The sequence below is a fragment of the Adiantum capillus-veneris genome, chromosome 3 (genome assembly GCF_014529385.1).
Source record: "Adiantum capillus-veneris isolate H3 chromosome 3, ASM1452938v2, whole genome shotgun sequence".
NCBI lineage: Eukaryota > Viridiplantae > Streptophyta > Polypodiopsida > Polypodiales > Pteridaceae > Adiantum > Adiantum capillus-veneris.
In genome coordinates, this window is record NC_140933.1 from 62581130 (window position 1) to 62653218 (window position 72089).

Below are 72089 nucleotides of genomic sequence, written 5' to 3' on the forward strand. Positions count from 1 at the left end.
CTCTCTCTCTCTCTCTCTCTCTCTCTCTCTCTCTCTCTCTCTCATCCTCGGCTAGTCAAACAAGTTAAGCAAGGCTTTTGCTCTCTCTCACTCTATCTCTCTCTACCTAGGAGATAAAGAAGTGAAACCCTTTTACTCTCTCTTGAACTAGAAAAGAGAAATTACCAAGGGCATACAGAGCTTGACGGCAATCAAAGTAAGTCGATTAAAGAGGAAGTTGAGGCTTGTGAGCGGCAAATAAGGCAGTGCAAAGCACACAAAGCAAGAAGTTGCGGGATAATTGATAATAACTGAAGCATGATGATTGAGGCAATGAGCAAAATTTATGTTTGCAGAATCCAAGAGTAGTCGGAGCTACAGTAAAGCGATAGGCAAAAATGTTCTTCACCGACATCAATCGGAAGGTTGATTAATCATCATCTTAAGCCCCGGTGTCGTTAATGGCCCGATTAATTTTGTAAAAAGGGAGTTTAAACTCCTAATATTTAGCTGATCCGAGTGATGGTGCTTCTAACAGCCCGCCTTGGCTATCGATTACATTGTAGTGAAAGCTTGAATTGATTAATTGAAGACTACGGTGATTGCCAAAGCCATATATATTTGTTTTTTTTGTTCTCTCTCATACCTCCCACAGCCACAGGCCCGGTGCCTTCCTGGCTCACGTTTCAAACACATATCCCTTGACATCTTTGGTGAATTCGACGCGAAACAAGCCAGGGGTGAGAGGTAAAGATGGAGATACCAGAACGATTGAAGTAGTTTATTGATGATTTCAATTCCAATGGATTTGATAAAAATCTAGCAGTTATAGATTTGCCAAAAATGAGGGAATTAGTACAAGGATGTCTGCAAAAAGCAAAAGCCATGTAGATAAAAAAGAAGATTGATGATGCTGTAGAGCTAGCACTTCATGATGTATGAAAGCAGTATCATAATTTTCAAGGATATGATCTAGAAGGTTTTATTGCATGTTATGAAGAGCCAAAATGTTCCAAAAAATTGGATGATTGCAGCTTTTGAAGAGGTTGTAAGATCTGATTTGTAAACTAGGTTCAGGAACTAGCAGAAGCATATCCCACGTGGTGGGACTATTTTGAAAAGGAATTTATTTGCGAAAGCTCAAGGATTCTAGATCTGGAAATAAAAGAGATTACTAAATGAAGCCAGGTTGTCTTCAATAAAGGTGAAGGGGATCGGATGCACTTCCTCAACTATGATGAATTCTAGGAGCATATTTCTGCAAGAAGCAAAGCCAAAGAGAATGTTGAGTTGAAAGTATCAAATTCATTTTTAGAGGAGCATATTTTGAGAAACGAAGAAAAGGTAAACTATAAATTTAATGTTGAAATAGACTTATATGATTTTTTTCAAAGATTGCTCGCATGGATTCTACCTCCAATAATGGTTTCAGTGAAGACATAGATTGTACAACAAGTGCTTCACAAGATGCTAACCTTGACATGGGTTATTCTGAAGGAATTTATCAAGCATATGAGCCTCTACAGGATATTTCTAAAACTATCAGTACTATAGCCAAGCAAGACAACATGTTACTTCAAAATGATTGCATAAATAAAGCTATTATGTACACAATAGTTGATGAAGTGACCAAGATTGTGGACCTAGCATAGGATGAGCTTGAGGATGTCAATGAATCTATGATTGCTACTAATAATATTTCCAGATGCTGTTATCATGGAAGAAGATGCCATAATCAATGATTTCCTGTTTAGATCTGAAGGAGATGATTATTACAGTATAGAAGAGCTTTCCGATGCGTGTACCTCTTCAGAGGGGGTGCCAGATGAGCCTTTATAGTGCTATGATGGATTGCTAAGTATCATGGATGCAGATGAGGAAGGAGAAGGTGACATGGATGAGTATGAAGATTTTCTAGATCATGCTGATTGTGAACAAATTATTGACAGGGATTCTACATCTATGCTTGTACATGGGCTGCATGAGAAGTTAACTCTTACAGTTTTGATGAATGTTGATATTTTGAAGAGTGATTTTCCTGAGGATGCTATGGATGAAGATTTACAGGATAAATCTATTTTTCATGATCAAGTTGAAATCCCAGCAGGTAAAAATTCCTTTGATGACTCAGATCGAGAGAGTCCCAAGGTTTTCCATGATGGTTGTGAAGCTAGAGGGATTGATGATGCTAAATCATCCTTGATACTGCAAAAAGTGCAGAGGGTTTTTTATTTCCTTGGAAAATGTTTCAAATGTGGCTAGATTTGGATGCTATTTCTATTGATGCTTATGTTAGTGATGTCTTGGCTGCCAATAAAAGGGAGTTAGAATTCTTTAATGATTGTTGGTAACGAGCTTAAGTTGCCAAAAGTTTACAGGATGTGGGTGTTGCACTATGCTTCAGGTGAAGCTCTAGTATATTGCGGAATCCATCAATGCTATGTGATTTCAATGGTTCTTTGATCTAAGCAATTCTAAGGACACTCATAAGAAGATTCAATATGGATGGATGATGCTACATATGCATAGTAATTGTGTGCTATTTGGACCAGGGGTAACATGTTTGCACCAGAAATGCTTGCTGTGGATTGATTGAGGAAATGTATGCTCATGTGGATGTTATGATACTCCAATGTGTGGGCAATTCCTTATTATCCCATATGATCCTGGGGGCTACTGAAGTGCAAGTTCCAGCTTTGAACAATACCAATTATCTATTGTAGCGGGTTGCATGGTACAAGGTTTAGGTTTCTAGATTATGCTAAGTCACAAGAGTTTTTGGTTATGCGCTCAATAAGATTACATGGCTGGCTTCTAGTGGACTTCTTTGGACCATTGATGAAGTATCTTCACATCTTTCGAGTTGGTTCTGCTACCAGAACTTGAAGTAAAGGACTTGATGGCCATTCCGTGTGCAGACAAAGTAAGGCATACTTGAGCTTGACAGGGTTCCCTAAAGAAAGCTTAATGGTCAATCCTTGTGCATCACTAACTGGAGCACTTGAGTCTAGCGGGGTTCACTAAACAATTTTCCATAATTAAGTGCTTTGGAGATACGACATATATGGCTCAAAGATTTTTGATGGGTAGCTACCTAATGATTAAGCTAGAATATTGATGATAAGGTATAAGCCTTATATTCTTTTTCATATGTTTACCAGTTATGTGATTCTAATGATGTCAAGAGCTTAAGGTACCTATAACAAATACAGATTTAAGTGCAGTTGGCACAGACCGGAGGCTTTGCAGGTTTAGAGGGGGTGGATGTCATACAGCTCCACTTCCATGATGAAAAAAAAAGCAAATAAATGCAAACTAAGCTTTTTTGAAGCCTACACATTTATTGAGCAGTGATTAGGGCTTGTTAACAGGCCAAGTTTAATGCTTAATGTATGCCAGATTTGACTTAAAAGGGCCATCAGATGCCTTAATGATGCTAAAAAGGAGTATACTTGAGGTGATCATAGATGGGAGACTATGATTTGGAATTGCAGTGCTTGAAATGCTCTATCAGCCTGTCTTTACAGCTCGTCAATTGGAGCTATGGTGAAGCAGTTTAAAGTTTGATTCAATTACATATCCGTACCGGATTGGGAAACTACAACTTAGGGGACAGAGATGAAGTGAATGCATCAGCCTGAAGTGCTCACTTTGTGGAGCGCGTCGGTCTTTTCAAATCAGCAATCGGAGTTTCAGTTGCCAAGATATTGGTTGTTTAAGTTTCCCCGGGGGCGAGTTCCGTGCCAGTTCGGTCGCCTCGGTCGAAGTGCCATCTTGAAATTTTATAGCCACAGCAAGGGTTTGTATGCATTCTATGCAGCTTGAGAAGTCCAAAGGATTTAACGGCTCGTCAGGGTTCATGAGGTAATATGGCTTGAGGTCGGTGTTAGTTGTCGGGATGGCTGAGTAGGATGAATTTTGGAATCTGGATGATATTGTTAGTCAAGGGTGGCTGATGTGCATGCTAAACACCATAATGGGCAATGCCTTAGCTGATATATATGCCAAATGTGGTGCTCGTACGAAAGCACGATGTTTTTGATGAGGGTTCAGTTAAAAAGGTGCCTTTTAAAGAGCATTAGTTTCAAAATATGCCCAAAAAAGCTACGGCAAAGAGACTTTGGGTTATTTTCATAGGATGCAAAGGGAAGGCCTTTCTCCATTGCATTTGCCTATGCTTGCATCTTTCCGGCTCTGGGCTATCAGATAAAGTGGTGCTATGTAGAGCCTAATTCAATGTGTATGCCAAATGGGATGCCCTTTAAGGGCTACCCGCCCATAAAAAACTTTGGCCGCCCATTTTAAAGGGTGCCACCCTTCTTTTTATGGGGTGTCAATCCAAGGAAAAAGGAAAGCATGGTGAGATGGTGCAGGCAGAAATGCAAGAGCGAGGGAAAGAAGAGATGCTTGTAGCGTGTAAAGGAGTGGCCGCTTGAGGACGAGGAAGAAGACGAAAGCGCTCAACACCTCATGGCACTCCTTTTTGGCACAGGTTCCGGTTTGTATCATGTTGCTTGCGCTACTAGCTGCCATGTCACCAAGAGATGTTTTTTTTGCCCCTAGCAATGATGGTTCCATCGTTGCTTAGGGAGGGCTATTAGTAGGGGGAGCAAAGAGTGGTGCGTGAGACGAGTAACAAAGGGAGCAAGTGGAGAATGTAAGAAGGTTGGAGAGTAGGTTGTGACGGCAGAAGAGCAAGGGAGAAGGGGAGCTCAGAACATGAACCAAGGAGAAAGCGCTCTCTCTCTCTCTCTCTCTCTCTCGTCCTTGGCTAGAAAAGCAAGGATATCATGAGCTCGAAGGGGAGAAAGGGACACCGGGAAGTTGGAAGGTGACCAAGGCAAAGCTCTCTCTCTCTCTCTCTCTCTCTCTCTCTCTCTCTCTCTCATCCTCGGCTAGTAAAACAAGTTAAGCAAGGCTTTTGCTCTCTCTTGATTTATCTCTCTCAACCTAGGAGATAAAGCAGTGAAACCCTTTTACTCTCTCTTGAACTCGAGAAGAGTAATTACCAAGGGCATATAGAGCCTGGCGGCAATCAAAGTAAGTCGATTAAAGGAGAAGTCGAGGCTTGTGAGTAGTAAATAAGGCAGTGCAAAGCGCACAAAGCAGGAAGTTGCATGATAATTGATAATAATTGAAGCATGATGATTGAGGAAATGAGCTGAATTTAAGTTTGCAGAATCCAAGAGCAAACGGAGCTACGATAAAGCGGCAGGGGAAAAAATTTCTTCACCGACATCAGACAGAGGGTTGATTAATCATCATCTTAAGCCCCAGTGTCATTAAGTCCCGATTAATTTTGTGGAAAGGGAGCTTAAACTCCTAATTTTCAGCTGATCTGAGTGACGGTGCTGCTAATAGCCGGCCTAGGCTACCGATTACATTGTAGTGAAAGCTTGAATTGATTAATTGAAGACTACGGTGATTGCCAAAGCCATATGTATCTGTTTTTCTTGTTCTCTCTCACACCTCCCACAGCCAGATTCCTAGAACCTTCTCAGCTCACATTTTCAACACATATCCCCCGACAACGCTTCGTGCCAACGGCTTCAATGAAGTGAGGACCACTGTGACAACCGCAAAGGCACTCCACTACGACCACAACAAACGACACGACACAAGGGAGGCTTGTCCGAGCGAAGCATCACGTTACAGAAGTGCTAAGTAGGTGGGCCATGCCTATGTTCATCAATTTCAAATGACTACATCAACCTTGTAATCATCTTTTACTCCACCTACATCCTCATAATTGCTCTTTTGTGTGTTAACACAAAATCATTGTATATTTTTTACTCTAGATTTGAAATTTAGGGCATGAGTGAGAGAAACAAAGCCACAAAAATGAAGTCTTGGCCAAAGTTATAGCCACTACCACTGTAAGTGGCGGGTTTATCTTTTCCAATGACAAACCACCTTTGGCAACCTCTTGTAAAAACCCTCTCTCCTCTCTCAAATAAGCTAGCTACAACTAGCATACCTTGTAAAAACCCCATTCCTCTATCCTCTTGTCCCCTCCATTTCTCTCTTCCCCTACTATTTTCTCTATGTGGACCTCTATCACAAGCATCATTGCATCAGACACGGGAAGCCCAGGGTCACATGGTGTGGGTCATGTCCCAATAAAACATAGGAAAGCTCCATTCTCTATTCCTATATAAGGCCCGGGGTCTCTATCACCAAAACACAACAACGCTCTCACCGCAACACAAGCTCTACTTTATTAGAAGTTTATGAGCATTTTGAGGTGTAGGCACCATGCCTCCACACTTCTAATATAGCTAGAAGTGTTAGTTCATGTAAAAGAGCATTGGGAGACACCATCACACCACAATGGTAAGGAGGTTACACAAACTACTCATCAACAAATATTCCACCTCCATCATCATCAACCGCCACGTCTTAGTGCAATTTGAAGTGGAGGATTCAGCATTCAACAAGAGTGAAGGTTACCCTCACACCGCTCCTTGACATCATCTCCACCCATCGATGAGGCACCCATGGTCTCCTCCTTGCTCTCTTGCCCCTCTCTATCCATTATCTTTCCCCCACAAATAATCTAATCTTTTCGTTATGTCATTCTTTCTATTCTGCTAGATTTGTGAGTATGTCGCATAGTTGTTTATTTTTTTTGCATTGTCTGTAGAGGTGTGTGGGTTCGCCACCTTATGGTTGTTTTGTTCTTTTGATTGAAATGTATTGGTACAGAGGCTTGCCACCTCTCGTGTGAATATTAGTCCACGCACCTACATTCATAACTCTCACTATCTATATCCACTTGTTTCTCTGCCACCTCATACCACAATTCATACCATGTTCAATTGTGTGACATGGTGTGTGGTGTGTTGTGTAGTATTTTCATTGCATCCTAGCCCCATTTCAAGCTAGGTGGTGCCCCTTATGTTTGTCTTTCATGGTGAGTCCGTCATGCGTTAGCCCTTGTGTTGAGGCCACTAAGTCTATCTTGCAAATCCACTTCTCAGCACTAACCGTGTAGATGAACCTAACAAAAAAGAAGGAGACCTAGGCAACACCCCCAATCCAGCAAAGTCTGAGGTCAGCGACCCTTTAGTCTAAGGCTAAGCGATGTAGGTGATCATAGTTGTAGACGGCTGGAAAGTTACCATGTGGGAATGTGTTCTTAGAAGATGGGCAACGAACCTCTTAGTAATTACTAGAGTAATTACTACAGTAAACCCGAAGCATATAAATAGGGCCCATTACATTGATATCGGGTTGGCAATTGTAATCACTTGTATTAGCGCTTTGGGCTATAATTGCACTTGAGCATCAGTGGCAGTGTTGTTGGCTATACTTTTTCTCTGTAATTATATTCGTTGTAATCTCAATCATGGTATATATTCAGTGATACTCACTTCCCAATAGTCTTCTGAATATGAATCTGAATCTGAACTTTATTCCAGTCTATAAGTCTGATTCTCATTCTAGTATCCACATTTCAGTCTAGTCTCTGATTTATGTCTAGTCTGCTGTCTGAAATCTTTCCACACGAGTAGCTGAAATCCTTCAACACTGGAATTAGCTGTCTCAAGAGATCAGCTCCAATTCCATTTTGGCGATCACGGTGGCTCGAGCTGAAGCTCGTGGACTGAAAGACTCTTCTCCCAGTTGAAGTTTTTAGCGATGGCACCAAAATCCAATCGTGCCTGGAAATCTACCAATCGTGTGGACCCCATTCATGAGGAGTCAGGAAGAGAGTCTGACCCCAAGCAAGAGAAAATGACTGACACTGAGGCTCAGGAGGAGCATAGTCAGGCTGATGAGGCACAGGACTCACAACACTCCAGTCATTCTCGAGGAAGACGGGCAGAACGGGAAGCACGAAAGGCAAAGAGTTCCAAGAGTTCTCAGTCTCGCCAGAAAGATGAGCATATCAAAGGCAGAAAGGGAAGACACCATACTTCTAGCAGACAAAACAGAGAAGATACTGATACTGAGACAGAGACAGAGATTGATTGGGATGCTGACACTGATAATTGCAAGAAGGATCCCAAGCATCAGTCTGAAGCCAAGAAGAGAACTGGCGGGATCAACAGTAATCGAAATGATTACACCACCTCCCTGAAGATTTCCTTTCCCATGTTCAAAGGAGGGAAAAAGGATGATCCTGATGTTCACATACAAGCTTTTGAGCAGTATGCTGAACTAAAAAATATTGATGAAGATGATTGGGGGGAATACTTTCCACAAACCTTGAAGGAAGCAGCAAGGAAATGGTATTACCATTACCCTGCATGCCAGCTGAGATCATATAATAAATTACTTAAGGCCTTCAGGTTGGAATATTCCGACAATCAAGGAGATGAGGATATTCTCTGTGAATTGGATCAGATCAAACAGAGGAATTTGTCAGTCCGTAGCTACATCGAAAAGATTAAAGGACTGACCAGACAGTTGCAAGAACCACCGTCTGAGAAGAGATTGAGGGCATGGTTTCTGAATGGGTTCAGAAGCAAGAAGCTGAGAGAACAAGAAGTACCAGTCCCTACAAAGAAATTCAATGATCTGGTCCAGCAAGCATTAAAACTGGAACAGCAGGCTAAGAAAGAAAAGAGCCACAAGAAGACAAGGACCAGTAGCAGTAGTTTGGCTACTGAAGCATCTGATTCCAGTGCAACATCCAACAGCTCCGAGAGCAGCTCCAATGAATGGACAAAGGAAAAATCAAAGAAAGGATCATGGACCAAGAGAATTGAAGAAATGGCTAGGCAAATTGCAGAGATTAGCCACACAAGACAGCCGGTCCGGAAGATGGAGACTTGGTGTTCAAGATGTAAATCCAAGGACCACATCTCCATGGAATAACCACAATGTACCTACTGCAAGGCTGTCGGTCACCTATGGAATAATTGTGGCATCCGAATTCACCATTTTAAGAAAGGAAAGGATCTATCAGTGGTTGTCTACACTGAACCGGTGAAGGCAGAGCCAATCAAAGTAGCACAAGAAGAGGGACCATGTACCAGTGGTACTGGTCAAGGACGTGGCAGATACCAACAAGGAATGGGAAGAGGAGGAGGAAGAAGCAACTTCCAGACCAGGAGCATGAATTGCTACACCTGTGGAAAGTATGGTCATTTTGCAGCCCAATGTCCAGATGCACCAGTAACGACTGCTACTGAGGCTAAGGCACCAGAACCAGTCCCAATCAGAGTAGTTACCAGGAGCAAGGGAGTGATCATTGAAGAAATTCCAGACATTTCAGAAGTACCAGCTAATCATAACAGCAGCAAGTGGGCCCAGCAAAGGGAAGTTTGGAAGGCCAAAGGTAAAGAAAAGGTGGTAGATGAGTGGCAAGAGCAGCGAGAACTAGCAGCTAAAATCACAGAGAATTTAGCTAAGAAGCTGCCAGAGCAGCCTGAAAGTTCTGAGGCTAGAGTCATTCAGAAGATACCAGTCCAATCGTCTGATAAAGATCAATCAGTACCGGCCATGACAGAGACCATGTTGGCTGTAGTACATGGACTAGCTAATGAAATGGGAGTGGAAGGAAAGAGTAGTACTGATAAAGAAGAATGGCAGTGTGAAGACACTAGTTCTTTAAGATCTGACAATCAGTGTGACCAGGAGTGAGAGGAAATTCAGGTGAAAATTTGTGATAGAATCCAAAAGCTGACTGTAGAGCTGGAGGATATAAGAAAGACCTTACCTGAGGTGGCCAACTTTATCAGACAACGCAGGAAGACTGAGGCAGAGGCCAGAACAGTGGACCTGACGGCTGCCCAGGATGATGAAGTTCCACTTATTCAGGTAGATTACAAGGTCAGGAAGCAGTGGGAACCTCTCTCAAGTGTCATACTGGATGGGGGAGCGGGAGTCAACATAATGGGAGCCCATCTTCAGCAAAGAATGGGTATCACTAACATGAAACCAGAACCATTCAAAGTAAGAATGGCGGATCATCGAGTCGTACAAGCGACATGCATGATTGAAAACATGCAGATAAGAGTTGGGAGGGAAAAATTCAAAACTAGTTTCCTAGTTTTGGATGTACAGGGAGCATATGGAATGCTATTAGGCCGCCCATGGTTGAGAACAGACTATGCAAACCAGAACTTAACCATAGAAGGGGCTAGTGGCAGAATTAAAATCCAGACCAACAACACCAGGAGCTGGAGAAAGGAATCGAGGCCGAAGGAATTGTGTAAGAAATACCGAGCTATGAAAATTGAGCGATTGCTAGCAGCAATGAACATCTTTCCTTTGGCAGAAATTGATTTGAATGCAGTCCTGCTAAACAAGGAACAAGATGACAAGCAGAAGAGACAATTCCCTGATCAGTTTACTGAAGACAATACAGGGAAAAGAACCGTTCAGCTAACTAGAAGAATGGAGGAACCAGCTGATACTGGTAAAATAGAAGAATAAGTATATTCTGAAGAGTATCCACTGAATCAGAATAATGATTCAGAGATGAATGGACCTTCTTGGGACTACGCTGAACACTCAACCAAACGAAAAGGAGGAGGACCAAATTGGTTGCTTCCAGATGATCAGGAAGTAGAGGAGTGGAACCTGGGATCAGAGGAAAATCCCAGAATGATCAAAGTCAACAAGCATCTGAAACTGGCAATGAAGGAAAAGGCAAGGAAAATGTTCCTGAACTATAAAGATGTATTTGCCTGGGAACATACAGATTTGAAGGGAGTAGATCCTGAAGTCTGTCAACACCGAATACCACTGAAACCAGAAGCTAGGCCAGTCAGATTGCAAAGATACCGGATGAACCCCAACTATGCAAAGAAGGTCAAGGAGGAAATTGATAATCTTCTCAAGGCTAGGTTCATTACGGAGGTAGCAAGTAGTGATTGGTTATTCCAATAGTCGTCGTTCCTAAGAAGAATGGGAAATTAAGGGTTTGTGTCGATTATAGGAAACTAAATGCCGAGACCATTAAGGACCCATTTCCCTTATCTTTTACTGATATGTTGCTTGATGAGATCGCAGGATATGAGATGTATAGCTTCATGGATCGTTATAGCGGCTATAACCAGTTACAGATTGCTCCTGAAGATAGGGCCAAGACCACTTTCATCACTGAGTGGGGAGCATTCATGTATCTGGTGATGCCTTTTGGCCTGTGCAATGCACTAGCTACTTTTTAGCGGTGTATGATGGAGATGTTTAATGAATTTCTTCATCGGTTCCTCGCCATTTTTATGGATGACTTCACTGTCTATTCAGCTGAGGAACAACACCTTCTATTCCTATAGATGGTTTTTAAACGCTGCCAGGAGAAAAGGATTTGCTTGAATCCACTTAATCAGTATTTTTGGTTTGGAAGGGACAACTACTGGGACATGTGGTTTCCCGCAATGGAATAGAAATGGCCAATGACAAAATACAATGTGTCCAGCAAGCTAAAGCACCTAGAACTGCTTCTGAGTTGAGTTCTTTCTTGGGGTATGTGAATTTTTATAGAAGATTTGTACACAAGTTTGCTTCTCAAGCAGTACCACTATATGAGCTTACAAAGAAGACCAGTAAGTTCAATTGGACTGCTGAGTGTGAGGAGAGTTTCCAGAATTTGAAAAAAGCCATTACCAATAAACCAGTCCTCAGGCAGCGGAATTGGGATATTATTTTTCATGTACACGTCGATGATTCAGGATTGGCAATGGGGGCAATATTAGCTCAGCCAGATGGCAGAACAGACTATCCGGTCTATTTTGCTAGTCGGAAATTCAGTGTAGATATGATATTTGTACTGTCAAATTTTCAAAGGATATAATGTGCATACAAAAAGACACTCTCCTACATTGCCTCAATGTTCGATCTCACATGTAAGGGAGCAGGAGCTAGGGAGCTAAGCTAGACGGTAGGTATGATATAGATTGTGCATAAGGGAATAGTCTCAAGCATGCAAATGGTTGAATACAATATACTCTCACAAAGAGGAACATGCTTTTGTAATTCGGGGAGAGAGAGGGAGAGAAAGATCAATGGCATGCATGACTTCAGGTCATCGACTTCATTTTGAACCACATCCTTCAGTTTAACATAATGACCATAAGTCTTACAAAAATAAACAACTAAGCAAACCTTATTTTACTTTCAGTTCTATCACATTTAAAGATGCAAATGACGTGAAAGTGTAAATGAACAAATAGTGTGAACCTTATTTTATTAAGTTGCTTATGCATTATTGTGATTAGGCGATGATTTAAATCATTACTATGCTTGAGCAAAAAACATAGATAGAGATGCACGCGGGTCATCTAAAGAGAAACATAGATGGAAGGGTCAATCACATTCTTAATATTAATAGAAAGCCAACTCATCTCTTTGAAACTTGAAATTTTTTTGGTACATTGGAGATTATGAACCCTAATCTTTTCTTACACAATGTAGCAGTCGTTGATCCTCATCTTTAACAACTTGCTAGCTTACCCAGTTTGTACTTTTGACTTGGTAGCACTTTTGTTAACCCTAGGTAGACCAAGGAAAATACATCCTTCTTATTACATAGGCAGTTATGATGTGCACTACTACCATGTCTTGCTCATAAGAAAGACACAAGGATAGAAGCAAGTAAGAGTGTGGAGTAGAGACATTGAATCCAATTGTGTTCCTATCATTGAAACCAGTTCTAGAATCCACTCCATTTTCAAAAAAGGTTTTATTCACATTGACTTCTCTTAGCATTCATCTCTTCACACCATGATGACTTATCTAATATGTATCATCAAGTTTGGTAGCATTGCTAGATCAAGATAGACCATAAGGAGGACTCTCTCTCTCTCTCTCGGGATAGTTTCCTACGACGTTAAAACAATCTTCTGCTTCTTCTTCTTCTTCTTCTTCTTCTCCTCTCTCTCTCACTCTCTCTCTCTCTCTCTCTCTCTCTCTCTCTCTCTCTCTCTCTCTCTCTCTCTCTCTACCCACCCCAATAGAACGAGATCACTCCTAAGTTCTTTGCATCATCTTACATATATACCAAAAGGAGGACTCTCTCTCTCTCTCTCTCTACCCACCCCAATAGAAGGAGAGTACTCCTAGGTTTGTTGAACAAAGGCTAGCACCTCATGAAATATAATGTTTATGAGAAGCTCCCAAACTTGGTCTTAAAGAATGCTTTGTAGCATCTTACATATATTCATGTTTGTTAAAATCTATCAAGAGATTGTGTCATGCATCATTTTTAGAAATAGCATAAACTATTCATGTAGAAAGAGAGTATTGATAGTGTTCTAACTGGAACATAAGATAGACATAAGAATACATGCCATGTTTCCTTGACCGCAGCAACGTGCGGGTCACATACTAGTATAATTCAATGATAGATTTGAAAAGAACAATACTTACAAGTTTTGAGGATTTCATCTTCTATTACTTCCTTTGCAACTTTGTAAAGCTAATGACAAATTGGTAGATGTCTTCTGATGCCCAAGTGTAATTCACATCTTTAAATTCAAACTTTTTTAGTGATCCTTTCTTTTCTTTGATCAGTGCTTTAATCTTTCTTTGCTCTTCAAGGTTATGGTGCAAATCACTCACAAAAGGATATTCTTTGAACCACTTTCTTAGGTCCCTATAATATTGTAGGAATGCAAGATAATAATCCAAAAAGTATTTCTTTAAAAGCTTTTTCCCATAAAGACTCCGTGGATCCCTCAATTTGGGCTCAGGTGGACAAAAGATATCAGCATATGTTGGGTCCGGGTGAACATTTTGAGCCATCAAGTACTACGACGACTAAAGTTAGAAAACGTGAAGATGTAAAAAATACACAAAGACTATAATTTGATTGTCTTAAAAGGAACCAACAAAATAATATTCAAACTAGCTTTAAAAGTAAACAAGACTTCAATTTTAGATCAATAATTATAGTTGCATCATTATTGTGGATACATACTAATATTACTATACATGAAGGATATAATTGTCAAAGATCATTACACAATCTCATGTGTTACAAACAAACTTGCCACATGCATGGCAAAAACATAACATTATTGTCGCTCATTACTTTCTTTTGTTTGAGAACCTTTGAACCAGAGACTACTGCGACACAAAGGGACATATCTTTCCAATCAAGATCTTCAATTGTCTTACAAAGTTGAGTGCTATTATGTATTTGAAGAAGTCATGTGAATGGAAACTTTCTTCTTTCCACGAGTCCACCTCTCAAACAACATATGCAAGCATGGGAGTAGAAGAGCCACAATCATCAAATTGCTTAATTTGAACAATATCCATTTCTTTTATCCATGGAGGTGCACATGCCACACATCCCACATTGAGTAGACACTTATGCATAAAGAGATCTTTAATCTCATAAGCAATGATGGAGTTTTGAAAGGTCCATGGTATAAACTTATGAAGTAAAGAGCTAATTTCTCTTATGCAATCCCAAATGAAAGGATTTTGTTGAAGCACAGTCACTCCACTGATTGGCTCCACATTTGACCTTTCATTTTCTTCTTTCATCAAGATAGATTGTTTGTAGTAATCCACAGTAAAAAGAAGCATGATCTTCGCACTACATTGTTTAGAGAAAAAGTATTTAATACATGCTTTCCACTCACCCAAAACGAATGAACCATGCACAAAGCTATATTATTTCACAACAATTGTATCACCAACTTTGAAGACTTCTTTGCGCTATACCAAATCTTGTTGTTTTCTTGAACATGAGTGGACTACACCCTCTTTGGCTCAAGAATCTCTGCTCCTTTCCAAAAATCTCCCTGCATTTTGGGCTTTTAGGACCTATGATGATCCCTTTATCAAAAACAGAACTACCCACATGGATAGTCGATTTTGTTTTATAAGAGAGCATTCCACAAATCCTTCGCCTTCAAGACAGATGACACTTTGAGTACTAGTATATGACCCGCACGTTGCTACGGTCAAGGAAACATGGCATGTATTCTCATAGGGCTATCTTATGTTCCAGTTAGAACAATATCAATACTTTCTTTCTACATGAATAGTCTATTCTATTTCTAAAAATGATGCATGACACAACCTCTTGATAGATATTAACAAACATGAATATATTGAGGCCGTCCAGGGCGGGCAACAAGAGAGGCAACCTCTAAACACCTCTCAAGGCTCCCATGTTGCTCAATTGGGGCTGGGGAAACCACAAGCACAAACACAACAACAAACCCACAGCCAAACCCAAACAAGATAGGGGCACCACCTAGTTATGGTATGCAAACTAGGACGCAAAAGAAAATTTTTCACAACCAAGAAGATGCACCACAAAACACACACAGGAAACCTCACACCAAGACACACACAAAATGGACCAGAGAGAGCTAGAGAAAAAGGAAGAGAGAGAGGAATGGATATTGCATAATACCTTATTTGTGACTTGCAAATGGAGATGTCTCGTTATGATGCTATCGTAGATCTTGTACAAAACTAACTCAATGCTTAGTGAATGCTAAACATTGCCAACACACACACACTGTCTTAGGGTGTGGGAGACCTCTCACCACAATACCCTCTTACAATGGACACAAAATTGGCAATGAAAACACACTAAAATACTTTCTAAATCAAGATCAAATGATAGAAACATCAAAATACACAAGTCACCTTGAATTCACCAAACCGTATCGCACAAGTGGAAGGACGAATATTTGAACATCGAATCACGCCTTTGATGCACCAAACCTCAATTTATTGATGATGGAGGAACATATAAAATAGTGGTTTTGAGATTTTGAACTCATGCTCTCTCACTTGCAATTTGTAGCTTGAAAAGTATCCTCACACCAAAAGTGAAGCTCACAAAGTGGTTGCTACGCCTAAGTCTCTCCTCATGCATAGAGTGTTGTGGTGCTATGTGAGATATTGGGGGTTGTTTTACAAGAAGGAGAGGGGCCTATTTGTAGGTTGGAGACCCCTCATTAAGATTATCGAAAATATTAATTTACAAACTAAAAAATCAGGATTATGATTTTTTTTTAATATCAAAACATTGCAGGCCTTCTTTGTCTGCTTGAGTCATGGATGTGGGCTCAAAAGAGAGCATTATTGATGGTAGATAAGGTGAAAGTAGATTTTTAAGAAAGGAGAGAGAGAGAGAGAGAGAGAGAGAGAGAGAGAGAGTGAGAGTTACTATTCACATATCTTGAGGTGAGGTGTCTTTTATGGTTTGGTCAATGGCTATTTTGTGTTAGTATGTTAGTGGTTAGTGTTAGTAATCACTAGAAAGTTATTGATATATTTACAATGGGTAGAATGGGGTGGATGGTTGAAGTAAGATGGTTGAATGAAGTGAGGAAATCCTTGTGATGGTGAAGCTTGAAGAAGTCTTGGACTTACTTGTGTAGGTTTTCAAAATGACTATCGATCCTCTTCTTCGTCTTCGCTTCTTTACACCACCGCCGCCAAGGTTGATTATCGCGATGAAAATGGAAATTCCATTGATGGGATATCTCAATTTGCAGAGGTTAAGCATGGTTTACATGCTTAATTTTATGTATATAGAGAAGGGGTAAGATGGAATTGTACTTTGGAAGTAATAGAGAGAGGCATAGAGATGGTGTATGTACAGGGAGAGCTCATATGAGAGCTATGGAAGTAAGAGGGGAGGATAATGGTGAAGAAGGTGAGAGAAACCATGGAAGGTGCAGGTTTGAGTGAGAGATTGAGAGGAATGAGAGTGTGTGTGTAGAAGTATGGAAAGAGGTGAGAGAAGACTATGGGCTACTTGTGAGAAAAGTGGCCAGATAGGGGTCCACTCAAAAAATCATAGCTCACCGGTGGTTGCTCCAAAAATCACCAAAAGTTTTGAGGTGATTATTCAGCTCTTAGTCTACATTTTCTCTTTTGACCACCGCTTCAAATTCAGAGTGGAGATGGATATAAAAAATCCCACCAAAATACCTGTTTTTCTTCACAAAAAAGTCTTCAGTTGCCCCCCTTTTGTTGAATTTGCATATGGCTCCGAAGGTGAGCCGCTCCTTGCATGAGAGCATGACCTAATTGATTCTTAGAGGTTTGAAAATATGCATGGTTGTGGATTATGCATAAATATAATATATGAAATATGATGGGAAAAAAGAGGCTAGTATATATAAACTATTCATGGAATCTAAAATAGTGTCAGCTATATATAAATATAAAATGGAAAAAAGAGATATATGAAAATATAAGGAATCAAATGAGTGGACCCTCATTTGTTTTTATTGAAGTAAATTTATTTACAAGAGATAAGAAAAAATACCTCTAGGAAATAGGAATTTAGTGAAAGGCAATGACTGATGGTGAAAGGTATTTTTAAAGTTTTCCCTTGGAGTGGATTCACACCAAAAATAAAAGAAGCTTATGTGAAGATATTTTTATATGGAATAAAGAGTATGCAAAATGGTAAGAAAATTGTGGTAATGGTGAGTCAATGTACATAGCATACATAGGCAAATAACGCACACCTAGGTAGAAATATTTAAATAAATACCAAAATAATTATTAAAAATTCCTATATTTAGGCCCTATATACAATGAAATATTTACACACAAATGGGTCATAATATATTTTATTTTTTCCATTTTGTTTATTTTTTGGCTCAACTAGCCCAGTGACTAGCTAGTTGAGGGTTTTAAGAAGATATGGGGAAAGTCCCCTAACTCACACACGCCTATATACAATGAAAAGGTAAGAATATCCATAGTGTTTAGGTGATTTTAGTAGGGTGAGGTAACTCACTATGGAAAATATGGAGAGCCGAAAAACGGCTATCATTAGCCCTCCCCAAGATGATGGCATATTCATCTACCATCATAGAGCATCTTTTGCAAAGAGAGTGCTTTTGAGTCCTCTATGATATTTGGTCCCTTGACATGATTTTCATTGTGTGGATTCTTGTCACACTCATGATTCATGCAACAAAACTTACATGAGATAGTTGCTTTTTGACAGTCCTTCGGTAGATCCTTTGGTAGAAGACGACTCAAATAGGGCTTCAAGCAATACCCGTTTACTTCTTGGAGTGCTCTTTACCATTCAAGTCCATAAGCTGATAGTAACTTCAATTGAAAGCCTTCTTGACTATGTATGGCCCTTGCCATCTAGTTTCAAACTTGGCATCAAAAAAATTGTCAATTCGATAGTCAAACCTTAGCACAAGCTCTCCTTCCTTAATGCCTTTGTCCTTCAGTTTCTTGTCGAGCTTTTCTTTAGCTTGTGTGGCTTTACTCTTGTAGCACTTGTAAGCTGCTTCTCTTTTCCTCTCAAGCTCTACTAATGTAAGAAGTCGATCCATCCATACCTCTTGATCATCTTGTGCACCTTTTCCATGAAGCCGCATTGTTGGAATGTTGAGCTTGATAGGCTGCAAAGCCTCTTTACCATAGACCAAGTGAAATGGTGTGAACTCCGTGGCTTCCCTATATGTGGTTCGATATGCCCACAAGGCACCATCCCATAGTTTTGTCTTGTTTTGCATCATCTTTCTAATGATGCCTGCAATGACACCATTAGCCTTCTCCACCAAACCATTTGATTGTGGGTAGTAGGGTGTGCTATGACGATGTAGAATGTGAAGCTCTTCACAAAATTTTGTGAGTAAACCCCTCTTGAACCCTGGACCATTATCCGAAACAATCTCTAGAGGTGTGCCAAATCTACAACAAATATTAGTGTAGACAAACCTGCTCACTGTTTTTCCATTTACCCTGGCCACACTTTGAGCCTCTACCCACCTAGTCATGTAATCCACAGCCACTAGAATATAGAGTTTACCATTTTTTGTTCTAAGAAGAGGACCCATAGCATCAATGCTCCATTTTTGAAAGGGTCTATTTGCAAGCACTATTTGCCTCGGACGATGCACCAGCCTTTTATTTCCATTAACCTGACAGTTGTGACAACTTTTACACCAATACTAGACATCCACATAAAAGCTTGGCCAAACATACCCTGCTAGCAAAATATTTTTCACAGTTAATTCTTGGGCAAAATGACCACTACATGCTTCTTCATGCAAAACTTTTAGAATGGCTGGAATTTCCTTGATAGTTGGTACGATGCCTTTGTAAGAAACTTTGTGACCAAGCAAGATCAGTTCATCCTCACCTATGTGACACTTGTTGGGGTTGATTTGACCTCCCATGTCACGGAGCTTCTTCAAACCTTCTTCTACCCTTTGTAGATGTAATGATTTTGAAATATAAATGCTGAAATCATCAATGAACACCCTAATGGACTTTACAAATGCCTGAAACACCATGTTCATGAAGTGTTGGAAGGTTGCAGGAGCATTTGTGAGGCCAAATGGCATGACTCTGAAAGCATAACAACCCCAAGGAGTGATGAAGGTTGTTTTCAATTGATCCTCCAATGCAATACCTATTTGAAAGTAGCCCGAGTAGCCATCACACACAGTGTACTTCTCATGACCGGCTACCACATTTAGTATCTCATCCTGAAATGGAAGGGGAAAGTGATCCCTTTTTGTTGCTTCATTGAGTGGACGGTAATCCACATACACCCTCCACTTGCCATTTTTCTTGGGAGTGACAACAACGGGAGAGCCCCACTATGAGTTCTCCACTCGATAAATGAAACCTGTTGCTAGAAGATTTCTTACCTCCTTGAGTAAAGCGTGCTCCTTGACGACTCCTAGCCTTCGTAGCTTTTGAGCTTTAGGTTTCGTCTCTGGCTTTAGCTCGATCTTGTGTTGAGCATCATCTACTCCACGCATGTTGGTGTAGTCTTTTGCAAAAAGCTTAGGAAATTTTCTTAACACAACATACCTTCTAACATTCCTTCATCTTCCACATTTTGGTTCTCTTGGAAACCCAACTCCTCCAAACCAAGTGACAAGAGGTCTCTTGGTTGGTTGGCTTAAACCTTACCCCCATGACTTTGATGGAAGACTCCTCTTCAGTAATGCTGCTGCTACATTCTTCTTCTGAAGTGTTATCGGTCCAATCTTCTTCCATCTCACTTTGAGATGATTCTTCGTGGAGATCCTCTTGGCGTTGCTCCTTCATATCAGAGACAACCTTCTTATGATTGTCATTCCTACAAATTAACTTCCCACTCTCCCAATCCTGCAAATCTCGCATTTTCATTAGCCATGGTCTTCCAAGGATAAATGGATAGCCACTTACCTTGGTCGACATAACATAAAAATCTACTGCCTTCTTAATGCCAAAGGCCTCCACAGGAACATTTTTACAAATGCCTACACACCTAGCCTTGCTATTGTTTTCCATCGTTGCATGAGTCCCTCTGTCATGATGCAAATTTGTGCACCCCCATCCACTAGACCTTTCCTAACCAATCTTCCTTTGATGTAACAGTCTAGCACCGGTGTAATGTTCTCGTTCATTTCAGCATGTGCAATTTTTACAACAGACATACTCTCTTTTACCTTTGTCCTAGTGCTAACTGCCCTTGTTAAATCCCTCCTAACTTGTGGACATAATGCAAGAAATTGAGGCCATGAGATATCAAGACCCTTACCTCTCATGTCTTCCAACAAGTTGTATGGAGCCATACCATGTCCAAGAGGGAAGTCTTGGAGGTTGATACGATGTCGAGTCCTCTTGGTTTCCTTGGTCTCCTTTGCCTTCTTTTTTTGTCCACGGTCACTTTGTGACGTGACTCCTTTCTCCTTACCTTTTTCATGACCACGCTTAATGCCATTTGCTTCCATGTCCCCCTCCACTATAACATATGCGCGGTATTATCGCTCCCATTACCTCAAAAAAACAAACAAATTTGTAATATAAAATTTCTCGTATGCAGAAAAGACTGCGGAAAACATTGCGGTAATGGTCTAGCGATAAATTCCGCGGTAATGCGTGCGGCTACATTTCCGTGATTATTACCGCATGTGTTACTGCAAGCATATCCGCGATTGTTACCGCGCAGGTGTTATCACGAGTATTACCACAAACGGGTTTATTATAAAAAAACAGATGACCATTTGGATGATCCTTTGCAGGACCATCCAAAAGGTCATCTATTTTTTAATTTATTTAAAATATTTTACAAAATTAGTATTCATTACAAGAAATTTAATTACAACAAAATATCACAATTGGACAATACATTGAGCCAAAAAAAGATTGATAATTTCATTTACATAAGTGGAATAACAATTGGAGGAGGTATTGAGCCAAAAAATGATAGGTAATTGCATTTACATAAAGAGGGCAAGAAAAGCCCGTCTATACAAAATAGAGGATGGTCATGGGGGAGAGGGCAAAAAAAGCCCGTGTATACAAAATAGAGGATGCTCATGGGGGAGAGGGCGGCATTTTGCATGGAACTCCTTGACTCTGCAAAACCAAAAAAAACAACAATTAACACTTTGTTATTTAATATTTGATATAAAATCAACAATTTGATAATTTAAATAAGATTAAACTTACATCTTGCAGACTTCTGCACGCATTTTCGAACTCCTCTCGAGAGACCATTTGATTTTCAAACAACCAACACCAAGTTTGATACTCGGTATGGTTCTCTCTATATCTCTGTACATCTCTGGTCGGGTGACTCATGGTAATCTTATACTTACAAAAAAAACAACCAATTAATTAAATAAAAACATTAGATTTTTTACAATAAAACTAATATTTTTAATTACATATTTGTCTTTCCAAACCGTTTTTCCTTCCGAACCATAATGCGTAGGAGTCTGATAAGATCTAGCCTCAACTTGCCGCGTATACATTCTCGCACCCATTGCCCTTTCGTCCTCTTTCTCTTCCATAGCTGTCTCCCACTCCACATCATAGACATTTCCTGGCCAATAGCTGTGCTCAGGAGACTCCATTGTCTTCTTTGCAGCTCTCCTCACACTAGATTTTTTGTTCTTGAGCAATGTTTTGACATGCTCTTGCAACCATTGCCTTGAGAATTGTTGCCTCCCAGGGTTGGGAAAACGCATGTGCATGGTTGTCTCTATATACGTGAGGTTGTAGGGATCCTGCTGATCAAATTTGAGAAAACAATTGATATATGTGGAGTGGATTAATTGGGTGACGTGTGTGCAGAATCTCCTGCCCTGTGCTATCCCGAGATACACCATACCTCCTCTATAAACCTCGTAGTATATCCCACGAGCATCTGGTGTAGGCATGTCATGGTCCTCATCTTCTGCTAGAGCAGGGAGCGGTGACTGTGGAGGGGAATCTGTAGTAATTCCCCCCTTCCAAAACAACAACTAGCTCCGCTCCCTCATCTAGATCGACCGGTGCTAGCGCGCGAGCTGCCCTGGTGCTGACTGCCATAAGAGCGCCGACGTGAATCAGGGGAAGAAGGTGGAATAGGTGATGGATAGGTGGATGCCCGTGGCGTCAGACCGTGTGTCTTCGCACCCAAGGGTGTCCGCACCCAACGATGTTGGACCCTGTGAAGGAAAAGATGAACCTCGAGTTGTAGGTGGAAAACTCTGCAGGTATGGAGTGCCACCAGTCGGAGTAGAGACCTCAGATAATCCAAAAGCTGCTAGCTGCACCGGTAAATAGCGTTGCATAAGGGTCTGCTGCGAACCTAACCACTCAACCCGAATACACAATGCCCTCTCCACATTTGGATTGGTCAAAGGTACGGCAGCGGACCCACCAAGAGCGTCCCAAAACCAACCGAACCCTGATGATGACTGCTGAGGCGACAGCTGTGAATGATAGGCAGAGAGAGCATCGGGATATGACATCTTCTCCGCCATGAAATCCTCAATGCTGCGAAAGCGTGGTGTGGAAGAGGAAGACATGGTCTGCATTTGGCCAATCCAATTGACCAATGCACACACTAATTAGTGTGCGCATTGGCCAATCACATTGGTTAATGCACACACTAAATAGTGTGTTTTAACACGCACTAATTAGTGTGTGCATTGGCCAATCCCATTGACCAATGCACACAGTAATCACACACTAATTAGTGTGTGCATTGGCCAATCACATTGGTCAATTCACACACTAATCACACAGTAAATAGAGTGTGTTAACACACACTAATTAGTGTGTGCATTGGCCAATCTAGTTCCCCAATGCACACACTAATCACACACTAAATAGTGTGTGTAAAGAACACATGCACTAATTAGTGTGTGTAATCACACACTAATTATTGTATGCACATATTAATGCATAACTTAAATTAACATATCCATGTGTGTGCGTATGTGTATTTGCATGCGTGTAAACTTGTGCATCATGTGTATGTGTATTTGCATGCGTGTTAACTTGTGCGTGTGTATGCATGTGTGTGTATGCGTGTGAAAAAATCAAGAAACATAACAAGAAAACTTACATGCAATTGAAGAGCTTGTTGGGAGAGGGTAGGAGAGTATAGATGGAAGAGCAGAGATGGTGGAGAGAAGAAGAGAAGAGATGGAGGAAGAGCTCAAGGTTGTGAGGTTCGCGCTTTCAGCTTCTGTGAAGAAGACGATGAAATTTTAAATTTAGGGTTTTGAACTTCGCGGGGCACACAGGTGCCCCTATTTATAAAAAATTTGAAAAAATGTTTTCCACGCCTATTACCGCGTGCATTACTGCATACGTTACTGCATCTATTACCGCGGCGCAATTTCGGCCCAACCACACAGAAGGCCACGTTTTGAGATTATTACTTTTGATTTCCAAAATCTATTGGTACTATGCTTTTGATAAAATGTATATAAAATGAAATTATTCCTAGTACTTTGAAAATGACATTTCTACCTAAAAGTTTTGATTACCATGCATGTTAAATTTATTTATTTTACTTTTTATTGATTTTAATTTGATTTTAATTAGTGTATGTAATTTATTAATGTAGGCTGCTTGGGATGATTTTGGCCCGTCCACTGAACCGGATAGATCATGGTGGTTGGCCGAGCGATCACCATGCCCATGCGTGCGGTGCAAATGCGCCATTGCTCAACTTCGACGGATATTCTTGAGTCATGTCGAAGATTATGGACTATGGGATGATCCTCGCAAGCGTGCACGGATGGAAACAAACGATCCACGAATTGTAGCGGCTATTGACGTCACCCCTCATTGGAGTGTGGTTGGTGGAGGAGGGGAAAGGAGGGTGGAAGAGCGCATGCGCCAGGAATCCATTAGAGAGGGAGGAAGCACATCAAATCAGCCAACTGTTGCTCCCTCTACGAGTGACCACATCCCATCTCCTTACGTGGATGTAGAAGACGACCATTTGCATAGAATGGTTGAGGATCTCCTTGCACGAGAGGAGGAGCATGAACCAGAGTGTGCATGCGAAGAAGCTTCCGAAAGAACGAGGAGTGAGCTACTCGATTTGGCACACATTGGACTATATGAGAGATGCTCTTACTCCATTTTAAGGGCATCTCTTGAAGTCCTTAACTTTCAGGCGATGTTTGGATGGAGCAATGCTAGTGTCGACGCACTTTTGAGGTATGGATACTGATTGTGAAGGATGCTTGTGGAGTGCACAAATTAGCTTTTAATGTACTTTCTTCTTGTGATAGGTTGCTAGGAAAGATGCTTCCAACTAGCAATCACATGCCAGAGAATAGAAAAAAAGCACGTGAAGTGGTGACAGGATTAGGGATGGATTATGATCGCATTCATGCTTGCGTGAACGATTGTGTGCTCTTTTGTAATGAGCATGTCGATTGTGACACATGTCCATCGTGCGAGGAGCCTAGGTTCAAGAAGGAATGCAGAGCAACAGAATTCCACTTAAAGTTTTGAGGCATTTTCCACTCAACCCTCGCATCCAAAACATGTTTAGATTGAAGGGTACGAGCGAGCTTTTGAGTTGGCATGCAAAAAATCGCTCCACACATGGTATTATGAGAGTGCCAGTAGTGACTCACCAACGTGAAAGCACATAGAGGACACATGGCCAGAGTTCAGGGATGAGCCTCGTCACTTGAGGATTGGGTTAGCTAGTGATGGAGTGAATCCATTTGGGCACCACTCTACTTCGTGGAGCACTTGGCCGATGGTGGTTGTGAACTACAATATTCCTCCTTGGGAGGCAACAAAATAGGAAAACATTTTACTATGAGGGTGAAAGCATGTTAACCTGTCGCACTTTTTGTGCTAGTTAGCACATCTATGGAAAGTTGGGCGTCCGGTAAATTTTTTACAAATAATATCAAAATTTATCGGAGGTTGTACATTTGGATTCCTTGTTTCAAGTGCTTTCTATTGATATATCATATGTCATAGATCTTGGAGATGTAGCTCAAGTTATTGTACTAGTTAGCACATGTCAAAATTGTGCTAGTTAGCATGTCCAGGACATGAAAAAGCATGCCAGGTTAACATGCTTTCACCCATCACTTCTCATTCCAGGAAAGCACAAGGTAAAAAACATGGATGTATATATACAGCCTCTTATTCAAGAGCTTCAAGAACTATGGAGAGGCATAGATATCGTTGACATTTCACGGCCACCACGAGACCGCAAAGCCGTCATCAAGTGCATCCTCATGTGGACCATGCATGATTACCCAGGATTTGGAGAGGTATCTTGTAAGTATGCACATGTTAATTGTACTCTTTGCTTTAGGTTTATCATCTCATGTGTAACGGTTGTTTACCTCTTAGAAAGATTGGAAACATCTGAACATAGTGCGTGTCCCACTTGTGGCCCTTCCCTTGTGATAGAGAGACCTCCTCTTCTTGGGAAGGTGATCTATCCCAACAACCATCGCTTCCTTCCTCCTTCACATTGTAGATATGATCCCCCTATCAATGGAGTGAAGCCGTTCCATTGGAACATGGCTGATTGGGTGAAGCATTGGGAGGAGCATCATGGTACCTAACCCCCTCTTAATGGGTTGCCAAGGGGTATGTCAAGGTACTCAATCTTCTTGTCGCTCCCCTATTGGGTTTCGTTGAAAATTCAACACTTGTTGGACCCTATGAATGTGTTCAAAAATGTTGGGCAAGCTATATGGGAACACATAATTGGCAAGAAGGATTCATTGGGTGCTAGGGAAGATTTAAGAGCCATGAGACGTCTCCCCCCTTCAGCCACGTCCCACATGGGGGATCGGGGAAAGATGATTCTCCCAACAGCATCGTGGATACTGTCAAAGGCATACCAAGAGCTGACAAAGCAAGTTATGGCATCCATTCGAACTCCAACAGGATATATGCGGTCACTCAAAGGTGCTTTCACAAAAACCAAAAACGGTGGCTCCACTCAACTGCATGGATTGAAATCCCATGATTGGCATAAAATCCTTCAGGTAAGAGTAGAGCAGTTTGTGGTGTCTATGTGTCCTTATATATAAGTTGACATTCACTAAGATGTTTTAGTGTTTGTAGTTTGTACTTCCCATAACTATTAGTGGTTATGGAGACACTAAGGTAAAGGCTGCAATATTCAAAGTGGGTGAGATTGTGAGGTAATGGGTTTTTTTTCAAGTACTATATCATGTTGTGCCATGTACAATGGAATTTTTTTTTATCTACTATAATATTTGTGCCCTGTAGATTTGTGAGCTCCAAGAAGATAGAAGTGGAAGCCATACCAGTAGCCCATCAGCTAGCAGTAGAGGCAGTGTGTGCTATTGAGGATGCATTCCCACGTACAATCCTTGTTAGCCAAGTACACCTATTGCTTCACCTTGTTGAGGAGATTCCCATTTGTGGGGTGGTTCACTCTAGATAGATGTTCTTCTTGGAGATATTCTTGAAGACTTTAAAAGATTTTGTCAGATTGAGGTCACAACTAGAGGTATGCAAAATAAATACAATATAGATAGAATTTATACGCTATGGAGTTACTAATAAAAGTATGTGGTTTTAATGTTTTCAGGCGAGCATGGCAGAAGGTTGGGTGGTGAAAGAGGCATTTGTGTATGTCTCACAGTATCTCATCACAGTGGATCCATCATTGCCTCGTCTGTGGAGTGAGGAAGAGGATCCTAGGAAGCACTCAACCATTCCTAGTGGAAAAGGCTCACTCTTGGTCATGGATAGAGAGTTTTATGCAATAGTCAAAAACTACTATTTACTCAATGCCACTATCATGACCAAATGGGTCAATATGTACTTGGAAGCCAGCACAACTAGGGAAAGGGATAGAGATGCATGGAAGAGGTCCCATGGAGGTAGACGTGCACCTCCTTTTCCTAAAGAGCTTTCAAAATATCTTGATTTGATTCAAGTAGAGTGGATCCATAATGCCATGACCAATGCCAAAGCACAAGGAGAAAAAATAAGCCCTAAAGAATGGGAGTATGCGTGAGGATGCTTGTGCAAGGTGAGTGTGTATATGTTATGTATGCATGTATGCAAATCACTTAATGAAATGCGATGTAACCTCTTATGCATTGTGATTGTAGGGTCTCACTTTCAACTCCATTTGGTTAGAAGGCCGACATTTCCGCACCCACAAGATAGATGAGCTTCGGACCACTAATGATTGTGGCGTGATGGGAAACTTTGACACAACAACACATCAGGTCAGATATTGTGGTACTATAGAGAGAATAATCAAAGTGGATTTCAGATCTTTTCACAAATTCCTCTTTGAGTGTCGATGGTTTGCGGGTGAGGTCAAAAGACATGAAAATGGGCTCATTATGGTGGATTCCACCCAATTCCATCGGGGAAAAATTGACAACTTGGTGTATCCTAGTAGTTGCGAGCAGGTAATTTAGGCTATGTGCAATTAACTTAAATTAAAAATTTAATATAGGTATATCAGCTTATTCTTTGTGTGTGGCGTACAGGTTTTTTATGTGCCATGTATATATCAAAGAAGACTTTGGTATGTCATTCCAGTCACGCCGCGGGGTAGATCTATCTTTGTAGAGACGGACATTGAGCCAGTAATTGATCCCATCATACCATCACCACAAGATGCAGAGGAAGATGTAGTTGAAGTTGAAGAAGGTCAGCCAAGCCTTGCAACTAGTCATCTTGAGGAGGAGGAAGAGGGAGAAAGCGATGATGATTCTACAGGAGGTGATGGAGAGGAGGAAGAATCTCTTAACTTGTTTATTGATTTGAATACTATGGTGGCCCTTTGTTTAGTTTTGTTTGGTTGTAGGCTTGTGTTTTGATTGTGTTGGAGTTGTGTCTCAACTCAATTGAGCACCGTGAGAGCCCTGAGGAGTGTTTAGAGGTCACTTCTCTTGTTGTCAGCCTCGAACTGCTTCAATGGGGTGTAGCTAGAGAAGGTAATATGGAACATCGTAGATGCACAGACAAAGTTTGTGACATCAATAGTGTTTGACAAGCTGCAGTTGTTGGAGCTAGGCAACGAGCTGAAAGAGCACATTCAAGAGATCAAAAGCTATTATCCCACCAAGCTCATACATTACTATTCCCTTGACCACTCAACTCAAGCCACTAAAAAAAAATCTACTTCAAAAATTGATGGGCTATACCAAGATGGAGATATTATGCTTGAAAGAAGCATTAGGATCAAGGCTTTGGTGTGCCATGATCCACACCCTATGGCCATCCTAAACCTACTTAAACCCTGAGTGGAATCCACTACCAAGCTATGCACAAGCACTGTGCACTAAGAACCCTACCTACATGCTCCATGGTCCCAATGCTATAGATGGCACATGACATAGTGTGTGGTAGTGGTGGTAAATGTGGGCCAACCAGCTTAATTTCCCATGGGGGTTGTTGTGGCTCTAGAAATACTCTTTGAATCCCTATCTCATGCATGTGAGACACAAAATTAAGGTTGCATCTTGATATAAGAAAAAATTGCATGGGGTGGAAGTCAAAGAATTATATCTGAAGTGGTCCTTGTTGCATCTACTTAATTCACATTTTCTAGCCATTAATCGTCTTGAAATAACCTTTTTCTTTGAGTTTATTTGATCGATTGTATAGGTTTAATGACTAAGTTATCGCAAGAGGACACTATCATGTAGTGCAACAAGGCAAAGGAATTTGGTGAATCCACCTTGACAAAAGTACAATGCATCACATAGCACATTAAGAACTCATTTTTTTTGCCGATTTTTGTAGTTCAAATAATGGATATCCTTTGTGCCTCAAAATTCATGCTTGTCCCACATCCACTAGTGCTTATTGGGACTTGGCTTTTATTAGTTCTTCCTTTTTGTGATGCTAGGTGATTGAAGGACCACGGAAAGGAATAAAAGTAGCTTTGTCTTGATCGACTCTCACTTTTTGGTCTTCATTAGAGACCACTTTAATGGCTATCATTGCCTTCTCGCACAATCTAGCATACGCAACATCCTTGTTCTCCCATAGTCTAGACCTACTCTAGTAGATTCTAAGGGAGACTACTTTTAATAGCTACATTTGTCTTCTCGCACAAGCTAGCATATGCAACATCCTTGTTCTCCCATAGTATGGACCTCCTCTAGTATCATTTGAAGGAAATTAATCTTCAATTTTCTCAAATTGCAACTTGTGATCAAGGCATCTCTATTAAAAGAAAGGAGAAGGGAAAACAACACTCAAATATTTTTGTTATCCCCCCTCCTCCCCCTTTTTCCAATAGGATCTTACATATAGACAAACACATGTTATTTTATCCTACTCAAAATCACAAACCATGTGCCTTGCATAAGAAGATATTGGTTCATTGGCTCTAGTGGATCTTGAAGTGTCATATAGTTGAGTGGTATACAGACTTGAATTACCTACACATGTTAAAATTACACCCTATTCTCCATGTTAGCTTGCTTAAAACATATGTTCCTAATGCTAATAATATTTTAGAGGAAAACTCTAAGCCTCAAGAGAATGGTCCATTGAAAGTAGAACTTGATCCCAATTTTTTATAGGAGGATTATGTGTCTTAGAAATCTTTACATTATAGAAAATTTGGGTAAGTGGAAAAACTATCTTGTAGAAGATGTGACTTATAAACGCCTTGATGTTTTGTAGTCTCAATTTCTTACATTTCAATTTTGAGGGAAATTTTATAAAACTTTGGGAGAATATGATAGAATGGTTTTTTTTCCAATAAGACTTATTTTTTGTGTATGTTAATTTGTTTTTGAATTTTTGAGTGTACGTAAAATTTTGAATCAATTGCCCGACTTTTTATGTAAGCATAATTTCCTATTTTTGTAGGGCATTCTTGGGCATCTTTGAGTTAGATTTAGAAAACATTTTGTGTGACTTAAATGTTCCTTGCAATGTGTAGAAAAAAATTGCTTCTCTTATGATTTGTGGATTCTTTGATCTTAAAAGTCATTTGGTGCTTCTTTGACCATTTTCCCAGCAAGGTCTAATTTTGCATCATTTAGGAGATACAAAACTTTGAAAATGATCCGAACTTCCAGCACTTTAAAAAGAAATTATTTTCTAATTTTATACACGAGAATGGAATTTTGATTTTTGGATATTTTTGTAGGTTTAGAGTGAACGTTGAGACTTTTTTAGATAGTCCATTTTTAAGCTATTTTGATAGAACATTGTGCAGACTATTGGGAGCTTTTATAGAATGGGTAGATGGAGGAGATAGAGAGCCAATATATAGCACATATAGGTTGAGTTTGAAAGTGGGAGAAAAATTGAGAGTGAAATTGTTGCAATTACAAAAACAAAGAGCTCAAAGGTGGTCCGAAGGTTTCAACTCCATACATGAAGGTGCTTATCAATCGTATCGCAATGGATAATCAATATATAACAAATTTGGATCCCTTTTCTCTTGGTTGTACATCAATCTTGTCTCCAATATTTTTTCCTTTTATAATTGATATCAAAGCGGAACAATCCTGTGACATGGAGGTAGGAGGCCATAATTTTGTTGAGCTAATTATATAGTTCCTCTATATATGGCCCTTGGTTCCCCTCTATATATATGCATCCAATGTGATTATTATATACACTTTTGGGGTTCTACATGTGTCTACATCGCTATGCTCTTTCATCTCATATTGTCGCTCTAGTGTCTCTCGTGTTCCCTTCCACTCTCTCCTTCAAAGGTTCTCAACATGGTACCAGAGCACGTCTCTTTTATTTAGAAAAGAAAACGTGTTTTCAGCTTTGCATAGGTATGTGTAGTGCTCGTGTAGAAAAAAATGCACTAAAAAGAAGCAAAATAGTCATAACTTTCTACTTTCAACTCGGATTCTAGTGTTTAATTAGAGTCATTATTAAGGTTTTGGGACATTTAAGAGCTACTTACAACATCGTAATTTTAAAATTGTGCATAAAGAATTTTTGCAATGAATTAGCAACCATCCAATTCACTTTCAAAGATGAATCGCTACACAAACATTAAGAGATAAGTAGTTTTGTTTGTACATGCGCTTGATATGCCAAATATTTCTTGAATATTGTAGAATTTTGGATTGTCTAATCTGATCTTTCATACATGACATACAATTTCATTTGCATAATTCTTGTATTTGGTTTTTGTGTGTCACACGTAATGTGATCTGCATGTATGAATAAGAACAATGCTTAATTATATAAGTTTTATCATTACCTACAGTCTATTCGTAGATATATATATTAAATAAAACATTGATTTTGTAAATGTATTAATCTCCTTATTTAATTTTTATGCATCACTACAAGTTGATTTGAATGTATCAACTAAATTCAATGCTGCTTATGTAAAGATTTTACAAATACTCATATACAATAAAACTCTTTTTATTTGGATTTCCATATATCATATGAAGTTTGTGTATATATATGAATTAGAATTTCATGTTTTTGTGTACACATAAGAGATCATATTGTTTTGCATGTGTTGAGAAGAGATGTTAATGATTTACATATGTTGAATTTATCAATCTCTATCTATATAAAGAAAGCAATGTAAGTCAAAAATTATGTATTTTGTACAATTATAGTTCATATTCTATTTTCTTGTGATCAATTATTAATCTTATATTTGTCTTATTGATGATTTACATATTCATGATTTGCTGGTTTCTATACCTAAGTATTTTTGTCATCTTTCATTAAAGAGTAGATATGATCTATGCTACGTGATTGTTTATGCCATTGAGTTGATTTATCATGGTTAGTTATTTTATTTTGATAAAACATTACTATCATGGCTTTAACAAAGTTGGACATAAAGACATAGTTGACAAGTCAATTGATTGTTATTATAATTCTAGCCAATGATCATTTCAATACTTGATAATCATATTGTGCTCGTTTATAATTTGATCGATATTTTAGCTCATGATTTTTGTTGTTACTTTAGCTTAAGTTGTTGATTGATCATAATTGATGACTTTATCCTAGTTATAGATGATGATTTCATGATCATACTCTAGCTGATGGTTCTGATTTTGTTACTCTAGTTGATGGTTTTCTTAATGAGCATATGATTTGATCATTTTTCAACTAATGCAATAGCTCATGTTTTTTTGTTACTCTAATTGATAGTTTTGTTTGTTATTTAAGATGCTGATTTTGATTGTTATGACAATTGATGGTTCTCTTGCACGCCAACTGATGATTGATTATTTTCCCACTGATAGTTTTATTTGTTATTCTAGCTCATGGTTTCATTTGGTATTTTAGCTGATGGTTTTTTTGTTATTCCAATTAATGGTTTTTGTCATTATTCTAACTCATGGTCTCATTCGGTATTCTAGCTATTGTTTTTGTTTGTTGTTCTAGGTTGATGGTTTTATTGTGTTAGCAGCTACTGATTTGATCGTTATTCTAGTTGATTGTTTGTTGTGTAAGACATTGATGTGTTCATACTAGATAATGAATTTTTCTAGATACATCTATATGTGGGGCCACAATGTTGTTCATGTTTCGTCTACACATGTGTTATATGCATCTGGTAGTAAATAATTTTTCATGTTTATTGTGATGATGCATATATAGTATTCAACACATTTCATGTGTCTTAGTATTATCCACGAGCGGTGTCAAGAACCATCTCCAAAGACATTGTGCTTGTGAATTTCGCTAACATTGACATGATTCCTAATTTGTATTTTTTGATTTTGTGATGTTACTAGGTGTCATACAAATGAGCCAAGATTAAGTAAACTCAAAGCTTGTCTATAAGGCTGTTAAAGATCAAGTTGAAAAAAATTTAACAAAGTACATGTTTTGAAGACATTCTTTTATCTTATTTTGTTCTATACATTCTATTGAACCTTCAAGGGAACCATTGTATATCATATGAGAGATCCTTATCAATGATCTTTGTATATTCAATAACATTTTAATAATCCCCTTTAGAATCAAAGGGTTCTTTCATCCATAATACATGATGCTTATTAAACGGGTCTATTGAGTTATATAGTTAGTTGCTCTATATATGGACCGAAAGTTCTCTCCATATATATGCATTAAGTGTGAGTATTATTCACACTTTCAGGTCTCTTCATATTTGTGCTCTATCATCTTGTCTCCGCCCTCTCGTGGTCTCCTTTGCTTTCTCCGGCACTACAAGAGGCTCTTCATATTAGCGACGCTCACACAGCGACGCTCCAAAAAAAATTCCCGGCGTCGCTATGAGCGTCGCAAATTTCTTTGTAAATTTGCGACGCTCATAGCGACGCTCATAGCGACGCCGGCTGAGGTAAAAAAATAACCGAGCGCGTCCAAAAACTCAGATCTCAGATCTGAGTTTTTCGGCGCCCTCAAGCAAGGAGCAGGTAACGCTCTCCCTCACTCTCTCTCTCTCTCTCTCTCTCTCTCTTTTTCTTCTCCACACACACACACACACACACACACGAGGAGAGGAAGGAGAGCAAGGTATGCTCCTTCCCTCTCCTCATTCTCATGTTCCCTTCCCCTCTTTCTCTCTCCCTCTCTCTCTCTCTCACATACACACACACACACATAGTGTTTTTGAGAGAGAGAGAGAGAGAGAGAGAGAGAGTACAAACAAAAACAAAAACGCACACACACATACATAAACAAATAATGCACACACACATTGAGAGAGAAAAAGAGAGAGAGAGCATGCATAAACAAAAAACGCACGCATTGAGAGAGGAAAAGAGAGAGAGAACATGCATAAACAAAAAACGCAGACATTGAGAGAGGAAAAGAGAGAGAAAACATGCATACGATCCAAAAAAACGCACACACATTGAGAAAGAAAGAGAGAGAAACTAATTTAACGTCGTAGGAAACTAATTAAAATTAAAAGACCTAAAGATCTAGCCGACGAGGAGTTGAACTCAAGACCTATTATTCAAGAGGAAAATGGCATAATCAATCTATCATACTTGGCATGGGTGATAGAAAGGTTATACCATTTATCTCTTTTTATTGGCACACACATTCACACACGCGCACACACACAAGAAGAAGAGAGTTATAACGTCGTAGGAAACTATCTTAAAAGACGTTAAAGATTAGGTTATATGTAGACTTACATTAAATTAAATTTAGGTTTATTTTTAACTAGATTTACGTTTATTTAAGCTAGATTTAGATTTACGTTATATTAGATTAGATTTAGGTCTCCATAGACTGCGATGCCTGCATGAAGCGGGTGAAGAAAGCCCTCAATGGAATATAGGGTATTGCTGCCTTCACTCATGGTGGGCTCTGTCGATCCAAAAGTACTGGTGAAATGTCTTCAGAAGATAGGGAAGAAGGTGGATCTTCAGGGCGGCAAGAGTCACTACATCCCCAACACAATGACCATCTAGGCAACCTCTAGTCATCAGACTTACGTTAAATTAGATTTAGCTTTATTTTTAGTTAGATTTACGTTTATTTAGATTTATGCTTATTTACGTTAGATCGAGTCCACGCAAGAATTACTTACGGTTTAGGGTTTAGAGTTAGACGAACAGTGAAAAGATCTACCGTGAAAAGATGTTAAGATGAAGTGAAGTGCTACAGCTAGAGAAGAGGCAAAGGGTTTTTGTCCACTACATGCAGTATCATGTAGACGTGGGTGTGTAGATTTCTTGTACCCACAAATATAGGTATTGACCAATAAAGACGAGATTATAACCCGGTGGTTCTGATCTCCGTGCACCTCTAGACAGAGGTGTGCGGGGATTGGACATGACTAGAGAATGTGAGGTAGAGAGAGAGAGAGAGAGAGAGAGAGAGAGAGAGAGAGATAAGACGAAGAATGCCAATAGAATATTAAATTTGTTGTCCAGGTTATAAGTTTTTTATCCTCATTATGAGTAGCGACGAGGATGTGGGACCGTCCAACCGAAACACCTATCTCTCAACGAGGGTCTTATGTCCTTGTAATCAATGCAAGCATGCTGTGCGACGGACAAGACGTGTTTCTTTGCAGCACGTTCACGAATTTGGCGAGTTCGATCCATCTATTATAGATCGAGTTGTTGCCAATTATAACTCGTCGGACTCTGACGCTGGCCAACAAGCAGCAATCTTGCAACCCAATAGACGTGTTCGCAGGCGCTTTGGTCAAGCAGCATATGTGAGGCCACAAGATGTAGCCTTTGACAGCTCGGGGGATGATCATGCAGAGCACATTCCCAACGAGGCAATGTTTGAGCCCGAGATTGATGAAATGATCGAGACGATCATGGATTCAAAAAGGCTTATCTATGATGATATGAAAAGTGAAGCCGATACGCCATTGTATAATGGAGCACGTATGTCTAGATTGAAAGCACTCCTAGTTCTTCTCAACATGCAGGCAAAGTTTGGATGGAGTGACACTAGCGTCACAGCGCTTTTCAGGTGATCTATTACAATTAGTTTACTTTAATAGAACTCTAAATGTATAATGATCTGATAGATTTTTACACGATTGTATCATATTTTTATGTTGTGTAGATTGCGGAAAGAGCACATACTACCAGCTGACAATGTGATGCCAGATTCCCGAGATGAAGCAAGAAAGATTTTGCAAAACTTGGGGATGGATTACAATTCTATCCACGCTTGTCCTAATGACTGCATTCTTTTCAGAGGGGAATACATAGACATGGAGAAGTGTCCGAAATGTGATTCCGAAAGATATCGGGTAGATCTCCACGGGACAAAAATTCCACAAAAGGTTTTGCAACATTTCCCTCTGCTTCCTCGCATCAAGCATTTCTTCGAATGTAAGTCCATGGCCGCCCTAGCATCATGGCATGAGGATAATAAATCTTCGGATGGTGTGCTACGAATTCCTGCAGATTGCGTAGTGTGGAAACATATAGATGGAACATGGTCGGATTTTGCCAGGGAAGCTCGAAATTTGCGCTTAGGCCTGGCTATGGATGGCGTAAATCCATTTGGTCAAAGATCAACATCTTACAGTGTATGGCCCGTTGTCATCGTCAACTACAACATTCCCCCGTGGTTGACTACGAAGAAGGGGCACCTATGGCTAAGCTTGATTGTGCCAGGGCGATATAAAGTGGAGAATATGGATGTGTATCTTCGTCCACTATTGGAAGAGCTACAACAATTGTGGATTGGCATAGAGGTGGTGGATATGAGCCGACACACAGGACGATGGAATGCTTTGATCAGAGGCATTCTAATATGGACCATGCATGACTATCCCAGGCTAACAGAATGCTCAGGTGATCTATTAACACTCCTCACTCAGACACTGTAAATCTTATTTTTTCCCATCATGTGTATACATGCAGGGCTTCAAACAAGCGGATACAGAGCATGTGTCACATGTGGACCTAGACTGAATGCACGTAGGGCACCCTCACTGAAGAAGAAAATCTACGAAGGTCATCAAGCGTATCTTCCAGAGAATCATGTGTTACGCGACGGCTTTTTGGGAAGAGAGCCACCAAGGATGTGTGCACAAGCATGGTTAGAGCAGAAGGAGATGTGCGATGACGGATTGACTCCAGGGATGAAGAGACTATCTCTATGGTACGAGTTACCATACTGGCCCCGACTCATGATCAATCACTTGCTCGATCCAATGCACATATTCAAGAATGTGGGTAATCTACTATGGGACCATTTGACCGGCAAGAAAGATACTTTGGGAGCCAGAGTTGACCTTAGAAATGTGGATCGTATGGAGCAATATTGGCCGCATGAAGGCTACCATGTGCCAATCACAACGACATCAATGGAGGAGATCAGAGAAGATGCTCAATCAAAAGCCGCTGCGGTGGTGCCAGACGAGCATCAAGATGCTACTACTCTATATGGGGTGCATGCAGAGGAGCTACAAAATGAAACAGAGGATATGTGTTTAAACGGAGAGCTCTATATAGATATAGGAAGTTATGCTGAGTTATGCGAGGATAAGAGAGAGATCTCTTAAAGCCACAAATATTGTATTTGAACAATTTTGCTTCGTGTTGTAAAAGCTCTGGCTCTCTAAGTACCTTCCATGGTGTATAACGCTCTTTTCTACTCGCGCTCACATCTTTTGATTGAAAATTCTGAGTTTTCGACTTGCCTCTTCTATCACTCGATTCATTGCGTCATTGTATTTATATGCGTCATTACGTCATTGTATTTAATGGTCTTTGCGTCATTGTCTACTCTATTCATTCAATATTAAGTTTAAATATTCGTGTGTTTAATGCAGGTATGGATGATGAGGAGTTTCTTTCTTCTTTGTCACCGCAGCAGAGACAGTGGTACGTGGAGCGTCATCGCTCTGGCGCATCATCGCGCGTTCCTACTCCATCCGCATCTCCCTCTCTTTCGGAGCATTCGGTGCGCTCCGAAGCTTCGGCGTCGACGAGACGAGCTTCACACTCGTCTAGACACCGGCGCTCTAGTGGTGGCGGTGGCGGTTGTTGTGGGGATTCCGCCACCGATGCCTCCACATCGCCTCGTGTTCGACGAGGCTCTTTACCCTCCCCTTCTTTGCCCGCCCCCACACCAGCCACAGCATCGCCATCTACGCCAGGTTTTGCACGGCTGACTGTTCCTAGAAGCTACACACCTCTACCTACTCCGCCAGAAGCCACCCCACTCGACACTCCTCGCTTCGGGGCCCAGACGCCGGTGGAGACACCTGACGTTCGTACCCCCATCGACACGCCGCTAGAGACCCCTGCCGGGACACCCAGGTTCACGCGTCACCGGCCAGAGGGCTTGCCTTACTCTGTCGACATCAGGGGCGGCATCATCATGGATGATGACGGCAAGAAGGTGATCTCGCGCATGCGTGGTCTTTGCTCTCAGCTGTTTGGACACTACATACTAAACAAATGGAGTGAAGTACCAAGTGATTCAAAAAAACAGAGTCATCAGCATACTTCATGATGAGTTTCCCGTTCCAACACGGGATCAGCGCTTCAATGAAGACCTGATGAAGATTCGAATGCGCGAATACTGCAAACACAAGCGTTCCGAAGTGCAAAAAGCAATCAAGAATGGGTGGAACAGGCCAGATTGGCTGGCCAAAGAACATTGGAAGAATGCGAAGAAAGCAGCGCGCGAGAATCCCGACAAGTGGAAGCAACAAAAGGATGCAGCTAGAGCGCGAGTAGAGGCAGGGAGCTCGCACCACTTGGGGAGCGGTGGATGGGCATCATTTGAGGCCGATTTTGTAAGTGTTTTCACATTGCTCTTTATGCATGTTCGATAGTTTAGGGTTTATGAGTTTTTTAGTTCTAACATAATGACATCTTTGTATGTTTTGACAGTGGTCGATGACAGGACGTGATCCCACACCGTACGAGCGCGAGTACGCAGGCAGGAAGGGCTTAAACGCCCTGATGGACATTCTTAGTTCTCGCGGCGGCATGGTTAGTATTAGGGTTTACTCTTTTTTATTTTTTGTATTGTTTTATAAATGTCGTTTTATGTTTATACTTACTGAAAGCTGTCTTATTGTCTTTTTTTGCAGAATCCGACAGATACGCCGCTTGGACGCGATGAGACGTCTGACTAGACGACGTCAGTTTAGCCGTAGCTAGATAGCATTAGTTTAGGGTTTCTCATAGCTTATGTATCATGAGACGGATTTTATACGTCTTTTTGAACCATGTATATTATTACATTTGTCACCGCAGTTCCTTTTGCCAATCAATTCTTTATGCCTACGATGTTGTACAATTGTCATTATTACATTTGCCAATCAATTCATTTTGCTTATGATGTGTACAATTGTCAATTTTGCAAACAATGCGTCTTGTGGGTGACTATTTTGGGTCTATTATCTACTTTTGCACTTTTTTTAAAAAGTGAATCAAGTACAATATGGTTGATGGGTGGCAGGGCATTCAATGCCCTGCTACCAAAAAAACATTCTCTCGGGCGTCGCTATAAGCGTCGCTATTTATGGCTCTGTAGCGTCGCTATGAGCGTCGCTATAGTCTTCTGTGTAAACGTCGCTATATGCATCGCTATATAGCGACGCCTATAGCGACGCTCTCGTAGCGGCGCTCGTAGCGACGGTTTTAGCGACGCCAGGGGTTATAAAAACCCAATGTATTTCCGTCGCTAACAGCGTCACAAGAGCACACAACCTCTTGTAGTGGATCCCTTCACAAGCTCAACAAATTTGAGTATGAACAACATTTTATTAAAAGACTACATGTTGGATCTTGAGAAGGAAAACAAATGTGCACATGATATGGGAGGTGATGTTTATGTAGAATTGATGGGTGGTGGGGTGAAAAGGGTGATGATGATTATGATAAAAGGAATTGGATAAGACAAAGAACGAAGGTTGCACATGAAGATGCCGGTGAAGCTACATTCAAGAAGGTGTTCAAGAAGGATAAGGAAAACAAGTTAGATGGCATCGAGATGATTGAAGGAGACCTAAAAGCATGGATCTAGAGCAAGAAAGATACAAGCAACCTCAATAGCCACAACCATCACAAGAAGGCCATTTCCTTATTGATTTGAACAAGGAAGAAGAGAATGATGATTGATTTGAACAAGGAAGAAGAGAATGATGATCAAGCACAACAAAGCAATAAAATAAACCATCCTCATGGCAACCTTTCTAGACAAGATGGTAGAGACATTACTGGAGATAGAGATAGTGAAGGTGGAGTGGATGGAAGCCTAAGTAGAGGCTTGTCTAATAAGAGTTGAACCAAAGTCAAAAGGAGGAAATCATAAGAGACCATGACATTCTTGGGGAGTCTACTATGTAAAAATTCCATGTAAGACGTGTGAACAAGAGGTATATTAATAATCTCTTATTTATAAACTCTCAAGTATTAAACATGCCCATTATGTAGTTGTGCTTTGTCAAAAAAGAAACCCTTACAAGCCATATTTAGGAATTTTTAAAATCGTGAGAGTGGGAAGACAAGAGAACACTCCATCTTCTTTCACCATCAAGGGCGTGATCACATCAAGTAGCTCCATTGAGGATGAAATCACATAGTTCTCAGATGATGTTTATACTCTTCTAGATTGCTTGGTAAAGGGAGATAATTTTGCAATTTTTTCTGAGGATGGAGTCAATTAATACATACTTAGATACACCAAGGAAAATTATCTACTTCAAGAATCCACTATGCATGATTATGGTGAGGTGTATGATGCTCACAATATGGTTGTTTCGGGTCATTGTTTTCAGCAGGTGTGTGGAGGGGGGGTTACATCCATTTTGTACACTATGAGTGGCCAAAGGTGGCCATACTCTATTCCCATGTAGTCCTTTCTATGAGGCTACGGCTAGAGAGGATTGTCAACAAAAAGAAAGGTAGCATCCCTCACTACAGTTTGCATTCAAATAATCATGAAATCATCATGGAGGTAGTACAGGGTAGAGCAAGAGCTGATAAATATCGTCGATGGGTATTGATGCTCATTTCATAGATGACAGTTGTGATGATGACCTAATTGGTGCTTTTTATCATTCCACTTTTTTTCCCCCTTCAATTTTCTTCACTCTTGATAGATCTTCTATATTATGGTGTTGTGCATCCTCTTGCTCATTTGTCATTCATTTCTAAGTTTAGTAATTATCTATTCTTATTCAAGTTTTCCATTTACATTGTTGTTATTTAAATTTATCCCAACAATCCTTTGTCATCTTGTCAGTGTCGTGTTGCACAACTCTTGCACAATCGCAATGGAAAACAATTTTGCATTTATGACGCCGCTCACCATCAAGACATTCAATGATGCCCACAAAGCTTTGCAAGGGCGGGGAGTAGGGTGCATCCCCTCCCACCTCCCCCCATTAAAAAAAGAAATATTAATCATGAACATCCATTGCTGTCTCATCAATTTGGCACCTCATAATTGCCAATTTCTTTCATTCGGCTTGTTTGTCGGGGCCCAATGGAAAGAATTTGGTGTGTGTGCCACCACTGGTTGTTGAGACAATGAGTGATGATAATGAAACTTTGCAAGGGTAGGGAGTAGGGTGCATTCTTCACCCTTGTAAAATTTCATGGCCATCCGTTGGTGTGGCATTGCATAATCAACAATGGTTTTCCATTGGGCTCGCTGGGGGTCCAATTGCAAAAATTTGATGTCATTATCGGTATTAACCATCAAGAAGGTGAGTGATGGCTATGAGACTATGCAAGGGAAATGAGTAGGATGAAATCCATATCCTTGCAATTTGTGTTGGCCATAAGTTCCTATCTCATTGGCATAGCACTACACAATTATCAATTTTATACCATTGGGCTTGTCGTGGACCCAATAGTAGAAACTTGGCATCATAGCCATTGAGGGGTGCTATCATTTGACGAGCAATGAAAAGCGAGCGAGAGATAAAAAATGAGCGAAGAATCTAAAATAAACATAGTTAAATATTTCTTTTAAACTTGTTTCTTTCCTATCTTGGACCCTTATGTGGCATTTGTATGTCACATGGTCCATGTGTGGAAATATCTTGTCCTTGTTTCCAAACATGATTAATGTCATAGATGGTTGTTTTAAGATATACATCAACGAAATATTTTACCAAAATCTTTTGAGAAATTCTAATACCATCATTTTAACCTCAATGTACCAAGATTTAAAGAGTCGTGAACAAATGTAGATGTTTTTTCAATTAGTGGACCTCTTAATATCTATCTCCATGTATACTATAGTGCCATGCACCTGAGACCAATTACATTTAAGTTTTCATTTGAGCATAGCACATGGGCTTATAGCACTAGTGAGGCTACTTGGTTGCAATAGTGCATCTCTTGATGCCTTTATGCATGCCCACAATAGTCTCTCAAACTTATCCAATTCTAGTGTTTAATACCATATGATGAACATGAGACATTTAAAATGTTTTATTACAAGGTTATACATTCTTGATTTGATACCACAAGACAACACAATTTATCGTTATGTAAAGGGAAAAAAAAATAGAGCACCAAAACGTACACTTTAAGTGTGGATTCCACACAACTAGATATCCACAAAGATATATATTAGTATTTCAAAGGCACATTGTACAATGTACATATATTAATCATCCATGGAGGGATGTTTCAATGACATGACCACCAAGCATGCTATTCTTGCCTTACCCTTTGCTTCCATCATTACACTTGACCCTTTGATCTCACTTGCCCATAATGTGAGCTCCACATCCTCAATGATGGATGTAGCATTGAGGATGTAGCATTATAAAGCCTTTGAACGTGTGTAATTTGTAGAGTCATCGAGACATATTTATTCCACTTGACCCCTTGATCTCACTTGCCCATGAAGTCAGCTCCACCACATCCTTTATGATGTCTTTGAATGTGTGTAATTTAGAGTCATTGAGATACTCAAAGTTCATGTTGTATCATGTTGCATTGATCAACGATAATTTCACAACATAGAGAAACTGAATTCACACAATGTGCTTTGCAAAAATGAACCTACTTGTGGGCCTATCACTCAAAGCATTGTAAACAAAACTTGTGTGTGCAAATTTTTGTGATTGCATACTTGATAAGGCTAATTGGGCATAATAAAAGCAACTATTACATACAAACTAACGGGGCACATTTTGAACTTTGAAGACCAAGTTTTGCGCTTCTATGCTTTCATTGACACTTTTTATTGACTTGCAATCTCCTTCTATATGACTATATTTAAACACCTCTAGTTTCTAGAGCCATAGTGTTAGATTTAAAAAATCATGAATAGAACAGTGATTTTTATAAAACAAATATTTTTCACCAAAAAATTACTTATTTGATAAATTTATTTCAATACAAAAGCTACACATGAAATATTCTTACAATATTTTATCCCAAAATCAAGATATAATTTTATCTAATCATAAAGTATCTCAGTGTAAGGCATAAATGAGAGCATTTCATAGACTAAAAGGAAAGTATCTCCCACGAATGCAATGGGCAAAGCGTTGCCAAATGCCTTCTTCAAATATATGTGGAGCTACGTCAGGACTAATTTAAAGCAACTCTTGAAAGAAATATCACTATCAAAGATCATGCCCATCCATACATATGGAGATGTTGAATTCTAAGATGCTTTATAAACATTAGTAGGTGAAAGCATTAGTACTTTGGCAAGGTATTGAGCATGCTAGACTAAAAGAAGGCTAGTTTCACCAACTAGGATGTGTGATAGTATGACATGATGGCATTAACAATAATTGCAAGCTAAAAATTTGAGTTTAGAATGCCATGAACACGGTGCCCATGGAGATCGCTCAACCTGTTAGACTTGCAAATCGGAGACGATTTATGAAATGGCTTGTGAATGCAATTGATAAATTTCCTTGGACATGCATAAAATGAATTATTCTCTCATCGATTCCCGACAAGATGCATTAAGGATGGTTGTTTTCATGGTGCATTGTTCATTGTACCAATAGCACTTGTCAAGCGAAGAACATTGGGAATGAGCTACCTTTAATAGTTGAGAAAGACTAAATTTCCTTTTCCAAAAACTTTGACTATCCTTTCGTATAATGCAAATGACCTTTGTTTGAAATGCCTATTCTCAATGGGGCATGTTTAATAGCACTTGAAGGTGTAGGGAATGGTCCGCCAGTGACCATTCCTTGTAATCATTAAGATTGCATGGTGACCGGTAGGAAGTTGGGAGCCATGGAAGGAGCATTGATTATGAGGGAATGGTCATTTTCCAATCATCATGTATTAGGGGAAAGGGGGCCAAGAGTGAAGCAAAGCTTGGCACGACACTAATACGGAGGCTAGACATGCAGTGGGACTCAACAAGGATGGGGAGAGAAGTAGTTGTGCCGCACAATAGCATAAAGCCAGCCAGCCTCATTGCACAGTGCAAGACTCATCATGTAGCCCTTCTGAAGGTTAAAGTAGGGATCCTCTTGATCATAGCAAAACACACACAATATGCAATGCATCCATGTCAGATCGCTAGACATGTCCAATTATAGAGCAGCTCAGTTGTTGGCACGGTGGCACCTCCTTGCATTCTGGCAGTTGAGGTGGTAAAACCTCCATGCATTCCATTTACTGACTTGGAATAGTATAATTGGCTTGTAGGTGTCAAATTATGGATGGTGAGGTGTCAACAATCAGACGGCTCCATGCCTTTATTCTGTTAAGAAAACACGAATAGAGGGAGAGCCATGATTTACAACCCGACCTTGACGGCCCAATGTACTACTCAAATTTTTATTGTTGATGCGGCAAGGACCTGCTTGATCCAATGGCAAAACAATTGTGAAAGCCAAAACTATTTTCCTTCACCAGGACCTAGCCAAAAGTATTTTCCTACACCGGGCCCTGGCTTATAGCGTTTGGAAACGCAAGTTGGGAGGGCCCTGTCATGACTATTGGACTCTATAATATTGGCTTCAAATAGTGCACATTGACTCGTTGGGCAGGATTTTAAGTGGGTAGAGTCAGGGACAATTACTATGATGGGCATTGGATACAATATTGATGTAGACAATGGTGACCTTGGAGTATGATGTTGGGGAGTATCAAAATCCGGAGCCCTCCATGAGTGCGCAAGGCCCTCTTGTGTCAAAAAAGGTTGATAACTATACAAACAACAAACTCAAAGCATATGTTGATGGGCGAAACAACAAGACTTTTAGCACTTTTTCACCATATCCTCAAATGTGCTGCTCTCCTAATTTGCGGCCAACGCCTGTCACTCTTTATAGCTGCAGTGCCAACGGATTGTGCAACTAATGAGCCGTAGCTGTTGGGTAGCTTAATTATGCTTGTGTTTAGCCACCCAAGTTCACGCTTGCACATCAAATATTCATTTCATCACCAAGCACTGGAAACTTGCGTTTCGAAACGCTATCCGCCAAGCCCCGGTGATGGGAAGATACATGCCTTGAGTTGTGCGCTGTAGAGGGCGGACAAAAGCAAACAGGTTTTCTTCACCAAGCCATGGGTGATAGCGTTTCGAAACGCAAGTTCAAAGGACCGGGTTGCATCAAAGCTTGGGGAGGCTTGAGTTGTCATTCAGGTGCGATGGCGAATGTAAATGCGTGCATATATAATGTCCTTGTGTCAATGCTAGCAGTACAATCTATGGCAAGCCGCCTTCAGCAAAGATGGCCCATCAGCCTCACCTCGTTTACCATTCTCCTCGATAGTAGTTGACCCTTTCTGGTTAGCGAGGGAGGCTGTCAGGGATCGTGGGATGATGTAAGGAAGATGCTAAATACTATGTGTCCTACATGAGGGCAACTCCTGCGAGTCCCGGGAGAGATGTAACTGCAACCAATGGCCACTGTGGGTCCTCACTGTGGTGTTGTAGCGCACTACTCGGTGCTAAAAAATTTGGCACGGAGGCTAGGGTAGCGAGGCTGCTAACACGGAGGCGTCACTTCAGCGAGATGAAAAATCGAGCGACAGAGATGAACGTGGGCTGCCAACGAAGCACAAAAGTTGTGAGAGGAGAAAATAAATAAATGAATATGAATATATATTATATATATATATATCTATATATATATATATATATATATAGAGAGAGAGAGAGAGAGAGAGACGATTAGTTCATGAAGTCCTACATACATCGTTCGGGAAAAATGTGTCTCAGCTTAATATCGTGTCGTTTTCAATTTCAAAAATGCCGGTGGAGGGCAGGGGAAAGGGAGAAATTCCACCCCAAAACAGAGAAAAATAGCGTAAAAACCTAAAAATAATCCTATTTTTCTAAAATTTCCTCTCGGAAAATCCAAGGAAAGGAATTTTGCATGTTTGGAAAAATGATTTTTTCAAATCATTGCAGGCTACATCAATGTAGTAGCCTCTACATAAGAGATGGGGCTTGGAGCTCTACGTCGTACGAGAGGACTAAGCCCGCTAAGCAAGGACGATCAGGCACAAATGATCCTAGAGGGCGACAGGTGAGGCAGTCATACTCAAAAGTACTCCAAGCAGTGTTGAGGAGGTGGCGTGGTCCTAGCTTACAAACAATTTTGCCACTTGATAGCTCGTAATTTAGGAGCAAGAGGAATGGGAAACGTCATTGATTTCTATTCAAAATGTGAACAAAACAAGTGTAAAATTGAGCTCAAATTTCTTCTTTTGCAAAGCATAATAATTTTTTGTTTAGGTAGGATAATTTTTTTGCAGCAGAATGCTTAAAATTCACAAAAAAAATCATCCCAATGCTCTACACTCAGAAGTAGGTATTGATCAAATTGATTCAAATATTAACGGTTCTTTACCATTCTTAACACTAGAATGGTAACAGGACACTTTTATGTCCTGTTAAGTGACCATTTTGCTTAAATTATTTGAAGAGTATGAGAATGGATTTCTAGGTGCTATATATCCACAAAGTTGCCTTATGAGCTGAAAAAAACTTTGCAAGAGCCGATAGGCTACATGTAGATTGCGTGAGCAAGCCACTAGGTGTAGGTTGAGAGAGTCCCTCACCTATTTTCTTGTACATACTAGTAGTTTGATTAGTAGCACTCACTTATCAACACATTCACCTTTAAGTAGGAGGTTGTTTGGGTAAAGGTGACGTGCCTTTGCTCAAAGCTGGACATTTGATGTCCCGCCACCCACTGACCACACTTACTCTTACTCATTAAACACATACATGAATAAGGAGCACTCTCACTTCTTCTCCTAAGAGGCTTGCTCTACCCACACACAAATTTTTCTCTTCCCCTTCTTTGCACACATGCATCTATGCATTGCACATCATCAAGTAGATAAACCTATTACCATTAAACATATACGGCCCTTGCATTGTCAAGGAAAGATCCAAATTGTGGGTGCTCCTCAGAGATTCTATGATTGAAGTGGAATGGCTCATTTTAAGGTACTTTTATATGGTAGAGAAGTGAAAGTACATGAAAGGCTTTTTGGAGTATCGATCTCACCATTAACCTTACTCTTGCACAACATTTTTGAACCTAAACTGTGTTAAAAAAAGGGTCCTGTTTTTGGCTTTCTTTTCAATTTTTGGCAACTATACCACTCTAAACTTCATGTTTGTGAGGTTTAGATGGCTAGAGGTTAGGCCTTCATAGTTCTCACCATGTTTTGATGCTTGTAGGGACAGCTAAGTGTTAAAATTGAAAGTTATGACCAATTTACAAGAATTGCATAATCCTGTTTTTTGGCCAAAATTAGCACTTTTATGATATTTTTGGGGACTTTCTTGATATCCAAATTCAATTTTGATCGTGTAGGTGTAATATATAACATAAAGATAATCTTCCTTGGGTTTTGTGGGACCTAATATGCTATATAGCATAGTATATGATGATGGTTGAGTTTTTTGATTGCTGAAGAATACGATACATTTTAGAGTACCAAGTACAACTTTCTCAATATTGCTAGTTTCGTAGGCCAATTGTGTGTATTTTGTAGGTAGTAAGCATATCTAATCATAGACTACAAACTTGGCTAGATATTGAGTAGTTTCTATGGGTTTCTAGAGGTCATAATGCTAAACCTAGTTTTTTTATGTTTGCTGTATTTAGCACTTTATCATTGCCCCCAAGGTTCCAATTGTAAGAGATCCATTATCCTTTTGACATGATCCATGGCTCCTTATGAATCCAAAGGCCCAAAGGGAACTAAGAAAACATGTATATAGTATCTGTATTGAGTGTGACTATAGAAACTTTGATGATAGGTCCACAAAATGGCAAAAATTCAACTTTTTTGTACTTATTTTTTTGCCCAAAAAAAATTTAGTGAGGTAAAAGCAACCATATGTTTTGGTCACCAACCCATTGAAGTTAATGGGGCATTTTATCTCATGTCCTATAAAAATCCCCACTCTTATTTATATGCAATCAACTATAAGAAATTGTTGTTTTGGGCAAAATGCAATGGTCCATAAACTTTGGAGGCTTGTAGTGACCAAGGGATGAGAAAAATTACAAGTTTCTCAATTTTTTCCATATGTAGTAGTTATTGAACTATAAGCTCATGAAAGGATTTTTAAAAATGAGTGGATCTAATATGGTTTTGAAAATTTTTCCCAAAACCCTGAAAGGACACTTTTATGTCCTATTAGGTTACCATTCTAGTGTTAAGAGAACCGGAACCCACTTGAGCATAGCATAGACTTTATGTGATCTCATTCAACCACTCAAGCAGCAATCCTCAATTGCTTCAAGGAAACCCATTTCATTAAAAAAAAACATTACGCTCGTAGCCTCTGCGCCCGCCCGCCCACCCACTTCACCCACCACTTTGCCGTGGACTCCAAGAGATGACGCCCTGGATAGAAAGCTCCTTAAGCACTTTATGTTCTCTCTCTCTCTCTCTCTCTCTCTCTCTCTCTCTCTCTCTCTCTCTCTCTGTCTGTGTGTGTGTGTGTGTGCGTGTGTGCACGATTGCATTTGGGACCTCCTCCTCACAAATTGCATGAGTAGAATCTGTTTTGATTCTCCTCTTCTTTTCTTTTTTAAATATCATATCACCTACGGGAGTAATCTACAAGGACTTAAGGGTTGCTACCTAAGAAACGATTTTTAAGAACAATGGAAAGCCAAGATTTTCTTTGTCTTAACCCAATATTTATCAAACTTGACAGGGCAAAACGTCTCAAGATGGTTAATTTATAACTTTATTTTTTTTTTGAAAAAAGTCCCCAAAGAGTTGGTCTAACGGTAAGTCTTTGGCCTCTCAACCTACACATTATGGGTTCAAATATCCGGTTGGTCACACTCTATAGGGACACCTTGTCCTCACCTGGTGTTCACATTGCTAGGGCTCTTGCCCTTGGACACTCGAGTGCATCCTCTTGGGTGGGTCACCCAAGGAGGAGGTTCCTATCTGGTTGCTACGAGTTCTCTCCGTCATTCCCAACATGTGGTGCATCAATTATATGGCCATGGTGATGCCTATGTGTGGCTCTTGCGCGATCGTATGTGGCCCTTGCCCGACCATGTAACGGCTAGTATTTGGAAGGGATAAGCACCTCCATCTGTGGACCCTCTGGTGTGTTTTAAAAAAATTCGAAAAAAATATCTCACCAATAAAAAATGAAGGTTTTTTTGTGTGTATGTGAGTGTGTGTGTGTGTGTGTGTGTGTGTGTGTGTGTGTGTGTGAGAGAGAGAGAGAGAGAGAGAGAGAGAGAGAGAGAGAGAGAGAGATCTCAACCTCTCCTAATCTCTCTCATTAAATTTGTGATGCAAGTCCCTCCTCCTCTGAATTTCAAGACTGCTCATGTTGAACTCATGTGGTATATAAACATATGCATGGGTGGAACCTCGTCGGCTAGTTGCATATTCTTGTATCTGACTAGTTCCTTTTGACAATTGTCGCTATTCAAATTAGCTTGTAATTATAGTGAAAAAAGGGATGTTATTCACTTCTTTGCCCTTGCTCGCCTTTATTTGCTCGTTCTTTGCTCGTTAAATGATAGCACCCGCCATTGAGACGGTAAGTGATGGATAGTGAAACTTTGTAGGGGCACAAACTAGGGTGCAATCCCCATTCTTGCATAGTTTTGTATCCATCCATTGCTATCTTGCCAATGTGGCACTACACAATTGTCAATTTTTATCCATTGGGCTCATTTAGGCCCAATTAAAAAAATTGGTGTTTGTGATGCCGTAGACCGCTATCGAGAAAGTGAGCGATGGTTGGCCATATAGCTTTGCGAGGTTGGGGAGTAGGGCGTAATCCTTGCCCAGTCATCCACTGTTGTCTCATCAGTGTGGAGCTACACAATCACCATTTTTTTGCCAGTGAGCTTGTTGCGGGGCCTAATGGAAAACAATTTGTGTTTATGAAATTGTTGACCCTTGAGATGATGATTGATGGCCACAAAACTTTGCAAGAGTAGGGAGTAGGATGCAATCACCACTCCTACAAAATTTTCATCCTTTCAATTCCCTCTCTTTAATGTGGCACTACACAATCACCAAGTTTTTTCCATTGGGATTGTAGGGAGACTAATGAAAAAAATTTGGCATCTGTGATGCTGTCGATCGTCAAGAGGGTGAGCAATGGAAAAAAACTTTACAGAGACAAGGAGCAGGGTGTATTCCCTACCTTTCCATGAACATTTGCAGGGGCATGGAGTAGGATGCATTCCCCACCCTTGCAAAGTTTCAGGCCATCCATTCATATTCCATTAGTGTCGCACTGCACAATTGCCAATTTTTTGCTCTCCCGGGGCCTAATGTCAAAAGTTTGGCATCTGTACCACCATTGAATATTGAGATGGTGAGTGATGTCCACAAAACTTTTTGCGTGTAATGGAGTTAGGCTAATAACATTGATTGTAGCAAAATTAAAGTGATAGTAGTGAGCATTTTATTAAGAGAATTCCTAATGAAGAGATATATATATATATATATATATATATATATATATATATATATATATATATATATATATATATATATATATATATATATATATATATATATATATATATATATATAGAGAGAGAGAGAGAGAGAGAGAGAGAGAGAGAGAGAGAGATTGATTGAAGATCGCAACACCTACTTAGATTGGCATGAACAATACTTGTAAAAGAAAGAGAATAGACAAGCTGATAGCAGTTGAGGATTGGATTTATTTGGATCCTTTCCCCTCTCCAAAAGGCTTTTGTATTATATGTTCTCCACAGACTTGGTACAATACAATCTTTGTGTTCCTTAAGACATTTTTCATGTCATGAAGATGGAAAGCTTTATGAACCAATATTATGCTCAAAACAACAATCTACTTACTTGCAATAGACAAGAACTTGTCCCCATCCGCCATTCTAGGACCTCAAACACCTTCAAAGGTGGAGAGAGCTAGCAGGGAGTGAGATAAGTAGAAAGGAAAAATATGTAACATATGAAAAAGAAGTATTCTCCTCACATATCATCACTCTTAGAGAATAGTTTCGCATGGTAATGAAGATGGAGAAGATAATAAGGATGCTTGAAGCTTGTCTCTTACTCGGATTGGCATTCCATGGTCAAGATTTGTTGGTGTAGGCTTCTCCATTTCTCTTTCTTGAGATGGAGACTTGGTTTGCATTGCACAAAAATGTGTGTGTGTGTGTGTGTGTGTTTTCATTGCACAAAAATGTATGTGTGTGTGTGTGTGTGTGTGTGTGTGTGTGTGAGAGAGAGAGAGAGAGAGAGAGAGAGAGAGAGAGAGATCAACCAAGCTTGATACACTAGTTTGAAGCCTATTTCTCCAAGCCTGGGCCTATCCAATCAAAGGCTTAGTTCATTTCAAGCAAGGGGTGAAGCATTTTGATAAGTTTCCTTCTTTTCCCCTTTGTGAGAGATCTTAATTCATTAGCTAAATGAAGCTAAATTCTTATTTTCTATCATGGTCAATCGGCCAATAGTAATTATGCTTGCACATGGTCTGCTCAATTCTCATTGGACCCCTTGGTACACTGTCCAATAGGAATAAAGGAGGTCCTAATTATTATTGGCTCATTTGAAGGCCCATCCAAGAAGATTTAAGCTTGTTTTTATAAATTTTACTTCTCATTGGTCCTTCACATTGGCCATCCAATATGATTTAGCCTTCATTGGGGGCAACTTGTCTAGGGGGCTTGACATGTGTCCTATATGCATTATGTGAAAGGAGGGGCTTGTATTGTGTGTGTGTGTGTGTGTTCTCTCTCATCTGCCTACTAAGAGGGCTCACACCATGCAAGTGGGAATGTCCACTTGGCCACTTGAGTCCACTTGGTGACCATAGTCCAATTACACAAAGGGTTAAAATACCTAGAATAGGCAAAAGAATATCCCAATGGTCCTAGACATGAAGGCTTTTAACAATAACCTTTGGAGACTTTAATGAATCTTATCTTAAGTACTTTTAAATCTCCATTAAGTGTACATTTCTCTTTGGTAGACCTCTCTCCATTTGGGCCCTTATTAAGTTAAGCACATATCAATATTCCAACGATTGTCCTCTTTATCTTCCCATATTAAATGATAAGTTTAGTATGAAAAAATCATTTTGGATAGGTAGATAGTATATTTTATGACATTACCTCTCTGTTGAAATCGTAGTCGTTCTTGACTATGAGGTAGTGAATGTAAAGCCTAGTCATTAGTCCATGGTTTCCTAGTGGTTAAAGGATCCCTTTCTACCCTATGAAATCATTCTGAAATGGATAACTAATGCATTTGGTGCTTGAGAGACTTAGCTTCTGCAATCATGTCTGCTCTTTAGTCCACATCATACTTTCCAAGGTAGAGTGACAAATTCTACTTGGCATTAGGAAGAGGTTGGGGCCTAGGAGGGTCTCTTTATTTGCCATGATATTATGGAGTTGATTAAATGTTTTAATGAATAGGTGCATGCCATGTTTGCAAGAATGGTGGGTGTGTAAGAGAGGTGTGGGTGAAAGCATGTTAACCTCTCATGCTTTTTCATGTCCCGGACAATGCTAATTATCACAATTTTGACATATGCTAACTAGTACAATAACTTGAGCTACATCTCCAAGATCTATGACATATGATATATCAATAGAAAGCACTTGAAACAAGGAATCCAAATGTACAACTTCCGAAAAATTTTGATATTATTTGTAAAAATTTACCGGACGCCCAACTTTTTGAAGATGTGCTAACTTGAAACTGCTAACTAGCACAAAAATCCCAACAGGTTAACATGCTTTCACCCGTGTAAGAGTCGTCAAAGGATGCACTTTTTTCCCAAAAAAGGGTGTGGATAACTTTATGATTTTTGCCCCTCCATAACTCCTACATACGTTTTCCAATTAGAGTGGAGATTTTAAATTTGTAATCTACGCACCGAGCTCTTTCCATAGATATGTTACATGATATGGTTTTGTCCGCTAGATTTTAAGGTTTTTTTTTTTTGGGGGGGGGGGGGGGGATTTGAATTCAAATAAACTAGCCATTTTGTCAATTTGAATTCAAAAGCTATCCTTTGATTTCTTTCTTAATACTAGATCTTTGAATTCCTTAAACTGCCATATAAAGAGGCCCTCCTAGGTCCCATTCTCTTCCTAATGGTGTTTGGAGACGTCATTCCCACAAACATGATCGAAGTATGCTTATTGTGTAAATTTGTGCAGAATAGAGAAAGAGAGAAAGTCTTATGAGACAAACACATTGTTTGTTTAAAAGTGCATCTACATTCACTTACTCTACTGTAGCATTGTAAGCATTGACAAGGCTCATATTATCCTTAAGCTATGTTCCTTGTATCCATATAGCATCTTCAAAGGGATACTTCTTAAATTTAATAAGATATTGTTGGATAATCTTACCATGTCTTTGCACCTTGTCTTCATGTTGAAGGATGGATAAAGGCTAGAGAACCTCAACATGATCCTCCGGAAGGTCCTCAATTATTGGTTCTCTTGGTGGCTTTCCTTTGTAAGGCCTAGATAGGCTTACATGAAAAGAATTATGTTTGAGCCAATGATTGGACAACTTTGATTGATAGTCCATCTAGTTGATTGGCTTAAGAATCTAAAAAGGACCATAGTATCTCTTTGTTAACTTAGCATAATACTTTTGGTGGCCCATAGCAGTTTTGCCATAGTTTTCCTTGGACAAGCCTTGGGGAACTTTAGCAAGACCCAATCATTTTCCTGAAAGGCCAAGTCTCTTCTGTGCTTGTTAGCAACAACTTTTTTCCTTTGTTGTGATATGGATATAGCCTCTTCAATCTTTTGAAAAGATTTTTGTAGATCTCGTCTATGCTCATCAGCAACTGTGAAGATCTTGCCATGTAACTTAAGTAGCAAGGGACTTTTAGTAGGTTGAATCCCTCTATGCCCCGCATAAGGAGGAGCATGGGATTCATACATTACTTTCTCATGGAGTGAGTTAGTAACACATAGCCTATTTCTATAGAGAAGATAAACATCATGCAAGGTGAATGGTTCTTCTTCCTTCCCTAATCCAAGGGCTTAAATTATATCCTTCAAATCGGGATCAGTAGCATACTCATCTATCACAGAAAATAGATCATTGTGAGTTGCTATAGATATTGCATTTTCTCTTGGTTGTGGTTATAGTGCATTGGAAACTTGATTGTGCTTGCCAAAAATGTGAGCAATGTGAAAATTAAATTGTAAAAGAAAATTTGTCCACCTCATTTGCCTGTCGAAGAGCTTGGTTTGCATCATGAAGAACTTGAGGCTTTGGTGATCCGTTTGTAGGATGAATGGAGTCCCTAAAAAGATAGTGCTTCCATGAGTCTAGGGCATGTAGAACTTCATTATCCTACAAACTAGAAAGAAAATGAATGCCTATATAGCCTTGCATGAGCCACACCGTCGGAAGGAAGAACTATTTCATATCCGAAAACACCTATGTGGTAAACACCTATAGAGATTTATGAAAAAACCTTTAAGCATGGAATACACGCAAAATTAAGAGAAAGGGACATCATGACAAAGCTCATCTCATGGAGATGTCCGTAGAGTATCCATAGACAAAAAACAGATGAAGGATGGAAGAGTTATGGCCGCTCGATGCCGGGGGTGCACTCTTCCTTGCTAAAAAATTGAGCTCTCTGGAAGTTATGCAAGTGTTTCAGCTATTAAAATGGGGGATTTATTATCCTTTATCCCCAAGATTTTTCTCTCTCTTCTTAGCCAGCAAAGTTCTCTCTTAAGTCATCTTTGAATTGGCTCCTCTTAGGCCTTTTTTGGGCAAAAAATGAGATGTCGATGACCCTTTGACCAAGGAATGGGGTGGAGGCAAGTGGGCCGCGAACCAAAATAGTGTCCAGATACCTATCCAAGTAGTGTAAATAGGAAAAATGCACCATCTCCCTCCCCATGAGCCCATGAGCCCCCATAGCCAAGCCTTGAGAGAGCTCCTCTCACCTTTGATACCCTATACTGGGCACCCAATGTGCCCTATATACCCCCCACTTTCCATTTTCCTCTTCGCATGTGGGATAATCCCCATGACACATGGCAATATCCTTCTCAATCCTCCCAAGCCCAAACTTTCCAGCTTTCTCCCAAAGCATAAGAGATTCTCGGACAACTTTCCCCGAGGCATAACTTGCTGCTCCGGTCCCGAATGATACACCGTAACACACGACTCAAAGCCCATCACCTTGGCTATCTCCAAACATGTAAAACTTCAGTATTTCTGATCTTAGACCCTCAAGTTGGCCCAGTTTCTCTTGTCGCATGCACCCGCAATCACTTTCTAAGTTGAGACCGCCCACTTCGAAAGCCCATAACTCATGATGTACAAGTTCGATTCATGAGCTATAAAGCACGGCTAAAAATACGCATTAAAAACCATGTTTTGGGTACTTGTACAACCAAAAAAATCAGCATTCAAGCTTGGGAAAATCACACTTTCGTACATGAATTTTTACAGGGCCACTTCCAAAACTTGCAGGGCTATGTACACATATATACATGAGTCTTGTGTTAAAGCTTTTTGGCATGACTTAGTGACTTTATGCTCATCCAAAAAATGTATGGCATAGATTTCCAACCCCCCTCTAGCCTACTTGAACATTCATGCCCAACAACAACACTAGTAGATTCCACACAAAAACATTTGGCATTCCATGCATCAGAAGCTTAATCAAGCTTCCACCCAGGTCCCAAGGAAAAACTGTAGAGATGTCATTTATTAACCTTGCATGAAAAAAACTAGAAATTACTTTTCCATGAACTTGTATGTGCATCATAAAATTCACTTGTTTGTTGTCCCTTGCATAAAAACCTATATTTGGACCAACATAGGGCATATGGAACTCGAAAGCCTTGGAAACATTTGCGGCATCATTATGAGTAACAGAAGTAGCTCTCAGAAATTATTAAGAAGCATACATCCCTACAAAAAGGCATACAAAGCCCTTAAACACATTGGAGGCATCTACACAAGCATCATCTTTCTTTGCAAGACCCGTGATTTTCTCAAGAGGCATTTCTTCATGAAGAAGACAATAAAAAAACTCACAAGTGACATCTTCCGGCATGCCAATATCAAGGGAAGAAGAGAGGGATACATCATCATCTGCTTCAAGCATGAGGCTATAAAAAAAATCATATCATCAACTGTACTATCAAACAAACCTTCAACCTGTACCACTTCTTCACATACATTTTCCTCAAGCATTCCCACTCTTTTTTTCCACCGGTTGCACACACTCCTCAAGTTGTTCTAAATGGCATGAAGCATTTATATTTCCTAACACTTGCAATATTTCACCCACTTCTCCCTTCTCCTTGTCTAACAACAAAAATGATACTTCACCCTTGTCACTAGAATTGGAAGCAGAGCTACTTTTTGAATCTTCAGAACCATCTTCACTGGGAACTTCAAATTCATCATTCTCACTCACATCTTCTAGTGTCATAGGCTACTTGGTAGTCATATCAAACACCCTCTTCTCTCCCTTCCTACCACACACACAGATTGTTCCCTTGCCCCAATCTTGCACAGCACCAACAACTCTCAACCAAGGTCATCCGAAATGAGAGGAAAAGCTCCTAGGCCAGTTGGCATACCATGAAAGTTTACTATAACCTTCATGTTAAAGGCGTCAACTTCCAAATTTTTAATCATCCCCAAACACTTCACTTTGGCATGGTTTTCTAGTTGAATATAAAACCCAGCTTTCGCATGTAATGAGATCCAATCTCTCGACACATGATTATGTGATCACACAAACATAAGCACCTCCATCATGTAGGCCTCTCCCATGCCCACACCTTTGTGCCAAGCATTCACCACAAGAAAAATGTTGGGTAACTCTTCCACAACCAACACTTTGACTTGTCCATGCTTTGGCTCTTTCTCTGGATTCACTAATGACTTCCACTACCTCTTGAGTCTCGACACTATATTCATCATCTATCCAAAAGTACAATCTACTTTCTTCCCAATTAGGTCCTCCTTCAAACTATAAGTTGTTTGGCCTTCTCCCAAAGGTAAATCTACGAGGTTATCTCTTCCTCTTGGCTTTTGCATCTTCACCCTCTTTCTCTTTCCCTTTCTTTTGACTAGGACTAGAAGTGGCATAGCCTTCCCTCTCTCTTTTGCCTACAGGAAGCATATCTACATCTTTCTTTTCAACCCACACAATACCCACATGACCACCAAACGTTGAGGCGTGATTTTCTTGTTCAGTACCTTGATCTCCCCGTATATCCAATGCATAATCATTAGCCCTGTACGAATCTGCTGGGGGAGTGGGAACATATCACCTCCCATCCTTGTTGGCTTTGAACAATACGTGCTGATGTGACCAAGCTCACCACAATTATAACAAGTAGGAATGAACCTCCTCTACGGCTCAAAGAAGCCTTGTCCACGACCCGCATTAGCATTAGGTTGAGCTTCACATGCCTGTGCCATTCCTCTACCACGTCCACAACCATGAACACCTCCAAGGACACTAAGTTGCAAATCTTGCATCATGGTCATCATGTCTTGCAACACTAGAGAGAGAGAGAGAGAGAGAGAGAGAGAGAGAGAGAGAGAGAGAGAGAGAGAGAGAGAGAGAGAGAGAGCAATGAGAGAGATTAGAGCAGAGCAGAGTCAAGTCGAGCCGAGCCGAGCAGAGCAACTAGTTTTTCTTCTAATTTTTTTAATGTTTTTGTGAATTTTATTTGCTAATGCTGTTGTTGTGGAGCTTTGCTCGCACCTCAGTGTTAGTTTACATCTTGTTTTTTGCTAACTCTGTTGTTGTGGATCATTGCTCACACCTCAGTGTTAGTCTGCAGGTTTATACACCCGTCCTTGATTGTGTTGATCCCCGTGACACACTGTAAGGGGGGTTTTTCCAAGGATCCCCAAACATTCCTTCTCGGCTAGTATATGCCATCTTTGTGTGTATACCACCTGTCCATTCACATTGTCTAATAGTTGAGCACACAGTTTCTTGAAATCATTGATCACTTCATTGTTTGAAGATTTCTTGTGCATCTAGAACTTGGGATCCAAGACAAAACCTGCTCCATGTAAAGAAGTATGCAGCTGCTCCCATCGTCTTTTTCTTGTGCATAAGGTGGGAGATCTTGAGGAGCCTTATGTGGCCTTGATAGACCATGGTTCGGAGATTAACCTCATGTCCAAGAGTCTTTATATGAAGAGAAAGTGTCCAATTGATACTGACCATGGGTGGATGATTAGGGTTGCAAACAACTCATCCGAGGATCTCTATGGTGCTTGTCCAAATGTTAATGTAACCATAGGAGATGTGAAAGGTGAGCAAAATTTCTTTGTTCAAGAGATATCAAGCTATCCTCTAATCCTTGGACAACCATACATCACCGCAGTGCAAATGGAGACAAAAGTGTTGGATGATGGATGTGCCTATGCCAGGGTCAAAAGAAAAGATGGAAAACAAGCTGTTAAATTCTTGACAGTTTGCCTTGACCATGAGCAAAATCGTGATAGCTTAAGGGACCATTCTCTACCAAAACCAAGCAAGGACTTTCGAGATCAAAGGGAGATGAGGGGTTTTGGCCGAGTAACATTGTAAAGTGGGAGTGCAGTGGTATAGAAAGAAAAAGGTTCTCACGTGATCCGAAGGGAGATGAAGTTTTTCTACAGGTTCCCTAGTAGCAAAGGATAGATCAGTATCTTTCACAATGCTTGGAGATTTAAAGAAAGGAAAAAAACAATATGTAAATAGTGTACAAAGAAAATACAAAAAACATAATTTGCTAGATGAAGACGAGTACATTTCAGGTGTTTTTGAGAAGGTTTCTTTTGTAGATACTTTGGGTGATCTCAATGCTATAACAAGTTCTAGTTTTCAACAAGGAAATGACCTCGTAAAAGTAGCTTCCATGGACATTTATAGAATCATTGAGTCTTTCAAAGATGAGGAGTTCTTCAATGTGCAAAAAGATCTAGAAGTGCGAGTGGAGACAAAATACAAAACTATAGCAAAGAAGTTGAAACCAGTGGCATTGCCTTTGCCTACACATTGCAAGGAAACGATAGATCGGGCTTCTTTGCAACCTAGTCTCCGAGATCCAAAAGTTGGAGGCAATGACTCCTTGACAGATATTGAAAGAAAATGCTTTGAACAGACACTCTCCAAACATGGAAAATATTTTTTGTATTCGAGCCGCATGAGATAGGGTGTGTGGATCCATCTATAGGCGAACCAATGGTAATATTCACTATATCTCATGTGCCTTGGAATCTACGACCAATTCCAGTGCCAAAAGCACTCTTGCCAAAGCTTATAGATTTACTCAATGAAAAGATAAAGATGGGTATTTTGGAACCTTCATGTGCCCCCTACTCAATTAGATGATTCATAGTACCAAAGAAAAATGGAGCTCTACGCTTCATTCAAGACATGCAACCTGTCAACAAAGTCACAATCAGGAATATGGGTACAAGGACAATTGTAGATGAGTTTGCAGAAGCATTTTCAAGAAGGGAAATATATTCTATGGGGGATTTGTACTCAGGGTATGCTTAGTTCCAACTAGCAATGGAAAGCAGGGACTTGACTACCATGAGAACACCCTTGGGTTTGGTAAGGATGTGCACCTTACCGCAGGGGAGCAACCAACTCGGTTGCGCAAATGATGAATGGTATGAACAAAGTCCTTCATGACTTCATACCTCAAATCAGAATGACTTTCCTTGATGACGTTCCAATCAAAGGATGCGACTTAGCTAAAAAAGATGAGGCTTTGGATTGGAGGGGGTGCCGTAAATATATAGCAAACCACATCAATGATTGTGACAGAATTTTAACAAGGCTGGAAGAAGTGAACCTTACATTATCTGAGCAAAAGTCAGTGTTTGGGGTTGAAGAAATATTGATAGTGGGACATCTTTGTAATCCTCATGGCTGCCGACCTTGTCCAACTAAAGTGGATGCAATACAGAGGATGAAGGAAGTATGCATAAATATCACGGAGGTGAGAAGGTTTCTAGGTGCATGTGTCTTCTATCTCATATGGATTCCACATTATGCACATGTTGCAGATCCTTTTTATCAATTGCTAAGGAAGAATCTTGAAGGTTTCAATGGAATGATGTACATGTAAAAGCTATGAGGAAGTTGAAGCAATTGTTGCTGTCTTCACCAACTTTGAGGAAGATTGACTATGAGTGTGGAAGACCGGTAATTGTGACAGTGGAAACTAGTCCAACGGGGATTGGATGGGCAGTAGGACAAGACGATGAAGAGAAACACAGATATGTGGTGAGGTTTGGGGCCAAGGTTCTAAGATCTCGCCAAAGATCATATCCACAGGTTAAAAAGGAGTTATGGGGGGTTGTTAGAGAATTAAAGTGTGACAAAGAGTACTTCATTGGAGCATCTGTAGTTGTGGAGACTGATTTCTTACCACTTCTAGGGATGATTGCAAGCTGCTCTACTCCTACTTTTGCTATGCTTAGGTGGACTGCTTATATAAAGTTCTTGAACCCAGAATTGAATCACATTGCAAGAAACGATAATGCAATGGAAGATATGCTTTCAAGGGCAAGGTATGAAGACGAGGATGATATGATTGATGAGGAAGAAGATGTGGGCACAAAATTTCTCATGAAAAGTGTGATGATATATGCATTGTATCTTCACTTGAATCCTTTTTAGAGGAGTTCTATGCGGATGAATGGTTGCTCATAGGTCGCTACTTGAGTACTTTACAAAAGCAAGATGATTGGAGTGAGTCAGAACTCAAAAGGATCAGAAAGAAAGAATATGGATTCTTCTTGAGGGATTGTTACTTATGGAAACATCCTAAAAGAAGAGATGGGACTCCATTACGAGTAGTATGTGATAAGCCTACTCAGCTCAAAGTTATCAAACAGCTTCATGAAAGCCTATATGCTGGACATCGAGGTGTATGGGATACTTTTTTCAAAGTGAAAGAGAGATATTGGTGGAAAGGCATGTATACGGATGCAATGGATTTTGTGGAGTCTTGTGTCACATGCCAACTGTATTCCAATGTACGTCACCGTGATGGATTGCATCCTACATACCCATTAGCCATGCACTATAAATGGGTTTTTGATCTAGTCACAATGCTTTTAGGGCTTTGGCAAATGAGATACTTGGTACTTGCATGAGAAGACTTGATAAACCAAGTGGAAGGGCGTGCACTGAGGACCAAAACTACAGAAGCTGTTTGTAAATTTTTGCTTGAAGATGTAATTTGCCGCTATGGCTGTGTGGGAAAGATAGTTGCTGATAGAGGTGAGTTAGATGTAGATGAAGCAAGGGATTTCTTTACAAGAATTGGTATCAAGCTAGCCCTGACTTGTGCTTATAATCCATAGGGAAATGGGAAAAGTGAAAGATGACATCCTCCTATTGTCAAAGCTTTGGCTAAGGCATGCAAAGGTAGAATGCGTGAGTGGCCAAGGTTGCTACCATATGCTTTGTGGGCTGATCGTACAACTCATAGCTCAGTGACTGGTTACATGCCTACCGAATTGATGTATGGTTAGAAGCCAGTCATGCCAATTGAGGATGTAGTTCCTACTTGGAACATGTTACCTTGGGAAGATGGTGTAAGTAGGGAAAATCTACTTGCTTTGTGCATAAGGAAATTGGAAAGAAGACAGGAAGACATAGACATTGCTAAATCTCGATTGAAGGATGCAAGACTAAAGAATAAAGATAGGTTTGATAAAAGACATAGGCTTCGACCAAAGCCTATTGAAGAGTGTGATTGGGTCCTAATGTACAACAATAGCCTTGACAACCAACACACCACACAAAGAAAACTTGCAAAAAGGTGGCTTGGTCCCTATGTTGTCAAACATGTGCATGGAAATGCTACATATACTTTGAGGGAGCTCGATGGAACAAAGCTTAAAATTCCCATGGGGGGCAAAAGAATCAAGGTGTTCAAGAGGAGACATGATAATGATCCTTTTGATTCACAACAAGATGATGATGAAGATCCTAATGACATTGCTACAGATAAGGATGAAGAAGCAGAGGATGATTTTCTAAGCTTTGCAGAAGATGAAAATGACATCCAAATATTTGTGGATCTTAATGAAGAATAAACCTATATAGGGAAAATGTTGGCACATGCCGGAGGATGTGCAGGTTCAGAGGGGGTGGATGTCGTGCCGTGGCACGTACATAGTGCGAAATAAAAACATTCACCTCACTTTTGATACTTCTTGATTCATGGAAAGAAAACAATAATGTACATATCATGATATATGCTAAAGCGGCTACTACGATCGCTATCATGTACATACCTATCCAGGGAGTCGTGGCCCTGGATGTGGCTCATTTGCGTGCTTTTGTTTGAGAATGTACATAGTCCAAGTGTTTCATGGTGGCACACTCATCTCGCCTACAAAGACTGATGCGGGCAAAAACTGCCATAAATAGCAGGTACGGGCGCCGTTGCAAAATTGCATGGAAAGTGACCCAAAATGGTATATTGATGAAAAATGATGCTTATCTATGCTTTTTATTCTTATGCGAGTGATCCCACAAATTTAGGGATTTTCTTGACTCCGTTTGGGATTTTTCGCATCAAAAATGATATTTTTTCGGTCAAAAATGAGCTGAAAATGGCCTAGTTTTGGTCCAAAGTGGCAAAATGGCCCAAAAATTGACACATCAGTTCATAATTCCGTGGGGAAGAAAGAGAAGGGAGATTTTTACAAAAAAAATCTGCAATTTATCACTACTGTGTAATGGCTTCCATGGTTGCTCAATCTATGTGTAGGGCAGTCCCGCCTCTTCAAAATCTTGTATCTGAGCTAGTGAGGGAGTGAATTATGGTTTCCCCTTATCAAAATGGTGTGTGGACTTCACTTTAGAAGCTCTTAAATCTCTGAAAACTCAGCAAATGGTTGCCATGAAGGTGGAAGCTTGTGTATTCGTTTCAACTGTCTGATGCTACGACTATGTAATTGGGGGCAAGGCTGCATGATACCACCAAAGAGGTGTGGGTTTTGATTGAGAATTGAGGTTTTATGGCTGAACATTTAGTGTTCCTAATTGATCTTTTCAAGTAAAATTGGATGTGATTTGATGGTCCTTTCATCATAATCTCGACTACCAAAACAAGCACGTTCCAAGCACAATAGCAAAGAGGGTTTGTGACATTTTTGTCATGAACGCTTTTAGAGTTTAAACCATCTTTAGGAATAGGGTTGGTGATTCTCCATAAACGCTTTTTCCTAAAGTGTTTGTGACTCTCATCGCGAACTCTCATAGCCATAGGTTTTGCACCTTCCCAGCTAGACCGCACACATCCCAACAGCGTGTGGAATGAGCTATAATTGAAAGAGTCATAATTTGGATGACAGGGTGTTGCAAATAGAATTTTTGTATGAACTAGATTTTTGTATAAACAAGAAAGAGTTGCGACTAATAGACTAAGACCGAAACATAGTTAATGGGGGTTTTTGATGTGATAGCATTGTACTCAGCTTTATCGGCAAAAGTGTTGCTCAAAGAGAAAAAAATATTAAAGGTTATTGTCTATTCAATTCAACAAAAATTCAACCAGATAGTAGTACATTGACAGTTAAAAGGCAAAAAAAAAATTGATGTAAAAAGTGGTATTGGCTGCCAGTAAAAGAGAATGAGAGCAGTCAACTTTGAGCAGATAACGAAGGTGTTCTATAGAATTGTAGAATGATTTGTGGGGCGGGGAGGATCGATATTGGTCTTGCTTCAAAGTGGTACTAATTGTAACCAATAGTGGTTGGGGTGGGATAAACATAGGTCTCTAATGAGTCTCCAAGTAACTTAGAATGGTGTTGTAGATAATTGACATGCACTACCAACCATAGTTGGCAACATCACTAATATTTATAGTCCATCGGTCAAAATACACATAAATTTTGGACTCATCATGTCATGAGCCATTGAAGATCAACTAAGGGTTAGTTGATGGGCACGCTTTCCCTTGAAAATTGATAGGTTTTAATTAGGGAGGTTTGAAGGAGACAAATCAGTAGTTTACTTGTGAATGTCAATGGGCAAACAACATAAACTTAACCTATTACCAATGTACAAGAACAATTTGTCGCATCTTAAGCTGAGGCCATTGAAAAGTTAGATATAACTATTTGAGACTAACTTTTTGCAAGAATAAAGACCGATAAAAAATATATGATCCAAAAATCAATGAGGAGGAGTTTATTACTGCCAAGCCAATAACTACCGCAAGGAGATACAATTGTAGAGAACAACCATGAGTCCTTGAAGGTGTATTTATAGTTCAATAATGTCCTCGACGTCAAGTTTTGCTAGAATTTTATTTTGACCTTCTCTTCATGGGAAATAATCCCGTGGCTTGATTGGGAAGAAGAAAGGGATATAGAGAAGGGCAAGCGGGGGGGGCGGGGGAAGGGGAGGAGAGAGGGAGATAAATGAAATGAAATGCTATATTAGCAGTCTTCAAAATGCCAAAATGAAATATGAGACCAAATTGATACAATCCTTGTGAATCTAATCTAATGCTTGGGTACAAAAATAAAATGAGTTACACTAAAAGACTAAAACTAAAAGTCTGAAACCATCGCAAGAAATGCATCATCATCATGAATGCCCAAGGATTGGGTGTCGTCTGAGAAAGTGTGATAACGGTCGTTACAGAGCTTTGTCAAGGTTTTCTGCGGCAAGGAGTCAACTTGGGAGCGGTAAAAGAGAGAAAAAAATGAAAGGAAATGTCATCTTCCAAAGGCCGATGGGACCAATGATACAGTCTTTATGGATCTAATACAATTTTTGGGTATAAAATAAAATGAAATAAAACAAAATCTAAGGATGGTGAATGTCGGGCATTGTTAGAGGATGTATTGCATCGGTCGATGAAGAACATTGTCAATATCCCCGCTGTAGGTTGTCGGGTGGGAGAGAGAGAGAGTTTGTCATCTCACGAGAGAGAGGGGTGGTGTGGTAGTTGAGCGGACCACATACATGACAAAACATAATATTTTGCAAATAGATTACAATGTGTGTGTGTGTTCCCTGCTAGCAAGTGGATCACTCTCTCATTCTCTCTCGCCATAGTCGTGTGCCCATTGACACCATCGTCCTCACAGACGATGCAAACAGGGAGAGAGAAAGGATTAGTCCACTCTAATGCAGTACGGACACACAACACACTTCCTTAAGCTCTATCGCAACTTGTATGACCTCTTGCAGGCTATTAAGACGAGACTTGCAATAAAAAACAAGAAGTGGGCAACCGAAAACAACGTGTCAATAATTGCAGACGATGCAGGTTCAGAGATAAAGAGACACAATGGTGGGTGAAAATATGGGGCCAAAATGGCTGGGATCTGTAGCATAATCAAGCGTCATGTAGAGATGACTTCAGATGTTGAGGTTGTGTTGTATGTGTGTGATGCACAGGCGATGGTTGTGGCGGATATAGGCTGGTGCCTACTAAGTTCTAATCTCTTGAGAGATATGTTAGAGAGCGGTTGAGAGCGTGCCATGCAAATCTAGAGAGTAGTTGAGAGTTGAGGCGCAAGGATGTGGCCGGTGCAAAGTTGCACGATGGCAGGCAGAGGCTGCAGTTAACTAGTGGTGCTCCTGATCTGGTATGCAAAAAGTGATGGTTGTGGTTGCATACAAGAGGTAGTGGGGGTGGTTGAGAAATAGAGAAAGGTTAGATGGCGTGCTGGCGCTAATCAAAAACGAGGAGAGAGAGAGTGTCTATAGCTGCTTGTTGATGAGGAAGAGAGACAAAGAGAAAGAAATGGGTGGCGACTAGAGAGGGTGGGTAGCCACTAGTTTGCAGGGCGTTTGTGGCCGTGGGTGTATGAGAGCTTTATTTCGCTCTCGCTCGCTCTATCTCTCTTTGTTCAGCACATGAAGCTAAATCCCTCCCGACTCTCTTCCACCATCCAAAACCACCACTAAACTCTCTCTCGCACTCTCGTCTGCTGCAATGAACCTTCAATAAAAACCTGCAGTCCTAAGAAAATGTAAAGCTCTTCAAAGTTTCTGGGAGAGGGCGACCACCTCCAAATGGAATCCACTTTAGATCAATCCATGTGTAACCCATTAGCAAAAATAACATGCGCTAAATAGTGAATCTCTTCCTTGAGAAAATCACACTTTGATTCTCTGCCATATAGCTTATATTCTTGTAACAAGTCAAACACCTACTTCATATGTTGTAAGTTCTCTTCTTTTGAAGCACTTTATACGATAATGTCATCAAGAAAAAAAATAAAAAACTTTTCCAGGTATGGTCTCAAGGCAATGTCCATAAGTGTCATGAAAGCCCAGGGGATTCACCATGGAAACCTTACCGCACCACGTAAGTGCAAGGGAGGGGGGTTTTTGTACAAGTTACATAAGCGTATTAGTTAGGGGAAGGCTTCCAATAATTTATCTCCCAAGCTGAAAAATAAGGAAGGGGGTATCATATTTATTGTTTGGGGGGGGGAGTGAGAAAAGGAAAAAATGAGAGGAAGTCTTTGTGTTTCAACATCATGCTTCCCAAAAGAGTCTACCCTTGAACTTGTGAGTCAATAGCTACAAAGATATATGCAAGAACTAGCACTGCTTTGTATCAATTGATTGTTTTGTAATTATAGTTCATTTGTTGAGGGATGAAAGCTATAAAGAGTTTGTATAGATGCAAATTTACATGAAGAGCCTAGCACAACTTTATAACCATGTTTTTGAGTAATTCATTGGGGCAAAATTGGACTAGTAGCTAGAGTGCAAATTGAATGGGTACATAGTTTAAAATTCAAACTAAGACACATTGAGGTTACAAGTAGTTTTCAACAAAAGTAGTTCCTTAGTATGTTGCCGGTCACTATGCTACACGCTCTTTGACTAGTTTTACTCAGTTAGATCACGTGAGACCTAAATTTTATATGTAAGATAGGGGTATGATAATTTTCTTCATTGATTGTCATATAAGCATAGGAAGGGGGGTCTTATTCCCTAATCTGAGTCGTATATAGGGGTTTTATCAAAGTTTTCCGCTCGCAGGTGGCATCCCGTTTTATATATAGAGTGCATCCCCCGATCATGAAAGTAGATGGTGCATTGGTCAACCTGAAGGGCATAACCAAAAACTCATAGTATCCAAACCATGTTGAAAATGCAATTTTGGGTAAGCCTAATGCATACTTGATGATACCCTGACCATAAATCAATTTTTGTAAAAATGAGAGCATGGGTGAGCTTATCGAATAAATCATTTAATCTTGTTCTTAGCACTAACCGCATAGTTCAATCCCCGATAGTCTATGCACATGCATATGCGACCATGTTTTTTCTTTACCAATAAGATGGGAGAATCCCATGGTGATGAACTAGGTTGTATAGAACCTCTATTGAGATAGTAAGCAAGGTGGCATTCCACCTTAACAACTTCAAAATGGCTCATTCTATAGGGTGGTTTACATATTAGTTTACTACCTCCAACTATGACTATATCATGTTGCACAACTCATGTCGGCAGTCACCCTGGCGATAAAGCATCTAGAAATACATCTTGATATTCCATTTGTAATTCTTTTAGATTATGATAAACATTTTCTTGTTTAAGAGAGAGAGAGAAGTAGGCATAGATGGAATAGAAGAGAGAGAAGCATGCGGAATTGTGGAATTGTCAACTAAAACATTATCAATAGAATGCATCTAGGAAGTCCACTGTTTGCCGTGGTTTGTGACTCCCTTGGGTTGTAGCCCCCATTGCCATTTCAAATGCATCCACATGTACATGAAAAATTACATCCCAGTCTAGCTGGAAATGAATTGGCTTCCTACTGATTTTCTCCTTCAAGCATTGTAAACTCTACTCACATTCCTAGGTCCAAATGAGCTTATTTTATAACACCACCTTTGCCTCTACCCAAGCCAGTACCCTCGTGGTATCTACCTCTACCAACAATAGTACTTGTGATGGTCTCAATTTCCTTGGAGCCGCTTGCGCCATCTGCTTTCACTGCTTTAGGATTTGTTTAGTGGAATCATTGATAAGCCTTTTCACTTCTTAAAATGGTGAATCTTGATTCCATAGTTATTCCACACATTCCTATAAGCCTTGCAATATGCGCACTGTGAACATTCATCAAATCTATGCTCTCTCAATCTGCATTCTAAACACCAGATCTCCATATTTTTGATTGAAGATCTTGTCTTGGCCATTTTAGATATTTGTTTTGACATCTCTTCCAATTTTCTATTCCATGAATCCTCCTTGCCTTTTCCTTTTTCATTCGAGTCTCTCTCAAATGAGTTGGAAGTTGTGATGGACTCTGACCCTTTAGTCAATGTCTCACTATCACTTGAACCCCTCTTCTTATTACTCTTTTTTGTTTTAGCTTGATGTTCCCAATTTCAGTTCTCTTTGAAAGAGATCATTGAATTTCTTTCTGGGGGGGTTGGAACCTCCTGTTCTCTTAACTTCTTACTTGTAAATCCATTAAGGAAGCAAGATCTCATCCTCTTCTATGATGGAGGCTCCTACAATTATCTTGCTAGCTCCTTAATATTCTACACAAAAATTATGATTGACAACTTGCCTAGATTTATCTTATCCAGCTCATATAGTATGCCTTCATCTCCTCTGTTATCAAAATAATGTAGGCAAAAAACTTTGATCAAATTTTTGTATGATCTAAGATGACATGCTAGGTAATAGTAGTATCACTTTCTAGCTACATGCTTCAATGTTTAAGGAAAACATTCTCTCAATTTATCCTCATCTATATCCTTTAGCTTAGCATACTCTTCAAAGGCCTGGATGTGTACGTTTGGGACATCTTTTGTTGCTACCATATACATGTGGTAGTGATGTGTGTGAACACGCTAGGACCGCCGGGGTATTTTTTCATTCTTTTGGAGGTTTTTTCCCCCGAGCATTGTATATACGCCCATCACTCTAGGGATATCTATCTTTCCATTACACACTAAGTAACACACTCTCTATTGTATGCCTTGAGCTTCCTTTGTCTTCTCCAAGCTGTGTGCGTTTCTGTGCAACTCTAATTCCAACAATTGGTATAAGAGTAGGTTGTGTCCTCCAGGGCTTAGTCGTCAGCAGCTCCAGCACACGCATGCTCATTTTCTTTGATTTCAATGATCTGTGGTGATTGTTCGCAGGTCGTCAAAATTTTTGGGTATGCTCGTAGAGCTTAGTCTGCTCAGATTTTTTTTTCGAGCTCATTTCGGCCTCCGTTTCCACTACAAGTAGTACTGCACATGATATTTTGTCATTTTGTGCAAAATTTTTGTCAGTGCCATTTTTTGCATAAGAGGTGCTTTATAGTCTACTACGGCTTGTGCTATATAGCATGTGTTGTTCCCGTTTTGTTTCTCCTCTTTTCGGGTAGTTTTCACATCAGGTGCATCATTTACCATGGCTGACAACAACACAGATTGTGTTCAAGATGTTTGCTGTTGAGGACAGATTGGATGGGGACAATTACCCTATGTGGGCTTATATGATGCAACATGTTCTTGTGTCAAAAGGCGTCTGGAATATTGTGCAAGGCATTGATGTACATCCTAGTTCTGAGGATGTAGGCGATGTTACAGGTCTTGCTTCTATTAGAGTTGTTTTGCCTACGGCAGAACAAGATCGTTGGGATGTAAAGGATGCACAGGCTCATGCATTGATTGCATTGTCTGTGAAGCGCACCATTGTTCCTCACATTCATTCAACAAAATCTAGAAAACAGGCTTGAGATATTCTAGTAGATCTTTATGCAAGCCGCAATGAGGCTCAAATTGCTTTGTTGCGTAAAGAGCTGGAATCGAAGATTATGCATGAGGAAGATGACATGGACACTTTCCTTGCTGGTGTCAAGGATTTCAATGAGCAACTTATTTTTGTAGGTGAAGTCATTTGAGACAGTTCCCTTGTGCAGACTTTCCTTGATGCCTTACCAGATTATTATCAGACTTTTTCTAGTACTTGGAGACTTATGACCCAAGGAAATCTTGAAGTTGTCAAGTTTGATTCATTATGCACATTGCTATTGCAAGAGTCACTTTCCAAAAAAAACAGGACTAGATAGCGTGCAGTTGAGCAGGCTTTTATTTCTTCTCAAAGAAAGGGTGGTAGCAGCAATGCAGCCACTTCATATGGTTTTGCTGTGAGTGGCAAAACTTCTGTTCTCAACGCTTCTGTTGACATCACTTCGTCTGGAAATTCTGGTGATAAGGGCAAAAAGAAGATGCATTGCCATTATTGTAAAGCTAATGATCACTTGATCAAACAGTGTCCTAAGTTGAAGGCAAAAGAGGCTAAGAACAAAGAGGGTGGTTCCACTGCAAATCCTGGTTCCACTACAAATGCAACCATTGTCGAGTCTTCTGCAAAAGGAGTCTGTGAAGCTGATGTTGATGCAGAATGGGCTTTTAGCGCAGAGTGCACTTACAATTCTGATGTCCATGATGCATACTTGTCCGTTGCTGCAGATTCACATGTGTGGTATTTTGTCAGTGGTGCTACAAAGCACATTACCTCACATCGTGAATTGTTCACCTCTCTCGAGTTAGTCCCTCATGGGAGTTCAGTCACTTGTGCCAACAATGCCTCTTATCCAGTTCAAGGGTTTGAAAAGATTGTGCTTACTACTGCAAATGGTAGTTCTTTCACACTTGTTGATGGACTTTATGTACCTAGGATCAAGAAGAATCTTTTGTTTGTATCCACACTTGCTAAACGTGGACTTGTAGTCAAATTTGTGGATGACAGATGTACAGTTAATGATCTCAGTTTTTTGGTGATGAAATTTTTGCATCTGGACTTTTGTGTGTGGGTTGTATAAGCTCACTTTGTATGACAATTGTAGACAAAATTTTTCAAATGCACTTGCAGATTCCAGGGGCTATTTCAAATGCAAAACTTTGGCATGCATGTTTTGGGCATCTGAATTTTACCAGTTTGTTGTGTTTACAAAAATTTGATATGGTTGCTTCTTTGCCACCTCTTGAATCACCTATCAAACATGTTTATGAAGGTTGTATTTTGGGTAAAATGCAGCGTTCTAAGTTTCCAAAGGATGGTTCAGTTAGGGCCACATACATGTTGCAGCTTGTGCATAGTGATGTTTGTGGGCCCATACAAACTCCGTCCTTGGGGCAATTATTTGTACTTTGTGAATTTCATTGATTATTACTCCAGGCATGCATGGGTATTTTCACTTAAAGCAAAGTCCAAAGTTTTTATGTGCTTCAAGCATTTTCTGGCTATGGATGAAAATGTCTCGAAATGTACTATGGGCACCCTCCGTTTTGATCGAGGGGGGGAGTATATGTCACATGAATTTAATGCATTTCTGGCTATTCGTGGATAAAACACCAATGTACAATGCCTTATACACCTGAACAAGATGGTGTTGCTCAGAGGAAAAACACGTCACTTACGGAGATGGCATGATGTATGGTCAAAAGTCAAGCTTTTTCGTATTCTTTTTGGCTTGAGGCCATCATGTGTGCCACTTATGTACTAAACAGGTGTCCTAAAAAATCTTTGCAGTCTAGTACTCCATATGAAGCTGGTATGCGCCATGGCTGGTGCATACATTGCGTGACAGTAAATTGGATGCACCTTTGTCTAGTCCTACTCGTTCAGGCTCTAGCCATGCATCTATGATGTGTGCATTCTATATGGACCATTGGTTATGTGCATGGGTGCAATTCTAGCGGAGGCTACTTCAAATGAATGGTTACACTCAGGGTTATGTCTTTGATCCAGGCGGAGGCTTTGCCATGATACAGGGGGTTGGGCAACCCACTTGAGGGTTGACAAGAATAAGCGGGAATAAGACTATATATATGGTTTTTTGTGTGTTCTCACAATTTTCTCAAGTGTATACAATTCGTAGATGAATAAAGACTTCTTTTGGTTAACGAGGGGTTGGGCAATGATGATGCAACCAAAGTGTGTCGACCCTAGCAAAGGACGCAGACAGTGATGTGTATGATTACAGGTGTAGGCATGGGTGATAAAGCAAATACAAAGGCCATTACAGGCAACCAAAGTGTGTCGACCCTAGCAGAGGATGCAGACAGTGATGTGTATACTTACAGGTGTAGGCATGGGTGATAAAGAAAATACAAAGGCCATT

The 72089-nt window shown here is 40.1% G+C and overlaps 1 pseudogene; it reads right to left on the minus strand.

The window, feature by feature from the left end:
- Positions 1 to 13316: 13316 nt before the first annotated feature.
- Positions 13317 to 56421, minus strand: LOC147461016 (uncharacterized; annotated as a pseudogene).
- Positions 56422 to 72089: the final 15668 nt, after the last annotated feature.